The sequence below is a fragment of the Nilaparvata lugens genome, chromosome 2 (genome assembly GCF_014356525.2).
Source record: "Nilaparvata lugens isolate BPH chromosome 2, ASM1435652v1, whole genome shotgun sequence".
In the NCBI taxonomy this organism is placed as follows: domain Eukaryota; kingdom Metazoa; phylum Arthropoda; class Insecta; order Hemiptera; family Delphacidae; genus Nilaparvata; species Nilaparvata lugens.
The window spans coordinates 46535088-46607176 of NC_052505.1; the positions used below are offsets into that span (position 1 = coordinate 46535088).

A 72089-nucleotide genomic window follows, 5' to 3' on the forward strand; every position below is an offset into this window, starting at 1 on the left:
TAAAAATTATGAAAGTTATTAGTTGATGCTATTAAGCAGAATAAGAGCTTTAATTGAGCCATCTGGGATATTTTTCTTGTGTATTTTATCATATTGTATTTACTTTTATTGTTTCGTATAATTATTATTTTTTGCTCGTTGATTTCATTGTAATTATATATTTATTGATTGAATGGTGTATCATTCATTTTTAATCCTGTCTTCATGCATGACCAATCTTGTACTAGTATTTTTATTTATTATTATTATTATTGGCAAATTAATAGAACTATCAACCAACTATATTCTTCATCGAATGAGTTGGATAAATCAGCGATATACAGTATCGATCACTAAATCTTCAGAAATAATACGTTCTCAAGATTTATTAAAATGGTTCAACCTAATCACTGAATTCAAATTGACTGAAATACAGGGTCATAGTATTAAGTCGAAGCAGTATTACAACCTCTTCAACATCTATAATATTGTGGAGCCAGTCAATACAGCGGTAAAGATTGCCGATTGATGAAGCAGCAGCAGTTTGCAGCAATTGATAGCAGAATTTGGTAAAGCTCCTCGAAGAGCTGGTAAGAACCATATGGTATTCTTATTTCAGGAGGCGCCAAAATATGAAAAATATTCAAATTTCACATGCTCTACCGACAGATTGCCAGCTGGGCACATGTAGGTCAAATACGGCTTCACAAATATTAAGAGAATTAATTCTAACAACAATATTTTGAATAAAATTACAAATGAAACTTTGGATTCAATTGAAAAACTTCAAATTGTAAATTTTATTTCTGTAACTTTAGTGCTTTTGGATGATGAAATTAACGACATAATTGATTCAATTTTGTATTGTGAAAATGAAAAGCTTCACCCTTCCATATTATCACAAAAAGATTTGTACTTAATTGTAAATAATAAGAATTATTCTTTAGCCAGTAATGATATGAAAGTGTTGTCGGAGATAAGCAAAGCTACATGCATATTGTCGAAAAGTCTATTAACTTTTATCATTCATATTCCTAAGCTCAATGTGATTTTTGATGGGTACGATTTACTCTCATATCCTACCTGTTAAAAATGGTTCGAAAGTATTCACAATGAAATAAACTGATGATGTTTTATCTGTTTCGAAAGATAACAAAATTTGGAAATTGTATAATTGTATGGACTTCTCAAATAATTCTTTTTGTAAAGATTCTAAAATTGTAACTGACGAATGAATTTTATCATTATTCCATAATGAACCTTTACAAAAATTGTTTGTGTAGTGATGTTGATAATCCAAAGATTATTCATGCTTTAACTTAATTAATTGAGATTTTTGGTAATTCATAGCTTTTAGTAATTTTTGGAAGTTCGTGGGCGAACTTGAATTTTAGGAGGGAGGAGTTATGTAGATCAATAGTGTAATTAGTCATTAGTAATCACTTTTCGATTTGCTTTGTCTTTATTGTCATGAGCCGCTTGGAGCGCCCGGACCGTCAGTCGGTGCTCAGCTCTCGTTGTGTTAACATCATATTATTCAATAAAAATAATTTTTTAAAAACTGAATTCAATGTTATTTAAATCTATCTTAAGAAGTATTTACCTGCGAGTAATGCAAGAAAGGCAAGCATATACTTGTAGCGCCACACATCAGGCTACTAGACATCATATCATGTTGTTACTTGTCTGTTTTCGCCACTAAACGCCGATTGCACGTGAGTGCAATCTATAGCACCAACGACAGTCGGAATGCGAAATTTTGAAGCCCAATCTGTCACAGCCTGATCCATATCTTCCTTCAATAGTGCGTGGAAATTTAATCCAATCTTCAGACTTTGACTCTATTTTATCCAAAACACTGGAAAATATTCTGCTGACGGTACTTCTTTTAACCCCCATGTCGTTGGCAAAACCACTTTGGAATCCTGGATCACTAAGGTATCTCAGAAAAATTTCCATCTTTTTCCGTGCAGTTAATCCTCCACCCATTTCATCAGTGTTTTCATCAAGAAAGGGCGAAGTGAGAAAATCTACGTTTTCGCTCTCAAACCGTAATAGGGACTTATATCACGCCGGTCTCTATAACGTTACACACCACGCAGGTTCATAAATGCAGCCACCTCTCGTGTACAAATACGACTGCAAGTCTGGGGTCGGGTCGACTTGCGAATGGACGAGTATTTACTTGCTACAGAAGTATTTACTTGCGTTTATTCACACCAAAATTGGCATTTTTTCGGGGGTTTACTAGCCTCTCAAGTATTTACTCGCGATTAAGAGTAAATACTTGTTTTATTCACTTCAATTTTGGCGTTTACTTGTCATTCAAGTATTTACTTGTCCTACTCGTTTTTATTCACACCGCCCAATATAAGTATCGTATTGCCAGTCTACACATGACACTACCCATTAACCGCTTGTGGCCTTTCTCAAGTTACTGTCCCTGATGCAACTAATTGTATAATGTGTCCTTGGTCACATTACAAGTCCTCCCATTCATATCACCTGCTTATCCTTTTTGTTATTCCAAATAATGAATCGCTTACTGGACTGATATCCCGCAAAATCGCTCATTGCACGTAACCATTGTGAGTTATTGTGGATGCTGTTTTGATACTAAAGATTATTGAACAATATAGAAGTTGGAAAGGAAAATGAGAAGTTTGTCATGAAAATTGAAGCCATCAAAACCTTGGTGTATTGGAAAAAACTTCTTGCTACAACCTTCTCTTGTCGTTATAGCTTGAGAAGAAACATGTTTGAAATGCATACTCTATACAAGTTACGGTTCATACTGTATACAAGTGATTTATCTATCTATCCACCCAACTAACTTATATCATTGGAACTCTCTCACAGATCTTAAGCTTTGAAGCTTGAAGAGTATTCAAGTAGGGATCAGGATTCTCACACTATAAAAACATTATAATACTATAAGAAACTTAATTCAGTTACTGAATTCCATTCTACATCGAGACTTATTGTAGTTAAAAAGGGATTTTATAGTATGTGGAAATAAAAAAAGGGGATTCATATTGATTTGATTCGAAGCAGTTTGTTTGAAGACTTGCCCAGTCGAGCGCATCTTACAGCACAATCAAGTTCATGTCGGTACCAACCCCCCCCCCCCCATTACACAAACAATAAAATAATTTATTCATGACTTGAAAGAGTTATATAATAATAAAATATAAAATTCAACATCAGCCTCTTCGAAGAGTATTTTGAAGGTTTTTAATAAAGTATTATTGTCTTGATCTCGAAAAGAACAGAAACGCTTTCCTTTATCCAGTTCTAAACGGGTTTATTATTTCAAATTCCAGTAGATTTCTATGACTATGACGTCAAATATGTTGCCTTGGTTCATTACCGACTCAGTGCTATGCATTTTCTGTGTTTGGTAGGCTATTCTCGTATTGTGCCAAAACTTGCCTCAGAATTTCTGGTGTAGGCTCATGCGACTGAGCAGCAATCCTGTTGAGAAGACCTCTTACATAATCCATAATGTACATCACTTCAACAGACCAGTTCTCCAATTGGAGGTCAGTGTCAAGTTGTCCAAATAGATAAATAACGGCTACTATACTGAATTCATTGTGACTAGCCTACTATGTTGAGCTTTAGTACAACAAAGATATTCAATCTTAAACAATAATTTTTATGAAACGCTAAATTAATGTGAATCGCTCTTTAATGAATTCGTATTATATTTCTTTTTTCACAGTTAATTATTATCAATATCAATATTGATGTAACATACTGTACTCAGCCTATTTGGACATGATTAAGTAGCATTGTAGTGAAACCATGGTATATGGTAGTATATATGGTTAATACCATGGTACATGGTAGTAGGCTACTCCCGCAAACATCTGAAGATATAATTTCGCTGCTGGTAAAATCTCAGCAACAATAGTTCTACTATGTTGAACTGTATAGAATATTTTTGTTGAATGTGGAGAACATATATAGGCCTATCATATCTCAATATTGTATATTCAATGTACATTCTATGAATATTATATGAATAGGCTGATAATGTTTCTTCTCTAAAGTAAATTACATGTCAAAATCCCAAAAGAATGGCAAATATAATCTAATAGGCTGAAACTCTGAAACACAAAATATCATGCGAATGAAACACACATGAAGTACCGTAATTTACAATAGAATTTTCAATCTGTATTCATTCATGAATATCATTGTGAATATATTACTGTTAAAATTATATCACGAAATAATTATCAAATAGTATAGAATGCAGTTCACTCTATACCACAGAAAAATAAAGATTGTCTATTCTATCTGGGTCTTATGCAAAATAATGGATTACTCAAAATGAAATATTTTGTGATGGTGATTTCAATATTCCATATTTGATAGATTTGTTGCCTTTGATTGATTTCTACCAATCAAAATATCAGGGAAGTAGAAACATTTATATTTTTCAGCTCTCTTGAAAATTGTCACTTTATAATGTAATGTGAAGGATAGTGAATTATAATACAATAGAGGGCTGTAGAAAGCGAAATAAAATGTGGCAGGATCTGTAATATGTTGTTTGATTCAGCTGTAAAGCTTGCATTTCAAGAGTTAAATATCGGGGCACCGAGCTTCGCCACTACCTCCGTAAACAAAGCCATAGTGCATGACAGGTGGTTGATGGTAACGTCAGCACGAGTAGGGTTCCTACACCAATAAAACCACTACCTAGCTGATTTATAGATCAGTTGAAATCAACAAATTTTGATTGGTCTAGGAGCTCTACCTGTGCTGACGTCACCAGAATGCACTATGGCTTTGTTTACGGAGGTAGTGGCTTCGCTCATTATTTTTATTTATTGATAAACAGAACACAATTAATTCTTCAAAATGATCGTGTTTATATTTTACAGCTGGCTATACGTCAGCTTATGAATTTCCGGGATGAGATATTTTGATTTTACACATACCGAGTGCGTCTCACTCACTTTTTTATTATCCACAGACGACGAAAGTCTCAGCTGTTTTTCCAAGGATGCATGTCGTTCAGCGTGTTTTCCCAGGAATGAGACCTAGTGCAATGGAATTTTTATATCATAAGCCTGCTATGTTCCAAATTTCGTGAAAATCGTTAGAGTAGTTTTTGAAAGCCGTTGGACATAAATAACCATAAATAAATATAAATAACCAAATTTAAAAAAATGAATATAAATAGCCAAATATAAAAAAATATATAAATAACCAAGTATAAAAATATATACAGAAATTGCTCGCTTAATATAATAGGATTATATTCACATCAATTATCATCTAATTAATCAGTAATAATTCTTCACCTAGACAATTTATTATTCTATGGCAATAGAAGGACAATTGGTGTTTGCAAGATGTAAGTCTAGTGAATAGGTTATTGTAGGTATTGAAAACATTTGGACGTATTAGATATGGTGTATTACGAGTAGTGAATTTGTCTTTGTTTTTATTAATGTACAGAATTGCGTTAGTTACGTATGTTTGTCTCAATGTTGGTAAATCAATTTCTTTAAATAGTAGTCTACTAGGGTACATTCTCGGTCTTCCCAGGGCTGCTCTGATAATATGTTTCTGTAGAACAAAAAGTTTATTGAAGTGAGTATCCTGAGCTGCCCCCCATGCCTCAATGCTATATTGAAATAAAGAGTGTGCATAAGCAAAATAAATGTTTCTAATAATACTTGGATGTTTAATTTTATTGATTTTGTAGAAAATATAAGTCAGATATTTTAATTTTGAGCAAAGGTGAAGTATATGTGCATTCCATTTCAAGTTTTGATCTATAATTATACCTAAGTATTTAATTGTTTCAACTTTTTCTATAACTTTGCAAGAGCAGTCCACAGAGACTTCATTATGGTTATGCATTTTTAGCTGTAATCTATTGGGAGGTTGTCCGCTATTATTTGGTGAGAATGCAATAAATTTTGTTTTGTCTACATTCAAAGTGAGAATGTGAGTTTGTAACCAGTAGTTCGTGATTGACAGCCCTCTATTTGCATTATCATAAGCTTCGTTCCATGATTCCCCTGTGAAAATTAATGCTGTATCATCTGCAAATGATACTATATTGCAATTTGGTATATTTAGCTTATATAAATCATTTACATAAATCAAGAATAATAGAGGTGAAAGTACCGTTCCTTGTGGAAGTCCAAATTCTGAGGTGTGTCTACTGTCAGTTTTTTTGTTAAGGGTGAGGATCTGCTTCCTGTTCGCGAGGTATGAAGCAAAAAGGTTTTTTGCTGCACCTCTAACACCACAATTTTCTAATTTATTTAACAATATTATGTGTGGAATGGTATCGAATGCTTTTGCAAGATCCAAAAACACTGATATTGTCTTTTTATTATCATTGAAATTACTGCTTATAATTCCGGTTAAGTGAAGAATTGCATTTTTTGTTGATTTTCCCGCCTGGAATCCATACTGAAATTTTTCTATAAAATTATTTTTATTTAGAAAGTTCAAAAGCCTCATTTTTAGTATTTTTTCAATTATTTTTGAAATATTAGTAAGAAGACTAATAGGTCGGTAGTTCTCAGGTTTTGACAGATCACCAGATTTGGGAATTGGTTTGATCACAGCAATTTCGAAAATTTCGAGGAATACACCATTAATAAAGCATTTGTTAAATATGAATTCTAGAGGATGTACAATGAAGTTGGAGATTTTTTTAAGACAAGTTCCTGTTATTTCGTCATATCCGGGTGAAGAGTTATTACCAAGAGTAGATATTATTTGTTCTATTTCAATTGTATTTGTTGAATGAATGAAAAAACTGTTTTTTGGGGGTTCTGATAGCGGAGGAGGGATGATTATAGCAGCATTTGGGCCATTTTCATTCAATATTTTATCTGCATATTTATGACCCACATTAGCGAAATGTGAATTCAGTACTTCTGGCTCTAAGTTTGGTTCCCTACGTTCGTTTTTAACACCAATTATTTCTCTAATGTAATGCCATGTTTTTTTATTATTTCCCTTGGCCTCATCAAACTTGCCATCAAAGTAATTTATTTTTGTCTGTTTGATTAATTTATTTAACTTGTTCCTATAATTCTTGTATTCTTCTTTCAGTCTGTTATTGAAAGGTTCTTTTATTAGTTTACAGTGCATCTTATCTCGTTTTCTTATACAACTCAAGATTCCATCAGTCATCCATGATTTCAAATGCGTTTTCCTATGACTTATATTAATTTTTTTTGTGTTATTTGTAATGTGACCATTCAATGTTTTTATAAAATTTTCAGCTAAGATATTCACATCATTACAGTTAGATAGAAGAATGTTGCTCCAAGTCTCATTTTCAAGAGAAGAAGAAAGATTTGTATAATTTATTATTGATTTTGTTTTATTAAATGCACTATTATTGTTACTTCTCAATTTATTATGCCCTATGTGTATGGATGTACAGTAGTGATCGGTAATAGAAGTTTTCAAGACTGTACCAATTATATCACCAGTATTTGTGTTACAATTTTTGAAAAATATGTGGTCAATACAAGTACTACTCTCACCCAACTCTCTCGTAGGCTTATTTACAAAAGATTTAAATCCATTTAGATGCATAACGCTAAGATATTCACTTGACACATTTCCAACCTCCAATATGTTTAAATTCATATCTCCAACAATAATTACATTTCTATCCGTATCAAAATTGGTCAATGCTGCATCTAAACTATTTATAAAATCAAAAACGTTTAAAGAAGGAGAACGATAGATGGATATTAGGGTATAATTCTTACTGTCTACCTTGAAATCAATAAACATTGAAGTTGAGTAACCTATAATATCTTCTGATATATGAAATTCAATATTTCTATCCACAAACACACATATTCCATCACTTCTAGTATATCTACCACACTTTGAAACCATCTGATAACCTTCTATATTATAATTGCAAAATTGGTCATCAGTAATCCATGTTTCAGTTAAAACAATAAATTGAAATCGGACTCTGCTTTCCTTCAGGTAGCAAAGCAGTTGATCAAAATTTTTGTTTATACTTCGTATATTCATATGCAATACATTTAAGAATAATGATGAAGTTAGTGCATATTGTCTTGGTTCATAGTCAAAAAAGTTATCTATTTCAATTGTATCATAGCATTCAAAATCAATTTCATCTAATTCATCTGCAAATGGCATTTAATAAAAGTGAGAAAAAAAAATAAAAATCAATAAGTGAAAATTAAATTAAATTATTAGAAAAATAAAACAATAAACAAATCGAGTCTTACCTGTAGACTCCTATCAACTAATTAATATTATAAAGGTATTCTCTATGTATGTTTATACTGAAAGAACTAAGATAAAATAAACAATACTTTTTGTATGAGATTCCTATCATGTATATTATGTACAATAACAAATGCAACTACTGATTACATATTGTTAAATATCTCGAGATCCTCATCTTTTACAACTCTTATCGCTGGAGATTCTGGTGTTTTTCGAATAAAAACTTTGCCTTCCCTAACCCATGCGAAAGCAATTTTTTTGTCTCTTTTCAATGATTTGGCTTTTCCCAACAGAATTTTATTCACTCTGGTCAAATGTTCATTGATATATATTATGTTGTCTGGTGAGAGACGAGCGTCTAGTGAAGTTGTAGTTAGCAGGTTACCTCTTCCTTTTGCTGCAGCCAACCATCTAAGTTTTGAAGATCTCGATACAAATTTGCATATTATTGGTTTGATAGATTTATTCCTGGTCGGTACCCTGTGAGCAATAGACACATCCTCGTCTTTGAATGGAATGTCCAAAATGGTTGCAATGTTATTTAGTATACTGTAGACGTTTTCATTCTTGGTCACAGGAACACCCGAAATTTCAATATTGTCTATGCGCGATCTTTGATTCAACTCATTTATTTCAAGCCGGTACTTATTATTTTCTGTTTTCAATTGTTCACAGTTCTCTTTAATTGTTTTATTTTCTACTCTAAGCTCATCCATGGTTAGTTTCATATTACTTATTGTGTTAGTCAGAGTAGCGATTTCTTTTTTAAATTCCTTGAACTTACCGTCGATAAATTCTTTTAATGCTTTAACAGTGTCCTCGGTATTTTCACTGGAATCACTAGAGTCATTCAAGCTTTCTTTTTTGGTCATGATACAATCCTCGCACTTCCAGGTCGCCTTACGTTGACCTAACTTACGAAGATTTTTGTTGTTTTTCAGTCTCGTACACTCCGGATGAAAGCAATTTTTGCATACACTACACTCAATATATTTGTTAGCACTTTCAAATTCTGAACTGCACTTAAAACAATTTTTCTCCATTTTAGATTAAGTTAAGTTACTGTACTTTTGTAGGTTAATTACTGAAATTATAGAGAATAGTATACTTTGTTATTTGACAGGAGCCAGCAGACCGAGCTATCGCGATAAGATTAGAAACATCCGTCCGCTATCACGGTCTGAACTGAACTGAAGAAGGAGAAGAGTGGAGAAGGAGAACCAATGCTGAGCTTGAACTATTAATAAAAGGCCGTAGTATAGTACGCTTCATAAAGGCACAGAGACTAAGGTGGTTCGGACATATTTATAGGATGGAGGAAACCAGAATGCCAAAAATAGTGCTTAAAGAGAAGCTTCACTCAAGAAGAAAACAAGGCAGACCAAGAATTCGATGGGAAGATGAGATAAGGGATGATTTGATAAGGATGGGTTATAGAGGATGGAGAGGATTTATAATGGATAGAAACGTTTGGAGGAATGTTGTGGAGGAGGCCAAAGCCCACAATGGGCTGTAGAGCTATAACAGAAAGAAAGAAAGTAGGTTTATAATATGAAGATTCGATTGCACTAGGTCTCATCCCTGGGAAAATTCGCTGAAGGACAATAAAAGGATAATTATTATCCATCCTTGGAAAAACAGCTGATAATAATTATTTCGTCGTCTGTTGGTGATGGAAGTGAGTGAGCGAGTTCATGTGTGTGGGACTGTCAAAATTATGACGCAGCTGTTGAGCTTTTGTAATCATTCAATCAGGTACTTAGTGCCGGTTGCAAAAAATCCGGGTTATTTTCAATCCTGATTAATTCCAGTAGATCCATCTTTTTGAAATAGTCTTCTCTGATTTGGTTCACGTGAAGTTAATGAGGATTAAAATTTAACCGGCTTTTGTGCAACTGGGCCTTTGTGAGGGAAATTTTTGCATTCCTCTGGGAATTAATCTCAATTTACTGTGATTAGATAGAACATTTCTTTATGAATGTTATTATAATTTCTTCTTTCGTAATACACTTTTTATGCTTTTGTACTCCAGAGCGAAGCTCGGTCCCCGATATTTAAGTTGAATCGGAAAAAATTGCGGCAGATCAATATGTAGGATTTTGATACAGCTGAAAAATGCTCTTCTCCCAAATATGAGCACAGCCGTTAAAAGAGTACCTCTCTACTCTGCGTTGAAGCATCGTACTTAGTTTGGCAATGGAAAGAGAACGTGTTTTCATTATTCAGCCTATTAACTTTTAGTGTAATGCGTTATCTGCTGGCGAGAGAGAGTGCTAGTACCGTAATACATTTTAAATGAGGGCAGGCAGTTGATCTTCAAAAAGAACCTCCGACCGCGGTACGTGAGTAACGAATGATTCATGAATATTTTTCATATGAATAAATAAAACGACCTCACTGATGAACTTATCCAATTTTCACTTTGAAAGAACATCGTGGTACCAACCAATTTAAAAAAACCAACTCAAAGTTGCTTTCTGAGCTTGCACTAGGAATATATCCTTTTGAACTCATTTTCGGGCTTCACACATTTTGCTACAGAGTGGTATGAGGATATTGAGTAAATCGTTTACAAGAGTATAATCTATTATGTTACAATCGTTGAAACCAGACTTTTTCTAGTTAACTTTGATGATTTCATCATTCAAATATTCATACTGACTTGATCTTAATTATACAGAAACTGAACAAAAAACAGAAATGGAATAGAGTTAAATTGATCAAGAATGAACCAAAATATGCTACTGAGAAGTTTATAAAGCCTCTCTCATTAATTTATTGAATACAGTACCAGCGCTATGTCAACAAATTAAATTCATATTTGGATCTAGGCATTCAATTAGGAAATGAAGTGGAGTGCAATATTTCGCTTAGAACTCGACAAAAGCTGGCAGCATTTCGATCACCATTTCGTGGTGTTGAACAATCCCCCTGATTGAGTTGGTACATTTACTATTATTATCAATCAGTATGCAGCGCACAAAAATGATGAAAGCTGTTTCCTGGTTGTATTAGTTATCATAATGATTGATACTGCAAGCAGTAACTAAATTAAAATGTTGCGCCACTGAAACTCTGACCAGCTTGAAGCGAAACGACAAACGTATATCATTATTGATTCAACTACTATAGCATACTATTCCTATGGAAACAAAACGTTACAACACATTTTAGAGCAATATTGATTGAATTTATTACATTGCAAAATGAAAAAATTCTTATTCCATTAGAACTGAATGAAACTTTTTCATCTGAAAATTCTATCGAGATAATTGAATTAAAAAAAATGGATTAGAAAGAATTCAATGTTGTGTGACTGAGAATTATAATTAATGGAAGTGCGAATTCTATCAACAGTGGAATAATCTCCTTCTATACTTATAAAATTCTTATCTCACTGACTCACTGACTCACTGACTCACTGACTCACTGACTCACTGATTACGATTTCTGGAAAACTACTGGATGGATTGCAACAAAACTTGGAATATAGATTCCTTATACGTCCTAGGTGCTCACTAAGAAATATTTTGGCGATATCTCAACTCTAAGGGTGGTTTTCAAGGGTTTAAAGTTCGTCTTTTAGCATGTATATTCTTCTTCTCCTAATTTCTTAATTATAATTGAAATTTCTATATCATATGTTACCATAGAACTATAATCTAGAGAGAGTACCTCTTCGAAACAGTTGTTAACTGGCAATTAAATTAATAATTTTGTCAGGTTGGCATTAAGTTCAGATGACTTCATTAAGTTGACACCAAGTTGAAGAACTAATTAAAATGCATTTATCGAGAACAAATTGATTGGGCACTGCTGCTTCAATCAGAGCTATCATTTTTCATAAAACAAATTTTTATGACGGGAGTTGCTTCTATCAATATTGATCCTATTCTATCAAGACTAATTTTGTTTGTATATCCGACAGATCGCGAAAACTACTTAAACAATTTCGATGAAATTTTAATAATTCAGTATGACATATGGAGGGTATTTTTAAAATTTCAGAAGTGTCCGTTGTGGAATCTGTTTGCATAGAATGAAGAAATTCGGCCTAAGTTCAACCTTGGGCGAAAGAAAGGGGCTATTCATTAAAACGGTCAAATAGCTGTTGTTGCTTTTCCCAATGTAAAAATATCTCCCATAGAAGTAAGGCGCTTTTCCCATGAATCAATTATTCTCAAACATTGATTGCTCTACCGAAGAAAATAGATGAAGGTACCTTTCGATAAAAATATTAGAGAATATGCATAACAGTTCGTTGACTGTCAGTATTCCTCATTATAGCATCAATGCTCCTCATTCAAACAATTCTGACAAATTGATGTGAATCTTACTATAATCTGGTTACTTTAGATCAGATGAAGATGATAATGTTAATGATCGCTACTGTTTCAATTTCAAACATGTTTGACATTTTTGCTTTTGATGCCAACTGTTATTATTATGTGAAATAAGCTCTCCTTGAATGAAATCATAATCATAGAAGTCAATTATACCATAGAGAAACAATACCGTAAGTAGATATCCCATGGTATAGGGAATTTATGTCGCAACTTCAACTGTTATCTCAAGCCGATTACTGTCGATTATTGTCAATTTTTACTGTTTTGTTGGGGTGATAGTGTATAAACGGCACAATTTGAGAGACTACCAGCGTCACACAGCTGCTTAGGAAAGAACTACGTGAACAATCGGCTTGGGATAACAGTAAAAGTTACGACATAAATTCCCTATACCATGGGATATCTACTTATGCTATTGTTTCTCTATGATTATACTAAGAAAGCAATTTCTGTTTGAATATGTGTGTTTGTGGATATGTATGTATGTCGGATGGATCTCGAAAACGGCTCTAATGATTTTGATTGAATCAAGAATATAGTGGATTTGCGACAAAAAACATTATTTTTGAACAGGTCTCAACTCTGGGTAAACTCGCTGGAGTTCCTTGAGAAGAATTATTGGTCCCTGAAGTAGCAGCTGATCAGAAAAAAGTTTTCCATAGTCTGTTGAAAACGTAACAGAGTGTGAGCAAATAAAAAAGATTATAATAGCTGTAGTTGAGTTACCAATTTTGGCGACCTTATCTTAAAACAATGCAGTATTCATGGAACATCTCGAAGAATAGATTCAGAAATTGACCGGATGATAGTAAAAGAAATTTGAAATCGGTCTCTCCAAACATATTGTAGTTGAATGTGGTGTTCATTGTAAGGTGATAAAAATGCGACTAATTTTTTCAGCTTCTATTGTATTGGTTCCTATGTTGCTCTATGTTTGTATGCAGCCATGGCCTTGAGAGAGCCAGTTGCACTGTCTGTTAATTCATAATCCGGACTAAATACCATGAGAACCAATCAGAGAAGCCTTCTATAAAAAAAACCCTGCCCTGATTAATTCTCATGAAATTTAATCCTGATTGAACAGGCTTTTGTGCTACCACTGGGCCTGATATTTTCATGTTTCAAAATCAACTGAAAACTAAATCGAAAAAACATAATATTCCATCAGATGCTCCTATTTCCTTTCGTGATGTCATTGCACGGCACAAGACAAACCTATTGATTTTGATAGATCACAAGTAAATACTAAAGTTGTCAATTTAGATAGAAATTAAATTGAGTTACATGTTAGTTTACATCCAAATTTTCATCCCCAAGCTTTCGGTTTTAAGCTAAGATCAAAGATAGAAATAATAAAGTAGTAGTCAATAATCAAAGTGATTGAATACACTCTATTCTGATTTATGCAAATTCACATTAAAATGATCCCACTTTAATATTTATTATAGTAAAGTTTAGGACATAAGAAATCAGCCACAATATGATGTTATACTAACTATTATGAATGAACTCTCATGTATGAATGAACTTCCATGGGAGAAAGAATCAGTGGATTGGCTGCTTTTACACTTTTGGATAATTGAAACGAAAAGTAAGCGACAAGCTATGCCGAAAATTCGAGAATAAGCAAGAGATCCATGTTTCACCACCAGATGCTACCAGATTCATCAAATTCCGAATCAACTTAATTTGGAATTTAATGCTCAATTGCATCAAGCAAAAATAAAAATAACATGATCACTGCTAATTTGATAACTGTCAACAGGAAATATTAATTATCAATGAATGAAGTCGAGGTCGGTTCTTAAGCCCCGCCCAATATTCTACAAAATTCGCTGCAATTAGACTACTCTTCCACAGAGCACTTCCAACACATTAATAGATTATTCGAATGATTTGACTCAATTATTTTCATGCCAAGTTGTGGCGTAATCTCAAAAACGATTAAAACAATTTTGGTAGGATTTAGATTATAAATGTTTTCCAAAAATAATTTTATCTTTTAATTCCCGTAGCGAAGCACGGGTGCCCTGATTGTGTTAATATATATTTATAATATTGACACAATGTGGAGTATAATAATCAATGTTTCGTCTCTTCCCTCATATTGTATTCCTTGCTTATTTGGAATAGAAATTTGTCCAGATTAAAAAATAAACGAGAAAAGTCGATTCATTTCTTCATAATGAAGAATCTTACAAGTAAGACCTTGTTGGTCTTACAAGTAAGACCTTGTTCAAATTATTGATAAACATAGTAGTGTCGAAGTAGATCGAAAATTTAAAAGTCAGAATTAAAAATATTTTTAATAACGATGATCCACTTGAAGTAATGAATGTTCAAATTTGTTGGTTACTTCTCACAGTTTTCCAATGCACATTATCGTTTATCGTGTACCAGTATTTTTCAATAAACGATGAAATGATTCAGGAAAAATTCCTCACGTAGTAACTATTTGCCGAATAGAAGTAGTGAACTACCAGCCTGTTTTTTCTGGTTTAGCGATCTGATTTTGTTAGCTGCTAGCGTGGGTGCGTGTGTGTCTGCCAGCCACTAAATTAAGATTAAAATTCCTTCATCCATTTTAAAAAGCGTTTTCCTTATTCTCAACAACAAACATGCTTATCAAACTACCCCACTTTTCTAAATACTCACGTGCAGCCACTTAAGAGTTACTGTAGTAAAAGTAAATCATTATACAACTTTCGATTTTGTTATTCAAATAAGCTTTTTCCAATCTGGACTTAACTTGCAACTTTCTAATGAGTTCTGTTTATGGAGAAAGTATAACGATAATTCTGAGGAGTTTTCGCTTTCATTTCATGCACAGACATTGATTCAATATTTTTTGAATTGTATGCATTCTGATTAAGGCAAAATTGGATGTTTATAGAATCTTCTCAAGATATTTCAGTTTCTAGTTTAATTATCTCACTCCTAGTTCATAGTTTATCTTTATTAGTATAGCCCACCAGTTTATGATAACTCATTACAAAAACTATTTTTGAGACAGCTCTCCTGTTTCTTTTAGTAAGATCTCCTCTTTATCAATTCCTCATCCTCTCTAAAATTCTAATGGAACTCACATTTTGGAATGGCCAAAGGAAAATGCATTCGGTCAGTCGATGTATCTGGCAATGCCGATACTTAGTCGACTGGAGAGTCAAGTCTCAACTTGATTCTATTCTGACTATAAGTCAAACAAGTATATGCTATCATTGACTTCATTTACAAGTCTTTGTTTACTTTCTGTGTACAGTAAATTGTTCCAGTTCCAATCGTGAATTATTTTTCCTTCACGTGACTAGTGCAAAATTTTCCCATGGAACGCCATTACAAAATCTTTGGTTCAAGCTTTTGGCGCGCACATATAAAGTTGATTTACACTAAAATGTGTCGTTTACTAGCTGCGTGAATGAAGAAAGGCTGTTTTACAAACCTACCGTCTAGAAAAGTGTGAACTTCTTCTATTCCATTACTCTCAAATTTTCTATCGAGAAAAATTCATTTAATGAATGATTATCAAACATCATATTGTTGGTTATGTATTCTATGCTATGGTAAACAAATTATCAGCGCATGCGCGTTCCTCCCATGGAAAGCGGAACTTTTTGCTTGTTAAATTTATTGTGAATCGGACAATTTACCACATTCCATGTACACAGAACGGGTCCTTTGATGTATTAAAATCTGGAAACCATGGTCTAACACACATAATACTAAAGTATGAGAAATCAAAAGTATCAACAAAGAGCAATCCTCTAAATCGTTTTCTCTATTATGGTAGCACACTATGGTCGATATTTCTCTTATTGCCAGTATTTATTTTCAATAAAGTTTGGAGCACTCAACAGTCTAGAACTACGTTATGAAGAATAACAGCAGTCAATGTCGTGCTATAATGTGCTAAAACTGTGTAACTGATGAACTGCTATTGCAGTTAGTCACAGACCAGTCTAATAACCTGCTAAAAGCTTAATAATAGTTGAAATATTATAGTTATAATAAATAATCTCATTTCACAATAGAAATGTCTATTTCTCACAATCAACAATAACAAGAGCTTTTGTATGATTGGTCAGTCCTTGAATTAATCACAATAGCTTGTAGGCCTATTTGGCCTACCTTCAGCTAGTTGGTGTCGTTGGCGGGTCGGATCACCACTAGCAGCATTCAATTAGACATAAATATGACCATTTTTTGTAGGTTGATGATAGTTTGCCATCACATAGATTTTTCCAAACAACTAATAGAAATCATATTTTAAAATTTTCATTTTTTTCAAAACCCATATTTTGAGGAAAGTGGTATGGTATTGATTATTTCTTATAATACAGTAGTCAGTAGTGCATTCTTCATTTTAATGATTCCATAAATATTTCAATTGAATCTAATACAAATGAAAATAAATTCAATTTGTAATATTGACTATATAATTTCTTCAAATATCATTATACATTTTATACTGAATGTGAAGAGGTATTGTACAAGTATCACAGTGAACAGTATTATTACAGTCTTAAAATAGTTCTGTACCAGTGGTAGTAGTACACCCACTATATGTACGCCATCAGCCCATGGCTGCTGATTTTGTGTGGAAACTATGCTTAGAGGCATCCAGCAACCTAAGATTATAATGTTAAGTTGTTGAGGATTGTAATGTTGGATTTTGAAAGAATCCCTCTTTAGATCTTGTTGAACTCTTGTATACGTAACTTGAGTATTTTTTGTGTTATTGTGTTAACACTCTCTTCAGTGTTATTGGAAAAAAGTTATCAGAGAGCTCCATGATCCATAAAAATCACAACTAACTGAAGGAGAAATTCAACTGAACCTTCAATATTGATGTTGCCATTAGAATCAAAACTACTGTTTGTACCATCGAAACATAATTATGAGGTGAAAAAGTGATCACACAAATATTGTCAAATCCACAAAAAAAGGTTTATTTGAAACCAGACTCGAGTTTTTAATGCCATACCTTGTTGGCATCATCTTCATTATATTCAGTATGGTTTCATCTTCATAATGCCAAGTGTGGCGTTGAAACTGGAGTCTGGTTTTAAATAAACTTATTTTTGTGGATTTAACTATATTTATGTGAGCAATTTTTCACCTCATCATGGAGAAGCTCCTCAACATTTCTGAAGACAGTGTAAATTAAATCAGAATTATTTTAGTTTAACCAACAGAGTAACATGTTGCACTTGAAAGTCTATCAATTTCATCTACATCGTCCAATTAATAGCCAGTATTATCCATAATAGTAATCAAAACAGCACGAATATACCAAATAACTGTTAAGATTTTTTGTGGTAGCGGAGCGTCACGATTACATATCCAAATTTCATCAATATCGGGTGTATCAGCGTTTTATTGATATAATTTTTTGTGGATGGAGCGAACTAGTCAAGGCCTAGGTTGAGGCAGTGGCAGTGACCAGCATGACCAGTTTTTGTCGATTTCCGCGAGCGATTACGTTGCGTTAGGTCTCAGGTCTCAAGGGCGTCTCGGCTGGCCGAGAGTCAAGTGCAAGCACGCTGTGCTGACTGCTGAGCTGTGGTTCAGTCAGTGCCGTTCGAATTGGCCGAGGGAACTGACTTCCAAGTCACCGTCTCTCATCAGAGCCAAGTCAAGTCTTTGCTCGCGTTGTTGCGTTGCGCTGCGCGCTAGTGTCAATTGGATTGTGACCTTTGACAGAGTGCTGCCCCGTATCAGCTGTTCTCGTTCCGGCTCATCTCAGTTTGTGCTACTGTTCACTCAAAGTGCTCAGGAGGTGAGTGTGTTTCTGAAAACAAAAACAATCACTTCATCCTCAATGATCATCATCCTTCGCATCACCCACAATCAAGTCTGAAGCCCATGAGAACCGATAAAGAAAACCAAAAAGGGAAAAGAATCTGTCATCTGTATACTAGAAAAAAACATTGTGAATTTCTCGATCTATCACATACTGAGAGATGTCTAGAGCTAGAGTCAAGATCAAAATAAAACAATATTATCACAGTACTCCATTTCGTTATGCTCTTAAATCAATTTTATTCCTCTATACTCTTTGCCACAGTCTCCTCTGAGCAAGAGTTCCATGTCTTGTAAACTAGAGTCAACCGTATAGGAATTCCAAGCAAACATACATTCTCTTCCAAATGATAGGACTTTCAGCATGTTTAAATGTTGCCTAGATAAAACACCATGTCTTTATTGTGCACAACATGTACACTCTGTCAAATAAGACTGAGTGACGATGAAAGACGATGCTAGTACTTGGTTCAAGCAGCCTTTTATACAGATTTATGCAAACTGTGAATCAAATCCTACCACATTCCACAAACTTTGTGATGGAGATTTTACGCCTAGTAGAACATGACGATCGTTACGCATCTACACTCGACATTAAAAGGTCATAGGACAATAAACCCCACTTTCATACTTTTGTTAGAAAAATATCCTATACTGTACTCCATTTTCATGAGTTGCTGTGATACTAATTACCAAGTGTTGCTGGGTACCATGATTAACTCTATGAGTTCCTCTGTTCCTCAACTTTTAGAATTATGCTTTGATTATAACAAATCATGGATACAATTTTATAGGGGAGTTGATAATGTACACTGAGATCAAAGCTAAAACTATGTATGCAAGAAATAGCTTCATGCTAATTAGCTTGATTGATTAGTTCATAAATCAAGAATTATGATTGTGCTCGATGATAGTGTATAATTATTGTCCCCCTCCTGAATTTATCCTTCTTGTGCCGTCCCCTCTACCACCAATATGCGTTGAAGGAGAACATAACTTTGTGGGTTTCTCATTTGAACAGCTCTAGAGATACTTCATCCTATAATTTTGACAATATCACATTTTGATATAATATGTTTTTATTATAATGACTAGCCGGCAGGCTCACTTCGCTCGCCTGCATGTAGATCTCAGCGGAACCTCTGTACCGAATTTGAACGTATTATGTCAATTTGATCTCTAAAAACACCTGTTACTATATCGGCGTATCTTTGGCGAACAATTCTTCCACTTCAGCTAAACCTGTATACTGAATTTTTTTAAATATATTTCCATCAATTATTGAAAAAGGTGAGGAAACGCAGAAAAGCTGAGAAAACGCTAATTTTGGGCGTATCTTTGGCGTTATTTCAAATTACTTCTAACACAACATTATTGCACCCCAGCTGAGCTTCTACAGTAAATTTGAACATTTTCTGTTTATTTGTTCTCGATAAAGCTGAGAAAACGCTAAAAGACGCAGATTTTGGGCGTATCTTTGGAAATTTTCCCAAATCCGTTCTTATTGCGCCTCTAAAGAGCCAACTGAACACACCTACCAAATTTGAAATGTTATGTCATATTTTTATCATATGTTAGGACGATCCAGTCGGGGGTCCAGACTAAACGTCTGGCTAAACGGATATGGCGAGCGAAGCGAGCCTGACGGCTAGTAATATAATATTCCCAGGAATAGCTCTGATTGAAGTAGCTCTGATTAAAACCCAATCAATTTTTCCGCGATAAATCATAACCTCCTAAATAGGTATCTAGGAGGTACTGGATAAATTGGTATTTAGGAGGTCCTGGATAAATGCATTTTAATTTACAACTTAGTGCCAACCTAACAAAGTCAACTCAACTTAATGCCAACCTGACAAAATTTTTAATTAGTTACCAGAACAACTGTTTCGAAGAGGTACTCTCTAGATTATAGTTCTATATTAACATAAATGGTATGGACATTTCAATTATTATTTTAAGATATTGGAATGAGAAGAATATACATGCTAAAAGACGAACTTTAAACCCTTAAAAACCACCCTTAGAGATGAAATATCGCCAAAAGATTTCTTAGTGCGCCTATAAAGGGCCAACTGAACATACCTACCAAATTTGAACGTTTTTGGTCCGGTAGATTTTTAGTTCTGTGAGTGAGTGAGTGAGTAAGTGAGTGAGTCAGTCAGTGAGTGAGTGCCATTTCGCTTTTATATATATATATATATATATATATATATATATATATATATATATATATTCCATGTAAAGCACCATTGAACATGTGGATTATAGACCACTATTGCTATGATAGAAACTATTCACAAAAATCTTTTCGAATGTGATGAAAATTTGGATTTGAAGAAGTTGGTGTCTCTCTAAGACTAGAATATCTATGCTACTTCTATAGCAAAATATGTTGACACACAATGAAAAAAGATCAAAATGTTGATAAGCCAGCGTAGCCTGATTGTATGGATTGCAACCTTTGTTAACCATTGCTGCAACTGAACATGGATTGGATTCCCATTTCATTTGACAATGATAATAAATAAATATATCAATAAAATGAGAGAATGAAATTAATGGCATTAATTAATGACAAAGCCTACACTGTTCGAGTTGGAAATGGAATCCATATTTACTTTTCCAGTTAGGCCTGATGAGAAACTTTCCTGCAAAAGAAATTCACCTGAGATATTCTCAGATTGATGAATGGAACTGAAGGCACTAATACGTAAGAGTCATTTCGTAATGCTGATTATGTGGAGGTCTTTTTTTGTTGAAAGATAATATATAACTATTTCGTAATCGCTCATGATAATTATTTCACCGTGTGGCAGTTGCATAATTTTGATACCACTGTTTATCAAGTTCACAGAGAATAATCACTTGAACCAAGAGTTGGAATAAAGTGAATCAATTTACGAAACGTGAAAATAGAAGCCTAATAATTGTTAGTTGTTTGTAGCTGGAGGCTTGAATTCTATAATTATCTCTTTAACATCGCCGGGCTTTCTTACGTAAATTCTTATTCGGTTCTTGTGTGATCGTCTACTATCTAACTGTCATGAGATTGAAGTCTGTTGGATATCGTTTAAGAAACGTATTTGAAATGAAACAAAAGAATTTGACGATCTTCAACTTGAAACAGTTTAGTACTCTCTTATAAATAATGCTATTGCTAGGTAATGAAAAAGCTTTGAACCCATATGGGCGCAATCAGGAATTATTTAGCACATTGCACATCATTCTTATGCAATTACTTGGATGCTATAATATATAGCAACTCTCCTTACAGTTCGGATACTCTGCTTTTAAATAATGTTATCCATACAACATTTAGTTACAAAAAATAAAAAAAAACAATGTAAGTTTGGAAACAACAAGCATAGGATGATAGCCCAAAACTGTTTCCTGCACAAAAATATTACGTATTTTTGCTTAAATATCACTTAAAATTAAGCTCATTATGACTTTGTTACGAAGAATTTTACAATAACTCCAATTATATTTCGGGATCATAACTAAAGTGAATGAATACGCAGTAACAAGAAATGTAACTCCAGCAATTACACTTGGAACACCTGAATTATAGGTTTCAAAAGGCATACCTACGGTAGTCTACAACTCTCAACTTGAAATAAGGAAATTTACGCTCTAGAAGTAGAATGGAAAGTTAGAATCTCCTCTCAAGAAGTGAACTTTAAAATTATATTGATTTATTTAATTCCTCCATAATTGGCTTTTCAAAAACTCTCGGTTTGTTCGAGGAAGTGAATAAAATGTAGAAAAATCAAATCTTAGATTGTCTCCATCAATAGTCTGATGAGACTTCAGTAATAGGTTTTCAAACTCATCAACTATGACATAAATACATTGATGAATCGTTTTGTTTGGGATTAGTTTGTAGAAAGCCACACCAATCATTGATCTCATTGTCATAGGATGAAGTTACAGGCTAAAGACTAACTGATTCAACTGCTTCAAATCGCATTAATCACAATACACCATTTTATTGGAATATAGTTATAATAAACTCATTTCATTCTAAGCTAAATTATTACCTCACCTTCATCACTTCCTTGAGTTTTCTTGAGATGATAAGTCTCTGTAAATGTAATTTTATATACTATCCAATTATATAAGTTTATAATAGCTTAGTCTCTCCACCATTTTTAAAAACATCAATCACGCACTCTCGATAAATATATTCATCTTCGAAACCTTGAAATTGAGCAGTTAAGGTTCTATTAATAATTGATTCTATGCTTCTCGTTATGTGGAAATAGGCCTATGCTTCAATTAAGTCCATTATAATAGTTTAAATAATTGGTTGTGCTGAATCACGATCAAGTTCATAGACGAACGTGGTGACTTGATTAGTTACTTTACTAATAATTCGATTTTCTATTCAAAAAATAGTTCGACGTGAGAGAATGGCTATCTGTTATTACATTCCATAGACTTTTTTCAGGAGAATGGAAAACAGAATGAAACCAGTTCTGATCTCAATAATTGACGTCAGTCCATCTGGCAAAAAACTTGTCAGTGTCGTTGTATAGTCTTTTACTTACATCATTGGATCATCAACCACTCTATAAAAAATATGAACTGTGCAGATTCTCTTGGTAAGTTTAAAAAATTCAGAAGTTATAATTCTTATCGAGGAGACGAAAGGATCAGACTGTTCTAAAAAGGTATTCGAGAGATCTTAGAAGAAACATTCACTCTATCATTGACAATCTTCTATTAAAACTAAAAATGTTACCGGGAAAGGAACTTTTAGAATAATTTATTCCTCTCACAGTCCTATGATAAGGAGATGACAGACATCAATAATTGAGTTTAAATTATATAACTATGATAGTTTTTAAAGGATAAATGATCAAGGAAAAAGGTAAAATTCACGAGAGTTCTGAGAAGCTTGAGAGCTCTAAATTTCATCAACTGTTGAATCTCTTTTTTCCACTCAATATAATTTTTAGAATGTAATTATAAAATTTCTTATCGATTTTTAGGAAACATGCAATGTTCCATAAATGATTAATTTGCAATACCTACATAACTAATGTAAGCTTATACAACCTTTGTTCAAAATGTATGATGCAACAGCTTCATTAATGATAGAATACTCTACGATAGAATTTAGCGCAATATGACTAGAATAGCAGTTCCAGGGACTTTCAAGAGAAAGTACTTTAAAGACTTTCAATTCAAGAGAAGGGACTTTCGAAAGATGAAGACGCAAGTTTCGAAATTGAAAATTCAAAGAAAACTTGGTGTATCTATGAGTAGCTAAGATTAAAGTATCAAATGATATGATTTCGATACAGATTTTAATAAGACATAAGTGATCAATACTTTGAGAGATCATTTATTGGGCTTAGAGTAAAATATTGAAATTGAAATTGTTGAACACTTGAAAATATCCACACTTGATTAAACCATAAGTTATATTTTTATGCCAAAAAATTGAACTTATACGGTATAGTAAGCGATCATGGCATGGGAAAAATATCACAACTCACATACGAAACTAAATCAATACCAGTTCCATTGAAAATTAATTAAACCTGAAATTAATGATATGGAAAGCAAGTTGACAAGGAAATCAAATGAATAGAGGACTAGTTTTTAAGCTGTATACCTGGCCAGGAAAATGTTCAATAAAATCAACCAATTTTCATAAACTCACTAGCTGATAAAAAAATTGCTAACCTAAACAAGCGAGGATATCCCGTCTGCTTTTTTACAGAAGAATCGAATTTTTAATGATCGCCTATAACTGAAATGAGGGACCTTGGGGAATGCGATTGAAAGGCTATTCATTTCAATCTTGAGTAGAAAAGAAATCAATTGATAATAATAATCAATAATAATAATAATAATAATAATAATAATAATAATAATAATAATAATAATAATAATAATAATAATAATAATAATAATAATCCTTTCCTTTCCTTTTTCCTTCGTCCTGGTACCCCCAGAAGAAGGGAGTTTATTATAGAAAATATAACAAACAAAAATGAAAAATACACTTATAAAAAGAAATCTTACAAACAAAACAAATGAAGAATAATAAAAAAAAGCAAGAATGACAAAAGATAAGAAGATTCCCTTTCAGTAGAACATTTCAAATATTATAAACCAGACGAATTATAAATTCTCCAAAACCTTCTAAAGAAGGTTTGACTGGAGGAGTCAAGTTTTACATTATATTAAAAAAAAACCATAGAAATAGTACATTGATATAATCATTGCAACCAGTGATCTCAAAATAATGATTTTCAAATCATATCAAAAGAGAAATAGTTCTCAATCTTGGGTAGAAAAAAAAAATTAATTGATACATTGATAATAATTCATTTGACTGTATTGTGTAGCAATAAAATAATAAAACAATGTGATTTCATTTTTCGCTTATCACAAACAATAATACACAAGAAAAAATATATAAAAAAAGAAAGAATTAATGAAGATCATTCAAATTCACTCAAATCATTTAACAGAAAGTGTTTCATCTTATTCTTAACGATTGAAATTCTATCCAGACCAATTAAATCATCTGGCAACTCATTGAAAATTAATAATAATAATAATAATAATAATAATAATATAATAATAATAATAATAATAATAATAATAATAATAATAACAATAATAATAATAATATTAATAATAATAGTAATAATCCTTTCCTTTCTCTTTCGTCCTGGTACCCCCAGAAGAAGGGAGTTTATTATAGAAAATAAAAAAACAAAAATGAAAAATACACTTATAAAAAGAAATCTTACAAACAAAACAAATGAAGAATAATAAAAAAGCAAGAATGACAGAGGATAAGAAAAATTTCTTTTCAGTGGAAAATTTCAAAAATTATAAACCAGACGAAATATGAATTCTCCAAAACCTTCTAAAGAAGGTTTGACTGGAGGAGTCAAGTTTTACATTATATTAAAAAAAAACCATAGAAATAGTACATTGATATAATCATTGCAACCAGTGATCTCAAAATAATGATTTTCAAATCATATCAAAAGAAGAAATAATTGTCAATCTTGAGTAGAAAAAAAAAATTAATTGATACATTGATAATAATTCATTTAACTGTATTGTGTAGCAATAAAATAATAAAACAATGGGATTTCATTTTTCGCTTATCACAAACAATAATACACAAGAAAAAATATATAAAAAAAGAAAGAATTAATGAAGATCATTCAAATTCACTCAAATCATTTAACAGAAAGTGTTTCATCTTATTCTTAACGATTGAAATTCTATCCAGACCAATTAAATCATCTGGCAACTCATTGAAAATTAATAATAATAATAATAATAATAATAATATAATAATAATAATTTTCAATTTCAATTTATTTCATTTAAAGTTACATAGTATCATATACATACAGTGTTTTGTTGCTCCTCTAGCTTAGAGCTAATTGAGGAGTATTCAAATTTCATACTACATCATAATAGTTATACATTCTATAAATACTACAAATGAAAATTTTTGTAAAGTGTTCAATAAACTAAATTGAAAGTCTATTATAGTTTCTATCTGGGATTTGATATTAAAGTTCTAATTTCTACCACTTGAATCACAACATTAGTCACTCTATATTCTACTAAATCGGTGATCAACCTTGCAGACATTATTGTCTCTTGCATTTAGGTGGCTGTGAACAGCTGACTAGCTGAACCAACATGCACATCAACAATGGTTGAGTTCAAAGCCATTGATCGGTGAGTGAACGATGAGATCGGTGAGTGAACGTGGCTCTGAACGAAGTACTGTTTTGTCGTTGAACGATGCATAGACTCACATGCAGCGCTAGATTATTTGGAATTGAAATCGGCCATTAAGGGGACAGCCTGGAAGATTATTACATACTAAAGATCTTGAAGATTTTTGTGATCTATAATATTACAAAAAATATATATTATATAATATCTCGCGCTTAAATACCTCAATGGAACCTTTTAATTTCAAGTAAGAGCTAGCATTGGGAAGGCATAGGCATTGTGGGTTTATACCTCTTCAAGGTCTTTGGCCTTACTGATTAGAAGAAGAATACGTCATATCCGGTTCGTTCACTGATCTGCTCATCATACTTTTCTAAAGTACGGAAAAGAACATAAAATTTACTCTATTCAATAGAGTAGCTGAACGCAAACAGACATGGCTGAATACGAGGTTGTTTACAAATAATGGACTCCATTATAATGTATTTGGGAGCAGAGAAATGCATGAATACATAAATTCAATAACATTCAAAATATTTTACAAAGCATTTAAAACTACTCCAATCACCTGATGGTTTTTCATTTTAATTGATTACAATGAAATAGGTTAAGTTCTAGTTTTGTTTACAAAATATGATTAACAGGGGAAACATCTGTCAGTCATGATTCATGAGCAACCGTTCAGCCACAGAATACACACAAAATGGAAGGTATTAATCTTACCAAGATTTGAGTGCAACAAGACCACGACACATGACTGCATCATCTTGTTAGAAATTAAAACTACTGCTGTATTACAATGCTACACTTTCTTTCAAGATGGCGTATTATGGCGTCAAGATACTAGCCGACTTTCCATTCTGTGGTTCATCTGTGATCACTAATCTGTGATCAGGTTTTTTACTGAACATAAAAAAAAACCTGATGGAATCCATCAGTGGCTTTGAACTCAACCATAATTACAACACACACACAGTCATAGAATACAAAAACATAACCTATCCTCCAAAAAAAACATTTATTATACTACAAACTGTAATATACACTCTCTTAATCATTTTCAACTGCTTCTAAAGCACTTTTTTGTTTACAATATTAAAATTATTCTTATTTATTTATTCATCCATAGTTTTTTCTTTTCCATTTCCCATTGTACAGTGCAGTTTATTATGTCTACTATGTGCAAACTAACCTATCTACTAACTAACCTATTAGAATATTAACAATAATCTTCAACATATCTTTCCATTCAAACAATTCCTATAAAATAATTCTTAAGTTTAGTTTTTATTTCATTTCTTTGTAAATTTTTCAATTCTGGTGGCAAATCGTTCAACAGGTAAGGAATTCTGTATTTTAATAGGTTCTTACCATAATTATTATTATAACGCTGTGCTCTAAATAGCCTATTTCTCAAACCATAACTTATTTCGTTTATTTTCCTTAATTCATCTTCAAAATAATGTCTGGACAAATCAGTGTATTTTGCGAGAGATTCTGGTGTCATAATACCCAATATTCCAAGCTCGACTCCATTAAATAATGTATTTGCTACTCTTCTAACTACATCATACAACGGCTGTCTCAAATACACTGGTGCTAAACTATGAATTGTAATACCATAGAATATTATACTTTGAATCATAGAGAAATAGATAATTCTTTAAATAATAATAATAATAATAATAATTTTGTTTATTTCTTTTTTTTCATTCAGTTTTTCCTCACATTACATAATATGATAGTTTACAATGGATTGATCATAGAATAATAACATCTTATATTTTATCACATATGTTGTGAGAATCTATTTAGATCTCCATAATATAATAATAACAATAATAATGATAACTGTACGAACTGAAAGAATTAATTTAGATCTCCTATTATTATTAAGATTTTGTGGCTACCCCATGAAGCTAATTTTAGCTTATTGGGGTGTTGTTTTAATACATTATTTATCAGACTTGCAAGAGGTTCATAAACATGATATGACTCCTTCTTCTTCTTGTATTTATTAATAAATATATATTTTTTTATTTTTCCCTCAAACAGGGAAAATATAATAATAATAATAATTCCATTGATATGGAATTATCCATATGAGACCTGCGAGAGACCTGCGAGAGACCTGTGAGAGACCTGCTGCTGTGCTTGCAGGTCAGATGCAGAAGGCTGTCATTCTTGGTTCATTACGTCTACTCAGAGCAAACGATTTAAAATGGTAACGGACCCAGTATGATTGTTTACCACATGGACATGTGGAGCAGTCACTCTGGAAAAATCGCTTGTCACTCTTCCTCGGGGGTCGGAGCCCAGGGAAAGGGTGGTCAAGCAAAACCTCAAACAGGGAAAATATAATAATAATAGTAATAATAATAATAATAATAATAATAATGGCATAACGGTTTTATCTTCCAATTTCTGTAACAGACTCACACAATAAACCAGAGTTCATTCTGGTTTCTCTTGGATAAATACACGATCTCCTTGTACTCACTTTCAACCTACACCTTTGCACAGTGCTATAAGTTTTCAATAAATATGATTGGGTGAGTCTTATAAGATTAAATTAGTATATTTGTGAAGCACCTTTGCATTTGTGAAGTGGAAGGTTATTTTTTTGTAAGACGATAATTGCGTGCTGAACAAATTGAATTTCATTGTAAGAGTTGTACATTGTGAAAAGAATGCAATGATATAAATCCAGAAATCAATAGAGCTTTCTATTTTATTATACTAAGTAGACGTAATCTGTAAAAATCGCTCTAAAATAGTGTGTTTTTGTTTCATCGATAATTTCACAAATCATGTTTGCAATGTCGCTGGGACTATCGGAGAATCTCTCTTTGTAATCTCATTGAGCTAATAATTTGAGCAAATCGGCATTTTTAATAACGATTATGAAACATGGTTCCTGTATAAATAGTATGTCGTACACATTCACCAGTAATATTATGTTTGTGAAAGTTAGTGTAAATAAATTATATATGAGTAAAATTAGAAAGATAGAGTTGAAAAACGAGTAACGAGATATTTGATTAATAACGTAATTTTTGATTTGTTTTGTGTTATTCCCATAGTACAGCACAGCAAACATCTGCTGTCTCCCTTTGTACAGAGTTTCCCCATAAACCCCATTGTTTCCAAGAAATAAGTAGGTTGAGAAACCCAACAACAATGTTTTTACCGATGAATATCTGTGCCCATGGAAGCTATTTTTGAGTACTTCATCAATCTCATGAATTGTTGGAAATTTCAAATTTTGGATTTTACAAATCTCCGTTACTGGAATATCCAGTGGGAAGAGGAGATTTCTCTAGTTGGAAGAGTTGCTCCACCTTGACGTTCATTCTCGTAATCTCTTGCACTAAGAATATCATGCATTGCAGAGTTTATGAATATGATGAAAAGATATGTTCCATTTTAGTTCAGAATTTGGTGTACAGAACTTGGAATACTGTGGTAAGGTTTGTGTGATAGAGGTAGGTCTCATTCCAGTTTCATAAATTATTCACATGGATTACGGGTTTTTCAAAGATATATTTTTGGCTGTATTTTGTACGAGTGTATAGGTCGACACAGTCGCAGAAAATAATGAATATTGTCACTTCCCTCGCTTTTGATGACAGTACTCTATCATCATCATTTATGCTATTCCGAGAGCGGCTTGGTTCAGCTCTTGAATTATTATTTCCTCGTTGAGGCGCCTTATGACTTTTAAATCCCCATTCTATCGCTGGAAGCGCTGGGACCGTTGTATCGTGCTAAATTGCTTCCTGAAGATAACGAATTTCATATTATTAAAAGACAAAAGTGAGCGGTGCACCGCACAAAGGTGCTCAGTTTGCCCTAGATCTGTTATTTGCTTTATCCTCTTCCATTTTGATCTCTCACGGCCACATCACTATTGAGAATACGCTTCTTCATCATCAAACCAGCAGCCAGTTTTATTTTTCATTTGTCAAATAAAACAAAAGCAAACTAAGTGCTCGAATCCAAGAGCACAACTCTCTGCTCTCGACGATCGATGCTGTTACAACGCTTGAGCAGTCTCGGCACAACCAAATCGAATCAGCTTACGTTGCAACATGCTCTAACTCAGTTTGTCTAGAAGTTGACAACAAAGATTGAGAAAATCTCTGTGTAATGGAATTGGGCCAATTGTCCAGATATTAAAATGAGTTCCGATGAAAAAGATAAAATGCATACGAATACCGAATACCTTGAGACGAACGGAGATTTATTGGTTGATCTCTTCCAACAGAGCAAATCAATAAACCTTATTCAATACAATAAGGAACAATAATCATTTTCATTTTAACTTGCCAGTACTTTTACACAATTGTTCGGCTACTTACTTAGTCATCCTTCTTCGATTTTGGATTTCAACTGCGATTAATAATTTACTTGTAATATTGTATGAATAACGAGTAGCAGTATGTTGTATGAGAATTCAACTCAATAGAGACTTTTGACGTACGGTATTTGACGTATTTCCTCAAGCAGATTTGAACGCTTGTCGTAGAGATGTTGAACGTTAGATTCTCATGCACAACTGAATGTAACTCTCTACTTATGCCTCGAATTTGATGAACATAATCATTGATTGGAAAATAACTAAAGGTCGGATATAAATGATGCAGACACCAATATGAAGGATACTCGTACATCCACCTCGTTATTTCGGTATGACATTTTCAATCATCATAACACCCCACTATTCTGAAAGAAGTGATATTCAAGAGAAAAACAAATTTTCACAATGTTTATAATTTTACAAAAAAAATCGAATTTCCTCTTAATCCTTCAACCCTGAAACTTTTCTAGTACTACTTGAATCTCGGGGATGATAATCCACAAGTAATTCTGTGTTTGAATTATAAATTTGAGAGAGTTGCGATCCCAAACATTTTGGCAACGCTGTAAATTCTTCGGATGGAGGGTCAAGCTTATCTCAGCTGTTATATCGTTATATGTGAATACTCTGATTTTTTCATAATGTAGATGGAATTAATTAATTATATCATGGCAGTTGATTGCCAATAAATTGATTGAATCAATTGAATTTAGGTTAATAAAAATTCACATTAGAATGATCCTACACGATTATTGAGTTGATTCCTCTACCAATGGACCAGAGAATTTTAACATTATATATTTCATACCAATTATACTGTGATCTCTCACGGTCACATCAAAGAATATTCTCGACTCATGGAAGAATCAGTGGCAGTATACGTTTGGAATAATACTGTAAGACGAAAAGTAAGCGATAGGCTCCACATGGGTTCAAAATAGGCAAGATCGATAGATTCATAATGTATACCAGTCAATAAGTTTTGAATCAACTTTATTTGGACTCTCAAATTTCAGCAAGGGAGATCAAAATAACATGATCATTGCTGATCCGATATAGGGCCGATCATTAGATGCTGACAGCGAATAGGTTCATGATACAAAAATTTGAACCGGATCTCATCCATAATCCGGATCGAAGCCATAATATTTTTATCTATATCCCTGTACTAATAAAAATCCGAATGCACTCTTTCACCCACTGATCACTTTTCCTGGATAATTTCTGTCTTCTATATTTCACACAAGATTTCAAATAACGAGAATGAATCCATTCCAATAATTTTTGTATTTCCGAAACACCATTGACAATCCATGACAACACCTTATTAATATAGAGATGGAAGTTGTAAAGACGTATTGTAATCTTGCAATATATCTTGGGGTCACAAGTATCCCACCCTGTCAAAGCTTTGACTATGCAGAGATGTATTTCGATTAGTACTCTGAGCAGATAATCGCTGAATATGGAAGTTGGGGATTATGTGGTTGAGTGGGTGAGGTGGTGGGGAGTCGGAAATAGAGTGGATGTTGCTGGTGGCTGGTAATCCGATCTCATAAAAGATGAGAGTCTCGAGTCTCGGAGAAATGAATCGACCTGGATCGCGATTCGATAAATTGGCCACATTCATCGTTGGATTCGATTCGAGAATTTCGAGAAATTCGATTCGAGATGTCACATGATGGGGGAGGGGTCCAAATCTCATGAATCGTAATCACTGAGAAATGTCCTCTGCTCTGCTCTTGCCACTTAGCGCAAGGTCGACTCTGTTACCCACATATGTAAGCTCGCCTCTCGCCTCCAGTTATATAGAATTATAAATTTACATGTAAATAGTAAAAACGTGACCATCCTTCCTCCTACCGGCTGAAGATAAGTCACGTTGGAAGCCGATTCCATTATAATATTTCTGTCTTGAATTTGTTGATGTGAATATACTGTTGATTTAATCGCAGGAACTAGCGTAAAGCCTCAACAATCGAACAATGTTAGCATCTCAAATGATAACATGAGCATAATTTACTCATCAAAGATGGATAGCATCAATCATACACAATATTTATGATGAATTTTTCAAATATATTCAAAGATAGATGCAGTAAAATTTCATATCATCAATTATTACAAAGTGTTAATAGATTACAAAGTATACATTCCCTCATTTCATAAACACTATTATGCTGGGATGGATAAATGAATTTATTTCCTAGATTATATAACATTTGCAATAAATGCATAACTTGGAAATTAACTGATCACTTCTAAAAATCTATGCATTGGGGTATTATTGAGGCTCTATAGTTGATAGAGTTATATGTTTTTGTTTTTTTGTCTGATTAATTTTCGATAAAAATAAGGAATCACAATTACGAAAAAGTTCTTTTCAATGTTTTTGTGGTGACTTTGTGCTCTTAGGTAACCTGACTAGATATTTTTTTCTCAAATATAAAAACTTTGATCTTTATAGATAGTTTATGGATCTAGAGTTGGAGAAATTAATAATAGTACCTGTGCGTCCTAGATATCACGTCTTGTCGATGATGAAAACCTCTCCATTGAATGTCTACTTTGACAATATCATTTTTATGTATGATGATCGATCAATCCCTGCTAACCACTACCCCACTTTTCCATCTCTTGTCGCAGTTTTCATCTTGCAAAGTAATGAACCGACCACTGTTTGCACCAAGTCTCTGACAGGTTTGAGCACGATTTTAAACGAATCTATCCTCTCTGCAAATTGCTTTCCGAGTCCGCCGGTGATTTTTCATCTATTTCGAGTCTCGAAAAGCGTGCATCCTGTTTTGAAAAGAAGAGTTCATCTCCTGTGTGTGAGTGTGTGTGCGTGGGTCGTCTACGTGTCCTCGTCTGTGAGCCTTGCCCTGTGACTGCGCTAAAAAACGTGAACCGTCAAATCCCCAGGGTTCGACCAATTCTGTCAATCGACCCCTCCTTGCACCCTGCTCCACCCTGCTTTGAAGTAGGACATTGGTCGAGTGCCTCTGCTATGTGACTACGAAATCACACATCGCCATCGCCATGTCCAGCTACTAGCAACTAATATCAAACCAACTGCGACCAAGTGCTGCTTCCAAATAGTTAATCAGTGTCAAGTCAGATGATGGAATGAGGTGAATATTGTCTTGTCTGTGCAGATTGACAATCTCTGCTATGAGAATCTCAAAAGAGATAATGTAATTGGAGAGCCTTGTCTAACGAATTCGAGATTTCATATTCTAAAGGAGTCATGATGGACAACAAGGTTCATGTAATTATTGATTCATTTATTTAACTCTGACAATTACAATAGATGTGGTGTATTATCGTAGCTAATACGAAAAGCGATATACATCACATTTCACCGCATGATATACAGAATGGGTGAAAAGTTCGAGAACGGCTTAATATCTCATACACAAAGGTAATTTGATGGTGCGTGTGATTGGGGATGCTACTCAAATTGAAAATACTACTTTACTATGACTTCAAAAATCTGGTCCATCATCTTGGTTCCGCCATAAAGAATGCAACTTCATTTTTTTAAATAGGAGGGTGGTCATGCGATAATGATTTCTATACGAGATTTTAATAAAAAATGAATGGTGAAAACTGCACATCAATATCTCAAACCGTTCAGAAGATATTCATATTATTAACCAATACCACTTATGTATTTCACTTCTGATATGCATATTCAATTTTTTCCAATTCAATTCTTTATTGCCAGAATTAAACGCAATTAAATGCAACAAATCAAGGCCGATAAATCAACACTTATTACAATAAAATAAAATAAAATTAACAATCGAGAACTAATTATCAATGATATTGTTTAATAATGTGAATATCTTCTGAACGGTTTTAGATATCGATATGCGGTTTTCGCCATTCATTTTTTCTTGGAATTTAGTATCGGAATCATGTATCGCATGTACCACCTTCCTATTTAAAAAAATAGAGTAGCATTCAATATGTCGGATCCAACATGGTGGACTATATTTTTAAAGTCATAGTAAAGTAGTATTTTCAATTTGAGTGGGATCCCCGATCCCATTACCTTTCACACCATCATTTTTATGTATGATGATCGATCAACCCTGCTAACCACTACCCCACTTTTCCATCTCTTGTCGCAGTTTTCATCTTGCAAAGTAATGAACCGACCACTGTTTGCACCAAGTCTCTGACAGGTTTGAGCACGATTTTAAACGAATCTATCCTCTCTGCAAATTGCTTTCCGAGTCCGCCGGTGATTTTTCATCTATTTCGAGTCTCGAAAAGCGTGCATCCTGTTTTGAAAAGAAGAGTTCATCTCCTGTGTGTGAGTGTGTGTGCGTGGGTCGTCTACGTGTCCTCGTCTGTGAGCCTTGCCCTGTGACTGCGCTAAAAAACGTGAACCGTCAAATCCCCAGGGTTCGACCAATTCTGTCAATCGACCCCTCCTTGCACCCTGCTCCACCCTGCTTTGAAGTAGGACATTGGTCGAGTGCCTCTGCTATGTGACTACGAAATCACACATCGCCATCGCCATGTCCAGCTACTAGCAACTAATATCAAACCAACTGCGACCAAGTGCTGCTTCCAAATAGTTAATCAGTGTCAAGTCAGATGATGGAATGAGGTGAATATTGTCTTGTCTGTGCAGATTGACAATCTCTGCTATGAGAATCTCAAAAGAGATAATGTAATTGGAGAGCCTTGTCTAACGAATTCGAGATTTCATATTCTAAAGGAGTCATGATGGACAACAAGGTTCATGTAATTATTGATTCATTTATTTAACTCTGACAATTACAATAGATGTGGTGTATTATCGTAGCTAATACGAAAAGCGATATACATCACATTTCACCGCATGATATACAGAATGGGTGAAAAGTTCGAGAACGGCTTAATATCTCATACACAAAGGTAATTTGATGGTGCGTGTGATTGGGGATGCTACTCAAATTGGAAATACTACTTTACTATGACTTCAAAAATCTGGTCCATCATTTTGGTTCCGCCATAAAGAATGCAACTTCATTTTTTTAAATAGGAGGGTGGTCATGCGATAATGTTTTCTATACGAGATTTTAATAAAAAATGAATGGTGAAAACTGCACATCAATATCTCAAACCGTTCAGAAGATATTCATGTTATTAACCAATACCACTTATGTATTTCACTTCTGATATGCATATTCAATTTTTTCCAATTCAATTCTTTATTGCCAGAATTAAACGCAATTAAATGCAACAAATCAAGGCCGATAAATCAACACTTATTACAATAAAATAAAATTAACAATCGAGAACTAATTATTAATGATATTGATTAATAATGTGAATATCTTCTGAACGGTTTTAGATATCGATATGCGGTTTTCGCCATTCATTTTTTCTTGGAATTTAGTATCGGAATCATGTATCGCATGTACCACCTTCCTATTTAAAAAAATAGAGTTGCATTCAATATGTCGGATCCAAGATGGTGGACTATATTTTTAAAGTCATAGTAAAGTAGTATTTTCAATTTGAGTGGGATCCCCGATCCCATTACCTTTCACACCATCAAATTACCTTTGTGTATGAGATATGAAGCCGTTCTCAGACTTTTTTCTCTCCTTTCTGCTTTGAATAGTATTGATTAATAATGTGAATATCTTCTAAACGGTTTGAGCTATTGATATGCGGTTTTCGCCATTCTTTTTTTCTTAAAATTTCGTATCGAAATCATGTATCACATGACCACCTTCCTATTTAAAAAAATAAAGTTGCATTCAATATGGCGGAACCAAGATGGCGTACCAGATTTTTGAAGTCATGGTAAAGTAGTATTTTCAATTTGAGTAGGATCCCCAATCACACCAATCATCAAATTACCTTTGTGCTTGAGATATTAAGCCGTTCTCGAACTTTTCACCCATTCTGTATATCATGCGGTGAAATGTGATGTATATCGCTTTTCGTATTAGCTACGATAATACACCACATCTAAAATATATGTTTGAATATAACAAGACTGTGGCACTAGGGCCAAGTATCAAATCAAGTAACAAGATAAGAGCTGTATGTTACAACATAAGTCATAGGCGCTAGGGCCGAGAGTCAAATCAAGTAGTAAGCTTAGAGCTGAATGTTTCACCATAAGAGGTTAAGAGCGCTAGGGCCGAGAGTCAAATCAAGTAGTAAGCTTAGAGCTCAATGTTTCACCATAATAGGTTAAGGGCGCTAGGGCCGAGAGTCAAATCAAGTAGTAAGCTTAGAGCTGAATGTTTCACCATAAGAGGTTAAGGGCGCTAGGGCCGAGAGTCAAATCAAGTAGTAAGCTTAGAGCTGAATGTTTCACCATAAGAGGTTAAGAGCGCTAGGGCCGAGAGTCAAATCAAGTAGTAAGCTTAGAGCTCAATGTTTCACCATAAGAAGTTAAGGCGCTAGGGCCGAGTAGAATGATTGAAACTGAAGGTTTCAACATAACAAAGTAGAAATATGGATAATACTCAACTGAAAGAATTTCGTGGTTTTCAAGCAAGAAAAACCAGACAGCATTATGTAATACTCCAAGATTGTCAGGAGACAGGGCTGGACGCAGGTGGCAAGAAACAACATTGATACGAGAAGTACAGGTTACAATTTGACATCAGTCGAAGACATGAAAAAGTTCGTATGCATTATGAATTTAATTATGCCTTGAATTTAAGTGTTCAATAAAATTGAATTGAGACATTGAAGCTGACTAAGAAACATGAATGAAGTTTGTCGCATGGTTGAAATCAGATCTGAGTTTAAAGTTGATGAATAAGGCACAAAACTGTGAATAATATAACATAATACATCACTGAAACTGAAATTTTAGATTCTGAAGATTGATATTTGCTTGAAGATTTTAGATAATTTGGTTTCACTCAAAGGATGATTGAGAATCATTTCGATGAAAATTGAGTACGAAATTCAGAGCTTGCAACGACATTCCAATGAATGAGAATAAAGCTAGAACAGGAAGAAGAAGGTATACCAACCTCGAATTGAAGTGCAAGGAGTCAGACACAAAATGCGAAATAATTATTCAGAACAATAATTAGTGACTAAGAATGATAAATTTCATCACAAAAATGTCAAGTGTAATCCTAACTGTAAACCTAATTTTCAGCTTCAACCATCATCACCAACTACATAGTTTTCATATTGATATTTCCCACAATGACATAAGTTCCTAAGATTATGTTCTGTAAAAAATTACAGGATGAAATTTCCAGAACATGAGAAAGTGATTAAAGGTCTACAAGCTAATTCAATATCTACAAATTTAGAAAAAGGTTTTAAACTTACCCAACTGGATTTCAAAAAAAAGACTCAATAAAAACAAAAAGTAAAGAAGGCCGAAGCCTAATTTGGCAATATTAACTCATATTGGCAAATAAAATATAAATAAATGAGAAGCAGATATCATTTTCAAGTCAGATCAAAGCCAAAAATTAAAGAGAAGTGAGTGGCAAAAGCACACACCGTAGAATAGGCTACTGCCTAGCTACTCAGCTGTTCAACAGTAGTTTTGCCAACTCGCAAAACAAAATACAAAAATACTAGTAGTCCTGTGAACAGTAGACCTCGCGCTCAGTGAGTTACATTGACCTGTTGTTATGTTTTCTCAAAAATTAATAAAAAATTTATCAATTAAAAATGTCTAGAAAAAATCCTAAATAAACATAGAGCTTTCTGTCCTATATCGTACCGTGACGTGTCGTCCCGGAATGTGAGTGTGAGCGCTGTTATCAGGTTTGGCTGCAACTGTCTACAACGTTGATGGAAAGATACAATTTTCAAGATGTTCGATGTTATTGAATGGGTAGTATTACAGTCAACTGTCTACTAACGTAAATGGAAAGATACATTTTGAAGATAGATGTTCGATGTTTTTGAACGGGTAGTATTATAGTCCACTAGACAGCTGATTTATGATGAATAATTCTATAGTCTGATTTTTACGGTAGTATTGGCATATGAAGGAGGCTCCTCTTTCCTTTCATATCATCCTTGAAATGCAAAATTTCCAAAAACCTTGTATATACGTCGACGCGCGATTTAAAAAGGAACATACCTGTCAAATTTCATGAAAATCTATCCTTGAATGCGCAACATAAAAACATATGAACATTTAAACATTTGAACATTCAAACATTTGAACATTAAAAGAAATGCCAAACCGTCGACTTGAATCTTAGACCTCACTTCGCTCGGTCAGTAAATCTTTTATGAATTACAAACCGACAATATTCGATTATAATTATTCAAATTACGGAATTGAGATTATAGTTAACTATTAAGAATTACTTTTGGTACATGATGCAGTAGTATACTTTATTCAAACTTGGCGCGCTTGCATAAAAACTATAATCTTTTCATTTCTTCACATTTTCTTATATTCATTTTAAATAATTTCAATTTAATAATATACACATTACATATCAATTTCGGTCCAGTCATCGGCGAATCTAGAGATGACTGGACGCCTCCCCTCTGTATGATGAGATCCAAGTTCAATCATAATGAAAATAACTTCCTCCAAAAATGATTTATAATAATACGTTTCGAGGGAAAAAAATCAAGAACAAGAAAAATTGGAATATTCCAATTTCTCGGGACTCGATCCGAGAAACATTCGCTCTGAAATCGAGTGCTCTTACTACTAGACCACAAGTCCGTTCGAATTGAATGTCTTGTAACAACGTTGTAACGTCCTCATAAACAAACACATTTTACAACAATGGAGCAATGTATGCCATATGAAACTTCATGTCGGATGAATGAAATTTGATAATTTATTCTGAAAAATCTAGAAGGAAAATTGAAATTTGGGCTTCGAGGTGCACGAGATTGATATTTTTCGAAAATGTGTGCAAAATTTGGAGATCTAAATCATTCCCGTTTTTCAGGTATGCAATCCACAAGTTGACATGTATTGATGAGAACAAACACAAACCTACTCTCTCTTATCATAGATTGCTCTCTCGAACATTTAGTCCGGGCTTAAATATCATTCCGTGTTCATTTTTGGGTAACAGCCGCAGGAGATGACTCAATTTCTTGTTAGATCTAGCATAATAAGGATCGTGATGATGATAAGTCGAAATCTCAGGCAAACACCTCGAAAACAAGATGACCGCCAAAATTTTCAGGGCTCTACTACATCGCTTGTATTTCAATAATCGTTCAACATATTAAACCGTTCTTTGATATGAAATATTTCTAAACTTTTCTTCGACAAATTTTGTTTTATGAAATTTCCCTCTAGAAAGTATATTTTCTATCATGGAAGAAAAAAAATTTCTAGAGGAAGATTTCAGATATATTTTCTATCAAACAACGCTTTATCTTAAACGGTTTTTTTAAACAAGCGATATAGCAAAACCCTAAAAAAATTGGCGGCCATCTTGTTTTCGAGGTGTTTGCCTGTGATTTCGACTTTTCATCATAACGATCCTTATTATGCTAGACCTAACAAAGAAATTGAGCCATCTCCCGCGGCTGTTACCCAAGAATGACCACGTAATGCCTTTTTCATGACATTTGCGCCCGGACTAATTTCAGAAAAGAAAAGACTGTTGACACTGAGATCGGCCTGAAATTGCTGAGTTTGTTCCTATTTCCTTTCTTGTGAATTGGAGTGACTTATTATTATATGGAGTCACTTTGTGTTATTCAATCTCAGAACAGTCTCTCAAGAGCTTATTCCTTAAATTCCCAAAGAAGTAAAAATCGACAGATGGAAGGAAAGGCAAAAGAGAGTGACTAGAGTACAGCAGTACAAATATCAATGTTGAAAATCAATAATTATCATTCTAGCGATTTTTCAGTAACAATGTTCGTCGCAATGTTGAGGAGCATAATAAATGACAGGAGAAATAATTAAAAGTAGTGAGAGTGAGAAAAGGGTGAGGGACTGAAAGGGAAATGACGTTTTGTAATTGGATGAGTTTTTAATTGGATATGAGAAAATGAGCAGCTTACATTTCTTCGGTCCTTCTTGAAGGACACTGAATAATTCGTGAGGAAATTGGAAGTTTATGAATGGGAGATATATATAAGTACATTAAAGGCGTAAGAAAATATGAAAAATAGATTTAGTAATTTCTTTCTAGTCGTTTTTCATGCTCTCGCTTTCACCATAAGTCTTAAAGCGTAATATTATTATTACTGTTGAGAATAATTTGATAATTCCTTTTCAGAAATCAACTGTTACTAAATTTCATGTGACTTTTGAGTTCATGATCCTTTTATTCAACATATTTTTTGTCTGCAATTGAATAGGCGAAGATCAGATTTGAAGAAAAAAGTCTATCAGCTTTTTGAATTTATGATCTGGTTCATTAAAGAAGTTCACATATTCCTAGACTATTTATTGTGTGTAATGAATTATAAATTACCGGTGGTAATAGAGATTTCTCCAGTTTGTGTAGATAACAAAACGTGGAGTATTGCCATCATCTTCTTGAAGTAAGATAAAAATTGGACCTAACTACACATTTTTGGTGGGATCTAGTACTGATTTTGCTCGTATCCTTTTTCCTGAATTTTCACCTCTTTCCTGAGATGGTGTAGAGCGTATATGCAATATTAAGGGCAGTATCCAAGCCAGGGGATGTATTTTGGCCCTCAAAAGGCTCACTTTCGAATTTGGAAAGTTTAGCTGAACTGAATGAAACTGCTACACCGAAAATAACCGGCTGCATGCACTATGTGGGGGAAGCGCAACAGCCTAGAAGTGCTTTCAAATTGAGAAAAGTATCGGGTCGGAAAGTTTGGCTTTGAACAAGACTGGATGGGGCCAGGTCTGGCATATAATCGAGTTTGGACTGACTTAGCAGCAACTGATGAAAGCTGCAGCTTTTCCTCCATCACACCACCGGACATGCACAGACACCTTCTAAGGGCCGCACAGGCAAAGGGCCCTGACAGGGCAAAGGGCCATTCTAAGGGAAACCGGCCAAGCAGGGCTTACTTCTACCTTTTGTATCGGCCAATCAAACCTTCCGTGCCGATCTGAGAGAGATATCAAGTTCGCTCTCACTGGCCGCCCTCTCAAGTAAAGATTCGACTAGAGTAGTTAGCAAATTGAAACCTGAATTGATTTTCAAGCTGCTTGTTTAATCCTATAAAAGCGGTCATCGACAACGGCAGCTTTTCTTCTTCTTCTTCCTCTTCTTCTTCATTTTCTTCTTCCAGTTGAAATCTGTTTTTGGATATTTCCTTAATATTATTTCCCAATTTTCAATAATGGTGGATCACACATTCGAGCGTTATTAATCCAAGTGTATCAGGAAAGAATCAGAATTATCCATTGATATACACTCTGTAGAAATGTATACACTGCTTAGAAATTTGGAAATCTTATTTTTCGAAATCACTAAAGAATCAACAAAAAATGACCTAAGCTAATCTTCAAATTGGTTTGGATAACTATTTGACATTACTTTAGAACTGATGACGTACTGAACTCCGGAATGATTAACCTTATTGAACTATTGAGTTTTATCTGCAACTCTTCATTATGATTTCAAAAGGTTATTAACTTCCTCATGAATGATAGTTTCACAATGTTATTATTCCTGAAACATTCTAATTTTAGAAACTAGATAACAAACGATAACGCACCAAATAACAAATGTAGCCAACATCGATCATACAAGACTAACATTATTGTATTCGTGAGACTCAGAACAATAGTACTCTATTATTCAACTGTGGGGAAACATTTGTAGATTCAAAGTAAATGTATTGGTGAGTTAGAGGTGCATTGGAATTGGAGGCTGCTACTATTGTAGTTATCCACACACGATAAGATCTATCATCATTGCTATTATCTTTTCTGCAAACAACAATTTTGGGTAAAGAAGGAGTGAAGGTGATATGTTAATTGTATAGGTATTATTATTCGCTGCCTCAAGACCATCCCAGGTAAAATATACATACCGCTCTGTCATTATCCAGCTTCCTACCAATTATCTAATCAAGGGGTATTCAATTTTAGCTTCCGAAATGTTTTTACGTGTCAGTGAATAGTGATGTTTGATAAAACCAGTAAAGCTGAGTTCAGTTTAAACCTTCGAAGCGTTTAAAGTGTGAGAATATTATTCTGATTGAACCTTGATTTGTAACATATACTCAATAAAATCTCTAAGAATAGTGATTCAATGAATAATAGTCAGTGTTCCATGAAATATTCAAAAGTTTTATCGATATGAAAGCTGCATCATCTCCTCTCATGCAATCGCATGTTTGAAAAGGTAATAAAGTGATAAGTTCCAAAATTGAAGCTTTTTATTTTTATAATTTTTTTTTTGTATACAGATCGGGATACTAATAATATTTATACATTTTCCATTGATTTGTGCTTGTCTGATGTCAACCAGTATATTTCAGACATTAGCAAGCAATAGACAACACGTTTAGGCATATACGTTCTAGGTACGAGAGTCGATAAAAATCAATTAAATTCAATAAACCATTCTTTGTTTTCCATGTATATCAAGCTGCCTTGAATTTGATTTTGTGTTTCCCTGTTGATTCGGAATCCACCCAGAAAGCAGAACCGTATTGAGCATTTATCTTATAAATGGTTTATTTATTTCATAATTCTCTTTATCACTGAAAATAAGCTTCTTACAATTATTATTCCAAGTTTTAAGCTTTGTTGTTTATTATGAAAATCTATCATAGAATCACCTTCACTTAATACGAGCAGATGGATTCTTCAAGTCAACTTATTTTATGTTGCATTTAAATGTTTAGATAGACTAAATATTCGAAGAATCTTCACATAAACATAATATCATAGATAAAGGATAAGCATATTTCTTGTCTATGATAATAAAGTGAACTCGATTGATGATGTAATACAATCTTTCTATCCGACTGCCAATCCTGATTCAAAATCTCTTAGAATAAGCGTATATGAGTAAAAAATAATTAATTAAAATCTATAATTTACTGACGGCTCATCTAATGCGTATTCGCTAACGTTTTTCACGAAGTCTTTGAAACCAGTTTGAGTTAGAATGCTATGCATGTTAATGTAATGTAATGCGTAACCACATTCCTCTACTATTGTTCCTTCTATGGCCATTCGATTTCTCAATCCATCAGCATTTTGCAATATGAAAAGATTCCACGTAAATGCTACTATATACATGATGAATCAATAGATAGTTTCTTAATTCTTTTGCAAAAACGGATTATTATTTTATTAAAAGGATTATTTTTTATTATTTATAAAAATGATATTATTTGTAATTATTGATTCATACCTTTTATTGCTTGATAGGTGACATTCACCTTGAACTTGAAAAAAAAACTGTTACAAAATTCCATTACAATGTATTGTGGAGTTCTATTGCAAAATACAAGCATATAGGTTAACAAAGAAATAGCTATTGCAAAAATTGAACAATCAAGTAATGAAGAAAATCTTTTAAAACTTGTTACTTTGTGTTATTCTCTGTGAGATGCTTTCCCACTTTCACCATTTAAACAAATAGAATTTTAAAAAATCAACTTCAAGTTTTTTTAGATACAATTGTTATTTCAGTGATTTTTTCAAGGTTAATCAGATTGATAATATAATTCATGACTCTCCGATTCACTTTCAAACTCTCATTTACAAAAATATTCTATATAATTCCTCTCGTTTATTTGAACACAAAGAGATCATTGTATTTGTTATATTATTGATGAATTGGAAGCTTTCTTGCAGCTTGAATTAGAGCATAGAATCAAAATATATTTCCGAACTGTTCCATGAAATCGAAACAGAGTTCCATGAAAGACAAGTGAAGGTGGATTCCCACAGTGGCCGTGTCCGCTTTGTAACCAACCCTATTTGAGTAATCTCAAATAAGACTGCCTAACAAGTAGGAAGCAATGCTGGTCATGAGGGCCAGTGAATATTTTGGCAATCCTGGTTGAAATAAAATTTAAGCCAAGTCCGATTGAATCTTATATTTTCAACATTAAAATCAATTTCATTTCTTAAGTTACAAAATAACAAGTTTACAAGTTTTGATTATTAAATCTATGTTAGTAACCCGGGTAGGCCTACAACTGAAGCTTCAGTGTAATGTGGAATCGTAGATAAGCGACGATTATCGAAGTTTGAAACTCATAAAATTCGATGGACTTGGTTGAATTAGAAGCCGAATTGTAAAACAAGTGTTCTGCTTACCCCACTTCGAATTGTAAATGGAAATTTAACTTTCATACTGTACTTGAATTCCAAAATTTGGTTGAATTTGCTTGAGTTTATGGAAAATGTTTAGCCTCCTTCATCCAGTATTTATCCTGGTATTATATTTGTCCGGTCATTCAAAATTAATGGTAAAATAAAAAAAAACCTGTTTGGAACAAAAGAAATAGAATAAAATCTAATAGATACAAGCATCATGTTGATGTTAACCAGAGTGGTTAACATGCAATGTTGGACAGGTTAATTATCAGGATACATTCTGTAGAAACATGATACCGTAAGAACAGCGGTAATAAAATATTATTATGACAAATCTCAAATAATTTAATAATAATAAATCTCAGAGGAATACGGCAAAATTAGTAAGCAAAATAGTTCAGATGAATAAAATAACAAAAGGAAATTATAAAATATCAGAAGGCTTAAATCAGTTACACATGGAGGGATAAAGTTGATTCAAATTCTAACAGCTTCTTTACGTTATTTGATAAATTTCAAAATAGGATGTAATCAAATTTATATTGAATTTATAGATGATAAAGAATTAATTAATGAAAAAACTAGGCAAATATGAGATTTTCGATAGAAGTGGTGGTTCTCGCTCTAGCACTTCGCCAATTGAAAATAATACAATTTCGAATAGCGTTTTAATAATTCTTAACATCACTATAATAATACGACAGTGAAGCTATTATTATGCAACTAGTTTCTCCCTTGAATGGATTACAATTTGATGATTTACATGAGAAAATGCTATTGAATTATGAGAGATAATAAAACTATAGAAATGGCCAATCGGAACTTTATGCCAAGAATATCCTGATATGCTAATTATTCCCAGAATATACATTAATTCAAACTTGTTCTTTGATATGTTGAGAGCCAGTGACGTTAAAAACCGGATTAGTAGAGTTTTTGAATCCAATGCATTTTGGACCCAAGCTTCAAGCACATATATATCATTCAAATGAATGTTTTTAGTGTAGTAATTGAACGAGCGTCAGTGTGTTCTCACTTTTGACGTACTGGAAACCAAAGACGTTGTCCGTCTGTTTGTATGTTCTACAATAACTATAGAAAGAATTGATCAATCAGCTTTAAATTTTGAACACGTATTCTTCGAACCTTTTCACAGGTAAAGTTCGTTGGACAACAAAATTGACTCACTCCTTCGTCCTTTTTCAGGATATAACAAATAACATTGAAAGTGCAAAAGAAAAAAAATGTTGTGATTCATCATTTAGTCAGCTGAAGAATTCATTGCATGTGATTACAACTTTTGTTCCATTCATTCATTAATAACATCAGCTGATGCCTTTTGGAAGCTTTCTTACAGACTGACCTCCATGCGCTGACACATGATTTCAGCTGGTTGATATGCAACAATATACATACTTTACAACTTCAATATAGAAAATCTGGTGTGGCGCACCCACACAACTTTCCAAGCTGTTATGAAAATTGATCACCTGACGCTAGTGTTCACGCGCATCTCAAGTCTACTTTTCAAAGATCTGAGCCAGCTGGTGACAGGACAATAACGCTGGATACACACGAGATCGGCTATCTCTTCATAGTGAATGATTTAATAGAATCAACAGTGTTAGCAACAGACTGCTCATTAATTGTAGAGATTTTCAAGCTTGATCTTTTCCACTCAAACTTTTTCGTTTAAATTACACACACACACACACACACACACACACACACACACACACACACACACACACACACATACAGACCAATACCCAAAAACCACTTTTTTGGACTCAGGGGACCTTGAAACGTATAGAAATTTAGAAATTGGAGTACCTTGATTTTTTTAGGAAAGCAATACTTTCCTTACCTATGGTAATAGGGCAAGGAAAGTTAAAATCTGATATGGGTTGAGATATCAATTTTGCGGCTTTCGCCATTCATTTTCTCTTGGAACTCTGTATCGAAATCATGTATCACACCGTCTCATTTGAAAAATGAATTTGAATTCATATGAGAGACAAAGATATTGAAACGACAAAGTAATTTTTTATTTGAAATAGGATCCCCAATGAAACCTACTGTCAAATTATTCTTGTAAAAGAAATATTTTGCTGTTTCCATAATTTTCACCAACTTTGTATAATTAAAAGTTTCGGGTTTCAAAGATTACAATACAACAGTTGATAAGCAAGTTCTTTTTCCTAGGGGGACACTAGCTATAGAACATACTTTTGAGAAAAAATATTCACAAACTATTTGGTGGGGTAACATTATAAGAAATTTACTCTCTCAACTAAGAAATTCACTGATAATACTTTGCATAATTCATCACAAATCATATGTTTATCCAACTACAACACTCACTAGATGATTATAAAATCCACATAAAGTTGCTATGAGAATTTGTTCATGATGAGATAAAGAACTCAAAGAACTTTAGTAGCTGAAACAAAATGCGTTCATTGAAGTGCTTTCTCCTGTTAACAAATTCGAATGGCCATTCTTGTATTCTCGTGCGACTATTTATATAAAAATATAATTTTGCCAAGTATATTGACAATATTATCTTTATTTATGTACGTATAGTATCACTATCAGCATCACAATTCGATGATGCTTAATCAGCCTGAAATCTCTACAGTGGGCTATGGTAATGAGATCTTCGTTTAAAAATAGTTTAAAATTCGAAGCTCTGTGATTCGCCTTATTTATTGTTCCGCAACTCTGCTATTCCATAATGTCTTGTACTATACTGCTATTGTAAGTGATATATTCATTTATTTCGGATTCCATCATGAGCTCCGATTCACTAGAAATGTATTAATTAATAATGACTAGCAGTGAATTGTTTTAAGATAGGCTAGTGGAGTTGAGAGTTACTAACTTTGACGAGTTTTTTTTTTTTTGGCTAGAAAGCCTTCTTTTTGTATAATATTATTCCACTGATTGTGAAGTACCTTATTGTCTGTATTTCTTATAAAAATTACCAAATCACTGCATCCATCTACATGATTCATCTGATTTACAAAAATGTAGTTACAATGTGCGTAAAGTCACGTTGATTATAATACAACGTACATAAAAGTCACTACGTAATTGAGTATAATTTGCTATGACCTTATCTTATATCCTCCGATACATTGAATTTCGTTCTCAGATACATTTTTAATAAATTCAATCCACCTACGAGTGAGTGCTACTCGAAATGATACGCGATTCGTGCAAGGCTCAATCGATCATTCGATAAACTTTCAACGTGTAGTTGGACTGATCAGCGATCATTTGTTGCGCGAGTGAGAGATAGTGACGATTTTTTCGTAGAGTTTAGTAGCGAATGATGAGAGCAGAGCAGAGCAGCCATTGTAGTAGAAGAGCAGAGCAGAGCAGCCGTTGGCTGAATGGGACGGCGATTAAAGCGAGCAAGCGACCGTTGAAAGAGTGATTGATGCTAGTCGCCGTCATGAAGACTTCATAAACGCTTTTTATTTATCACAATGGAACGCCGATATAGTACACCTGTCGACGGCCATCGTATATCAAAATCGACTGCAGCGAAATATCACCCCCTGTTACACAAGAGGTCACTTTTCTAGTGATTGAGCTCTTTTTTGCCAACTGCGATTGCAATTCATATTTCGGAAAGTGGGTTGAATCGATATCCAACTGGACTTTTAGAATTGTGACTCACAAAAAATGGCATATTCACGTGAAGTGGATAACTGGCCGAAAAGTCAGTATAACATATAAAACAGTAACAGGTGATAAATACGTAGGCCTATATTAATTATTAGAGAGTTACAGCCTATTATGACTAAACGTGAATTTAGTTTTATATTTGAATAGTTTTGTAGAATAGATCATTTACTCTCATAGATCAACCATGATGAATGGCTGTTACAATTTTCTTCACAATAGTTGTTTCGCCAAGATGCTCCAGTTGATTGTGATTTAATTTTGAAGGATTTTGGTCAATCTGAATGTAAAATCAATAGGTGACAACTGACAAGTAATTATATCATTGCCATTAAAGGGGCACTGCTCATTCGGGCCAATGTTGGCTTATTCTCGACTGAAGGAATATGAATTTAAACTGGATCAGTGATTGCTTATCAGAGTTGCAAGGATTAGAATGCAACCCAAAGGTGGGTTCTAAACCATTGGTGGACGAGCTTTGAAGCACATTAATGGAAATTGGCAATGCTGAACAAGAAGGTAGTAACTTATCTGAGCTGTTAGTAACTTATCTGAGATAAATGGCAATGCTCAATGGTTCTTTTTTAAGGCTGATTGAAGTGATTGAGCTCAATCCATTCGAACGGAATGAATGGAAGTACATTGGAATTGCCTGAACCATTGCTAGATTAACACAACCAATTCATTTGTCATAAATTTCCCAAAAATTATTTTCTTATTGACGATAAATTGAATAGGGCATGATAAATTGATACATTATCTCATTATTACTTTAATCCTTGTTCGACGACAACAAAACATAATATAATATAATATTCTAAATTTATTCGAAGAATACTCAGTAAGGCCAAGTTTTGATATAGATTGCGGTATAAGACCCGTTGAAATATCAAGCATATTTTAATATTATCAGTCAATTTGAGAAAATATTCAAGAATATGGCTTGTTAGAATAATGGTGATTAATATGCAAATAACAAAGATTCAAAAACTAAATAAATGCACATTGCTTTAGATGGTTTTTGGTTTTGTGAAGGCTCTTGGTCAAGATGGATGTGAAATTGTTACTATTATCATCCTACAAGTCTCAAGATGGAATTCACGGAAGTGCTACATTTTATTCGTAACGAGGCGTGATTATTCAGTCAGAAATTATGTTATACAATTTTTTGTGCAGTTGACCAGCAGTTGATAACACTAATAAAAACGCTTAAACTCGTTCTCCTTCGTTCGCTGTCTATCAACTACTGTTCCTTCAATACATGAAATTGAGAAGCAGCCTTACATTCATTAACATTGTAATGGATAATATGATGAATATTATAGAAATATTGAAATTATCAAAATGTGGGGTTGTATCATGCACAGTTTGCCGTTCACTAAGTGGTAAATGAATAAGATAATCCTGAGTTTGAATCATAATTGTAAGTCGTATAGGTAGTATTTTGCAAATGTAAATCAATTACTGAAACCAGACATACAATACATCCCCTGTCTATTTCCGCATCTATTGTGAGGTCCACGTTATAATGACAGTATTTGATCAACTTTGGTTTTCTATCCTTGTCTATTATTCGACAAAGACGGTGGTACTATCCTTTTCTAGGTCCACAACGATGACAATTATGTTTTTGACAGTGTTTAAATATAATTAGTTGATGCAGAGAATCGGCATCGCTATTCTTCTATCTTTATTCACTGCCATTATAACGTGGACCACACTATGGGCAAAATTGTATTCAATTACCTTTTGTGATCATATGAAAAGGTAACAAATGGAGCAAAAGTGAATATCACCTTAGTCTATCAACGTTTTATTATTTACATTACAATTAATATCAGCTAATGTACAGTTGATCTGCAAGCTCAATGAACTTTGTCATCTGCAAAGCAAGAAATGTGTTAAAATACAACCAATTTTGAGTAGCCGTTGGCCCGTAAAGGGTCTATGAACACAAACCGACGTTGCTTACAGCAATAGTTTTATCTTGGGGGACGTTGCATTGGAATAGTGCAATGTTGCAGTGGGATATGTAGATGAGTTCTAGTCTCAAACATGACATTCTTTTACAACTTCTGTCTCTATGAATATAAAATTATATTATGTATATATAGTATTGATATATTGAGTAATTGGAGTGAACTAGCTTGAATACAAGAAATTGGGCTTGAATTAATGCGGGGGAGAATTTCTCCTTTAATAAAACCCGATTTTCTATTGGAATACATTTTTTTTTTGTTTCTGAATAAAATCGTCTAGTGCATTTCGTGAAGATCTAAATGTAGATTATATTTTCACTTCTTGGCTTAATTAGTTCTGTATAATTGCCTAATACTATTGTTGACATGCTCAATCGTGCATGACATAGATCGATCGTGAGGCATTTTTCTCAGAAATATGGAAAATAATAGTTGGGAATAAAGAAAATAATAATATATAAATTTTGGTCTATAATATGAATTCAACTAATCACATTTTCAATGATTCTTATATCAAAGATATCCATAACTTCTATGGCAATCATCTCAAGTCAGAATTGAAGATTGAATAGCTGATCAATTACCTAAATATTCTAGTCATACTAATTCAACAATTTCCATCTTTGAAATTACTGGTTGACATTTCTTATTCAAGCAAAGAAAGAATTATTACAAGTATTCCACCGGATGATCTATTGTAGCAGAATGCCACAGTATTCTACGTCACAGAGGTTAAATTACAATGTCAACATCGTTTGAGTTCACACGATACCCGAAACGCATGGAATGTTGCGTGATTGAAATGAGCCATTCAACGAGAGTAATAATGGAACTCATTTTCTTTGTATGTTCTGTACTTTTCTTCACATTGAAAATAATAATTGTACTTGTTTCAGCTGTAGTGCTTCTCAAAACGATGAGTTATTCGATATGTTCACGATGCTGGAGTGTATGGAACTTCATCTAAAGAAATATTCATTTAGTGGCTCTGTAATTAATGAGAATGTTGTTTATTTCTTTTTACCATCATTATCCAGTAGAGATAAATGAATTTCCTTTGATAATATTTCTCTTTCATTCTGATCACTGAAGTAGGAATAGTCTATCAAGATTCAATTCTTCTGAACATCACTTATTGATTTCAAAAGATATCTGCATTTTTCTTATTTACTTTTGTTATTTAGATATGGTGAAACCACAATAGTGGATGAAGTAATAATATGAAGTATTTAATGAAGTAACTGAAGTAGCAACTCCCTGTCTATCCAAGGTTCATTTGGTGATTTATCAATGCATCAGAAAAAGGAATGAAAATAGGAAAGCCTTCAAATAGAATAGAAAATCAATACCTTGACTGTTGCTGGAATGTTACTTATCCGGTCTCCTTGATGAACTAACTTGAATGAGAAACAGATTGTCTATTATGTCCAATAACCAGACTGTGAAGTGCTCTTATGATAGTTCTAAAATGATGAAAGGAACCTCAGTATTTTCGTTTTCTTAAATCCATATTCACAGAATTATTTCGAATCCGCTTCAGGGTACCTTAGTTAAGTTTACTTTCATGTTTTCCACCATATTCATATTTAATAATTATTACGGTTGTAATGTAGCCGATTATTTGACATGAATTTTCACAATCCGAGAGCATCCATTGTTTAAAAATTGAAAGTGTCGACGACGGTGAAAATTCATGACAAGTAAAATTGGACTGGAAAATGTATGCCTCTTGGCAGTCGGTTACGAGGACGGGACCTGGAACTATCTACAGCAGATAATCGGGCCCGGCTCTACCTCTCTGTTCCGAGACACCATTTTCCTGGTTCAGTGAGTTGCAAATATTACCAATTTTATTATTATATATTATTCATCTTTTTTTATTGAAGGCAAATCCTGCAATTATTCTATTGTTTGTTTAAAAAGTTTTCTTAATATTATTTTATCTAAGTTTCCAGTTCAATTTTTAGTTACAATTTAATTAAATTGATTACTTGGTTCTCCAAAATATAATGAGAAAGGAACTATATTTTAAAAGAATAAACAAAAACAGATTATATCTTGGAGAACCAAGTATTCGATTTAATTAAATTGTAACTCAAAATGAAACTGGAAAATAATATTAATAAAACTAACAAACAATAGAATAAATACAGGATTTGCCTTCAATAAGAAAAATTTGAATAATTTAATTATAATAATGAAATTGATAATATTTGCAACTCACTGTACCAGGAAAATGGTGTCTCGAAACAGAGGGGTAGAGCCGGGCCCGATTATCTGCTGTAGATAGTTCCAGGTCCCGTCTTCGTAACCGACTGACAAGAGGCATATCCTGTTTTCCAGTCTACTAGTTTTACTTGTCATGAATTTTCACCATCGTCGACACTTTTAATTTCTAAACAATGGATGCTCTCGGATTGTGAAAATTCATGTCAAATAAACGGATACATTACACGGTATATAAATTTATCATTAATTATATGATAACAATCTGTTTTTGATATGCAAACTTGTTTGATTTGTTGCAGATGACGAGCGGAATCGAGCAGCTTCCAGTGGAGGTTGTGGCAGAGGTGCTAGGGTGGCTGAGCACAGAAGACCTGGAGTCAGCGAGCGGAGTGAGCCTGCTGTGGTGCGACATAGTGAACGACCTGCTGCTGCGGAACAAGGGAGCTGCCGTCCTGCGTCCTGGCACCATTCGAACTCTGGCTCGCCTGCCCTCATCACTCAACAGACTCTCAATATTCGGCTTCAGCAGTTTCGAACAAGTTCTTCCAGTCTGCTCAGAAGTGAAGGAGTTGTTGCTGGGAAACGATGAGCCTCCTGATCGTCCCTTCGACCCGGGCCAGCTCTCTGCCATACTAAAATCCTCCAGGGATCTGACAAGGCTCGTATTCAAGCACGTGCGAGTCGATGAGCGAATTATGCGCACTGTTCTACACGAAGCCGCCGACACATTGAAATCAGTCACAATCTACAGTTCGGAAGCAGTCAGCGAGCAGACACGTCTAGTGTTCGCGCCCTGCTTTGTCGAGTTCAAGCACGTGAGGAAGTATCCCAACTCGTCGGCGGTCGAGATGCTCGCCACTTATACCACTTCCGGGCGCATCGAGTATCAGCTCAACGTTCCCAGCTACGTCACAAAGTTGAAGGTCAAGAGCCGCGCTCTGGCTGCGTCGGCGTTCGGATTTCTCAAAAGATGTCCCAAGCTGCAGGAGTTGGAGCTGACGGAGGCGTTCGAACTGGACGATCAAGCGATTGAGAACGTCGTCAAACTTCGCAATCTGAGAACGCTACAAGTGGAGGGTGCGGGCAAAGTAACAGCGGCCGGATGGTCGCGCGTTTTCAGCTGCCGAAATCTGTCACGACTGTCGCTGTCGCATTGTTTGGGTCTGACCGACTACGCGTTCCAACAAGCGGTCGCTGCTCGCTCTCGCCTGCAACTCGACCTCGAGGGGTGCAAAGGGGTGACCGCCACTGGACTCTCTTCCCTTTTCTCTATAACAAAAGACCTCGATCTCAGCTTCGAATACAACGATGATCTAGCTGAAGGCATTTCCAACGGTATCAAAACTGACTTCAATACACCTCCGAAAAAATTGTCCATCACTCTACAGCGAGTCAATGATGTAGCTGATCTACATCCACAAAAATTAGATCTCTTCAATAAAAACATTTCCCAACTCTGTCGGGAGAGGCTTGTTGATTTTAGATTTCAAGAGTCATTCATAACTTTCCGTTTGGCGTTATATTGCTCTTGAAGTAATCCTTGTAAATCTTTTATTTATTGTTGTATGTGCTTCTATGAAGAAGTTGATCTAATGCTGAATGAATTAAATCACCCTAATATGAGTTCCAGCACAGCCACCACTAATGAATGGAATGTATCTGGGAGAATGGCAACGTTGTTAAGTGGTACTGTAGACTGATCAGCCCGCGTTGGAATCAGTGGAAAGTTAAAAGAAATAGTTGTGTGTGTGTGTGTGTGTGTGTGTGTGTGTGTGTGTGTGTGTGTGTGTGTGTGTGTGTCGGCAAGGAAAGTTGTTTGAGTGCGCCACACCAGATTTTTAGTCGGAGCGTTTAGAATAAAATACATGTGCGGTTATGGAGCAGCACACACTCTTGTCTACTATCTAACGAGGGCGGTTGTATGACGCAATGATTATAACAGCTGATTTTTATTTCCTTGTCTGACCTGCTCACAAATCTTCTCCCATAAGGATTACATATAAACTCTGAAGGACCGTAGGAAAGAATCCTGAAGTCGGATTATAAATTTGATAGGCCATAAACCTGGTCCTGAACATAACGAACACAACTAAAAAAATCATCAAATTCGATGCACACATAAAAAAGTTATTGAATGTCAAAATTTGAGGCTCGATTTACATTCATATCGTTTATAAGAAATGCTGACACAGAATCTCACTATATTCAACTGCACGAAAGTAGTCCGATGGAAATTTGTACATCTGAGGACCTCTAACCAACAACCGCATCAATAGAAGTTGTCAATTCGTCAGTTGCATTATAAAAATGCCAGTTAATTCACATACAGAGTGGGTGGAATTATCAAAATATTCATATCATCAAATTATTTCCCAAATAATTTTACTGACATTTCTACAATCACAAAATGATAACATTAATAAAGTTAGCATTAATAACATTGTGAGAAGTTGTCCATACATAATCAATGTTTAACTTATTTCCTCTTCAAATTTTATAATGGCAACATCCAAGGTACACACTAGAAGATGAATGTTGGGCTTTGTTCGAAAATGAGTGAGTAACTCTTATTTCAAATCATCCATACCTCCCTGCCCAACTCTGTATTAAGCAAAGTAATAATCAAATTTCGACTCTACTGGTAAAAGTAAAGGTGCGTACAGATTTACGCGCCGCGAACATGGGCAATTCACTTTTAATCAGCTGATGCCAAGCTTTTTATATCTGTATCTTACCGTTTCTGTAAAAATACAGATATAATCAGCTGATTAAAAGTGAATAGCTCATGTTCGCGGCGCGTATATCTGTACGCACCTTAACACTTGAGCGCCTGTAGTGAATTCAATTAAGAAGTAATTATATAATACTAGCTGGCCCGACGAACTTCGTACCGCCAAATAGTTGATGCATCTCATGACAAACTTTAGCTGGATGCACACCTCAAAATCTATAACCCTTACTAACAATCTTCAAATCCAGACCATCCTATTATTTTTTAATCAGTTCAGTATACTCTTCCATGTGAGTGTACGATAAAATCATAACTGACAAATTAATTGATCACGCATATAATTAATCGACGTGTAGTTTAAGCTATGCTATCTTTTGCATAAATCACATGTGCTCCCCCGTTCACTCCTTTCACTTACCCAAAATAGCCTTGAGACTTACACTTACTCCTTTACCTTGGAAAATAGCTGGAAAATTAATTGCTCCATAAACTTTTTAAATAATTGGTGAGTAACGATGAACCCTTATGTCGGAATTATAATTGGAGAATCGAGAGTTTCGATAAAAATCAATGGTATTTATTGTTTAAAATACTATAATCATAATAAAATTAAGACATTGCAGGAAAAACCAGGCTAAGCCTGTACTATTTCTCTCCAAAAATTTGATAGAATGTTAATGTTGTCCAAAAGATAAGGTTATATGATAACACACTGCTTCGTCACTTGATTTTCGAAATAACTTTTAAGTTTTTAGTAATAACTTTAAATACGAACTTTTATTAAAAACTTGCAGGTAACTCGTGCTCCGCAAGGGTCCAAATAAAAACTTGACCTACTGAAAATTGAAGAATTGAAAATAGGCCTATTAATAATCATCCTCGGTAAATCATATAAGTTAGTAACTGAATATATGTGACTAATAACTAAAATAATATGTTTTAACTGTAACTGGATGAGTAACTGATATTTGAATAAGTAACTGGCTTCGGGGGATTTTAATGGATTTCATTTATATAAATAATTATCCAACTCGAAAATGAATAATTTACTGAGAATCAATTAATTCTAAACACAGAAGACAGCACAATTATCCGAAACAAAGCAATGTCTTTAACCTGAGGCCGTACTGCTGGATGGTTACACAAAGAACAGTCATTTTGTTTCTAGTCGGGGCGTTTAGAATAAAATACATGAGTGGTTATTGAGCAGCACACACTATTGTCTACTATCTATCGACGGCTGTTGGATGACGCAATGATTATAACATTATAACATCTGATTTTTATTTCTGTGTGTGGCCAGCTCACAAATCTTCTTCCATAAGGATTACATATAAACTTTGAAGGACCGTAGGAAAGGGTCCTGAAGTCGGATTATAAATTTGATAGGCCATAAACCTGGTCCTGAACATAACGAACACAACTAAAAAAAATCATCAAATTCGGTGCACACATAAAAAAGTTATTGAACGTCAAAATTTGAGGCTCGATTTTTATTTATAAAGATGTACATGTACAAGAACAAAAGAGTACAAGTTGAAAGAGTTGAGTTGTTATTGAACAAAATTAAACAACCAACACAATCCAAAAGTCTGTACAAAACAATATTTGAAAAGGGACTAAAATCTATTTAAAAACATAGCACAACTAAACCGAATGGCAACTACTGTCATTCGCCTTGGTTAGAAAATGCTGAGAGCCATCCATCTGCAGTTAAATATAATCGTGGTTAGTACGCTTATAACCGCGGTTACTTTTAACCAATGTTGGTAAAACGTAAAAATTTGTATAATCACGGTTATATTCCTTAACTGTGATCAAATGAGATAACCGACGTTGGTGAAACCGGCTGCTAGTGAACATTCCAGAGTTCTAAATGCTTTGGAAATTACATTATAGCCACATGGCTATAGTTGAAGTCTCTTATATTTGAGTATAAGTAAAATTTGATTATAACTTTGTATTATTATCAGCTTCTATTTCATAGAATATATATTGTATTTTTTATGTTTAAGGAGTTGGCATTCCAGAATTTGGGGGACTAACGAGCTATAATGGTGGTGCTCTAATCCTGAGCAATATAAATTTTCATTTGTTTGCATGTCAGGCACTTATTAAGATAACAATGATTACCCTATAGGTGTCCTGGTTAACCTTCAAAGCTCAATCACTTATGCAAATCAACATCAACAGCATTCTTGTAACTGGCTGTATTTAACTTTCTTGTATGGATCTATTATCTATTATCGAGCATATATTGCTACTTCAAAGAAACTCAAGTTGAAGGTCGACTAATCTTAATGGTAATTGTTGACTAAAAAATTGCCAAAAGACCTAGGTCAACTACTCATTTTAAGCTTATTACATGTATTTTGATGCTTTTCCATCGTTCTTTTCAGATAGTAGTTATTAATTAAATTTTCCAATCCTCACAGAAATACATACTTGATGGCCGATCCAAGCATTTTGTGGATCTAGAAATCTTCTAGTACGGTACCTAGGAACTGTTATAGTTTTATGCTGAAAGGAACCTTGTCTATGTTTGTGGAATCATCATCTAAAGTTGCGTTTACACCAAAGTTGTACACAAGATGTTGTTGAAACTTGTTCTTTACTAGAAAGTTGTCAATTTATTTGTAGGGAATGAGTTACTGCTCTGAAATGTAGAGCAACAAAAGTTTTAATTTTTTCCCCAGAGAACGTAGTCAACAAGGACATAGAGGGAGGCCAATTTGAAGGCAATTTTTTCAGTGTTTCCCACACTGAGTGAGAAAAAAAGAATGAAAAAAGGATTTTCACAAATTGACACACAATGTTGCTATGCTTGTTATGAAATTAACAAGATATTCCCTCAATTTGATGAATACTCAGTTGACAACTTAGTTGTAATCGCGGCTTGATTACCAGTTTGAAAAAATGGCCTCATATTGAAAAAATTATTTTTGTCATAGTCATTCAATTTCAGCTGTTTTACGTCCATGATTCAACCGGTAAACAGCTAATTGTGGAACAAATAAACATATGATTCTCATTACAGCAAGCTATCACAGCATCACGGTATGGAAACTTGGGTAGTAGGCCTACCCTGGCGCAAAAATCCGTCATCTTGTTAGGAAGCGCCGCATTGTAATAGTATTCATGGGAGGTTCGGATCCCTTTAATGATCCGGATCAATTGATCTTGTTCACTGCTTCGAGCCAATCAGAAGACCATGATTGGAACCTCATAAGTTCACGTGACGTGTCTAGTATTTGCGCCATGTAAAAAGCATTGGTTGGATAGGCGTTTGATTGACAGTTTCCATTCTGTACCTATTCTGTGATGCTATACTGTAATAAAATCATATGTTCTCTTTTCAGTCGAGAATGTTTCCTATTTCCGAGTTAGGAACAGAAAAAATGGTACAAAAACCGTCTTTTAGCGCTCCAGGTGGAAGTTTTGTCAACTACAATCAAGAAATTACTGATTCGAAACTTGTAAACTAGGTTATGTTTATAGAATGCATGTAGTAATGTCAGCATAAGCAGATAATGTTTTCTGATTCTCAATTATTCTTTTCTAGATTATTATGACAAAAATAGTGTGAGTTACTTGGACGTGAATGTCTTTTGCAGTGCTCGAATGAAATTCTAGTCTCGGCTAGAAACATCATTCTCGCCTGCAAAAGGCCCCTTCCCGTCCTTGTGACTTAAGATACTATTATTGCTCATGTGACAAGTCAAAATGTGGATGTAAATGTATTATCAAAATGAAACTTTTACAAAATTCTGGAGAAATTGAATCGAAAAGAAAAAAAATGGAAGAAGAGGTAATAAACTGATGCAGTGATAACTTGAACATTAAATTATGGAATTCTCAATAAATACGCTAATACGCTTACGCATACGCTTCTTGGTACGCTAATACCTACAGAAAATTCATGCTTATTATAGTGATGCCTACACTTTACATAAATATCATATAATTACTATGATAATATGTTCAGTAGTGTTCTTCACTTAGCTGAGTGGCTGAGTGGCGAAAGACTTCAATGTAGAACGGATAATGGATCCCATATTATAAATCCGATTGAATTATAAAACTGCTTCCACTCTACTGATGCATACAGAATGTTACTAATATTCAGTATTATTCAAGCTAATTCAATTAAATATCTTATGAGATGATAGTTTTTTGTTCCGCACATTTATTTATTCATTGCATGTACTTGTTTCTGTAGAGATATCACTTGTTTCTTTTCTATTCAATACAGTCCACTTTACATCAAAATTATTGATTACCAATTTAAAATCAATATAAATTTCTTAAAGTTGAACCTTAGAGTTTACATTGGTCCACCAGGCCAGATTTTATTGGCTATTTTTTATTCAAATATTTGGCAAGCACTTATCCAATTTTATTGTAAATCGTTTGTGCATGCTAGGGTTCAAACCTGTTTGTACATTATGAATTGAGCCGATCAAGTTGGTTCACTCTTATCTCTATTGTCCGATCGGAACCGTTACTTTGCAATGCTGATAACGTTATCGCTTAGCTTGCTTCGTCTATTGAGCTTTCTCTGTTCAATTTGTACTAACATTATCATTTTGCTTGCTTGAATCATCAATGAAAATCGTTCATTGTTGCATTCGTAATTTTATTCGAAAATTAGTAAATGAAAATCATTAAGACCTTTCCAATATCCAATCATGAGTGAAAAGAAGTTAAAGCTCAAACGAGCTAAACTTGAGCAATATTTCTATCGTATTCAACGTACTTTCGATTTGTCGAAAAAGGCTTTAAAAGAAGAAGCTAGTGCTAAACAATTTCTAATTCTCTATAGTTCCACTCTTAAAACTGTTCAGGATTATGAAGCTGTTGAAATGGAAATACAGGAGCTTGAAATGGAAAAAGACCCGGAATTTGTACCCAAATTTAGTAGTTCACATATGGAAATGTTCGAACATATGGAAGCAATTGCTAGTGAATTGAAAAAACGCAGTCAGGTTGTACCTAGTGTTTCTACCCCGGCTCAACCTGTATCTTCCAATAAGGATTCGTCTAATATTTTACCGAAAATTGAAATTCCTGTGTTCGACGGAGATCAATCAAAATGGGCGGTATTCTACGAAATGTTTAAATGCATGATTCATGACAACAAATCGATTCCAAATCAACAAAAGGTCCAATATCTGGTGTCCAAACTATCTGGAGAAGCGGCTAATATTTCACGTCATCTACCACCTATTGCTAATAATTATGAAATTATTTGGGATGCATTAATTAAGCGGTTCAATGACCCCCGCTCACTCTCAAATGTGTACTTGAAACAAATTTTCGAATTCAATTGTCTAAAATCTGAGTCTCGTGCAGGTTTAGTTTCTATAGTCGATCAGTTCTGTGGTTCAATTACTGCTTTAAAACGCCTACGAGGTGAAGATGTATCTGATGCAATATTTCTGTTCCAAGCGTTGAAAATTTTAGATCCTGTTTCTCGAAAGGCATTTGAAGCTTCAGTTCATACTAAGGATGATCCCACATATACTGATTTTGTTTCATTCATCGAAAGGCAGATTAAATCGTTACCGCATGACGAATCGTCTAAACAATGCAAGCCAGTAGTGAAACCAATACCAAAATCCAAAGTGTTGGTTGTTCAATCGAATTCGCAAGTGACCAAATCACCGGTAAAAATATCAGAATGTCTGAAATGTTCGATGACAAATCATAAATTGATCAATTGTCGTCTTTTTCGTCAGTTATCACCTTGGGACCGTTTTCGTTTTGTTAAGGAGAAGGGTTGCTGTTTGAAATGTTTCTCGCCAGCCCATCGTAGTAAAGATTGTACTTCTTCCAACTGCGAGGAATGTAGTCAGAAGCATAATTCGCTTTTACATTTCGGAAATGCTTCAAATTCGTCATCAAATTCGGATGCGAAAAAGGTAGAAAATAATACTATTACCTGTTGTTCTATCGATTCGAAGTCGGCACCGTATAGTGTTCTACTATCAACTGCTCAAGTCGAGGTACCTGATAAGAGAGGTAGATTGCACAAAATAAGAGTTTTAGTTGATTCAGCTAGTCAAAGTCATTTCATTACTCGTAAACTTTGTCGTAAATTGCAACTATCGATTTCTCCTTTCCAATTAATTGTGAATGGTTTTGGCGGAAATTCGCAATCAGTTTTTGGTCGTACTTTTGTCACGCTTCAATCTCGACTCGATTCTAGTGTTAAATTTTCCATTGAACCATTAGTTGTCGAAAAAATCATGGAACAGCTTCCCACTAGTAAAATTGATAATTCTAAATTATCAAATTTGTTTGGTCTTCGACTTGCTGATGAAAGTTATCACATTCCCAGCGAAATTGACGCTATTATAGGAGCTGAATTAGTGCCCCATATTTTCCGAAATGGTCGTGTGGAAATTGATTCGAATTATTTGATGGCCTTGGAAAGTGTTTTCGGTTATATTTTGATGGGTAGAGCCCCTATTTTAACTCAATCTTCAGAAAATTCAACGTGTTTGATGACTTGTCTAACATCACCGTTGGATAAGTTAGTTCGAAAATTTTGGGAAGTGGAAAGCGTTCCAGATGTAGGAAAACAACTCACTGCTGATGAGTTGGAATGCGAGAAGAATTTTGCATCGTCCGTTCGTCGTGAAAATTCGGGTAGATTCGTTGTCTCATTATCGTTTTCAAAATCCCCTGATTGTCTTGGTGATTCTTATGCTATGTCAGAACGTCGACTCATCAGTTTGGAGAAACGACTGGCACGTGATCCAAACATGCGTTTAGTGTATCACGATGTCCTCTTGGATTATCTCAAACAAGGACACATGGAATTGATAAAAAATCAGAGTGATAAAAGTGGTTATTTTATACCTCATCATGCTGTAATCAAAACTCAGAGTCAATCAACGCCTTTGCGTATTGTCTTTGACGCAGGCGCGAAAACTACTACTGGAGTATCATTGAATGATATACTTCATATCGGCCCCAAGTTGCAAACGGATATTTTCGTTCTGTTAGTCAATTTTCGGTTATTTTCTATCGCTGTAACTGCTGATATAAAGCAGATGTATAGACAGATTCTTGTCGATGAATCGTGTCGCAAATTTCAGCGTTTGTTATGGAGATTTTCGTCCAATGATCCCATACAAATTTTTGAATTAAAAACTGTCGTATTTGGTCTGAGTGAGTCACCGTTTCTAGCTCTCAGAACTGTCCATCAACTTGTTCAAGAAGAAGGTGAAAATTTCCCTGATGCTAAAGCTCGTATTCCGAGTGACATGTTTATGGATGATTTGGTGACAAGTGTGTCTTCTTTAGGTGAAGCAAATCGTCTTTGTAGTCAGGCTAAAGAATTGTTCGAGAGAGGCGGATTCGAACTTACTAAATGGAGTTCCAATTCACCTGAATTGATGAATGATTTCTCGGAAGATGAAAAATCGGCCTTGTCTAAAGATTTCGAGATGGGAAATTTGTTGGCTGTCCTAGGTTTGAAATGGCAACCTGGTAGTGATTCGTTTTGTTTTTCAGTGAATCCTAATCAGTCTGTTCCTACCAAACGTCACATTTTATCGGTAGTAGCACGCATTTTCGATCCTTTGGGACTCTTGTCACCCCTAACTTTGTTTCTTAAATGTTTAATTAAACAATTATGGAATGCTGGTCTTGATTGGGACGATTCAGTACCTCCCTCTATTGCGCTTCAATGGGAGACATGTCAGAAGGAGTTCCCTTTATTGTCCAATCTCTTCATACCACGTCATTTAGGAGTGATGAATGATTCGAAAATTACTGTCATTGGTTTCTGTGATGCATCGACTTTAGGTTATGGTGGTGTGATCTACATAAAATCTCAAATGGATATGCAACCTGCAACTATCACATTGTTGTGCGCTAAATCAAAAGTCGCGCCATCTAAGACTTTATCCATACCTAGGCTTGAATTATGCGCGGCGCTCTTGCTCGCTGAATTAATACAGGTTGTTGTCTCTGTTTTGAGCCTTCGTTGTCACGTGACTCGCGTTGTTGCATTATCGGATTCAACTGTTGTCTTACATTGGATCAGGGGCTGTCCATCTAGATGGCAATCTTTCGTCGCTAATCGAGTTACGAAAATTCAAGACTGTCCTATCAACGACTGGTTACACGTGGCAGGAAATTCAAACCCAGCTGATCCCATTTCGAGAGGTTTATCCCCTTCTGAAATAATTAATCATGATTTGTGGTGGTCTGGCCCCTCTTGGCTAATGTTAGAAGAGAGTGATTGGCCCGTCAAGGTCGATCTGGAACCTATAGAGTGTCTACCTGAGGTCAAGGTTCACTCAATTGTCACTGTAGTACAGTCGGAAAATTCATCTATTAATTCGATTCATCTTTTAATTGCTCGTTGTTCCAACTACCAACGTCTATTGCGTATCATGGTGTTAATATTGAAAGTACTTCGTCTATTGCCTAAACCTCATGAATTAGATTTCGATTTGGCGGAAAAACATTTGTGTAAAGTCGTACAAAAAATTCATTTTTCGAAAGAATTACTGGAATTGAAAGCTGGGAAAGAATGTACTTCTCATCTTCAACAACTGTCACCCTTTCTTGATCATGATATTATTCGTGTGGGTGGACGTTTACAAAATTCTGAGTTGAATTATGACAGCTGTCATCCGATTATATTACCGAAAAATGATCCATTGGTCACGCTTTTGATTGATTATTTTCATGAAAAGCACTGTCACGCTGGACCTCATTTATTGGCGTCTATTTTGAGACAAAAATATTGGATTTTATCAGCCCGTGTCCTTATAAGGAGTCATGTACGAAAATGTAACAAGTGTTTTCACTATCGTCCCACTCTTACACCGCCGAAAATGGGCAATCTGCCAGCCTGTAGAACTCTGTCGTCTAAACCATTCGTCCAATGTGGAGTTGATTATGGTGGACCCATTCGAATCACCATGGCCAGGCGTCGGAATCCTTTCATATTTAAATCGTACATTTGTCTTTTTGTCTGTATGGCAACTAAAGCCGTTCACATTGAATTAGTTTCGGACTTATCGACCCAAATGTTCTTATCAGCTTTTCGCCGTTTCCTTGCTCGACGAGGTCCTTGTAAGGTCATGTATTCCGATAATGGTACCAACTTCGTCGGCGCCTATGATGAGCTAATAAAATTGTCACGGATGCTGAACTCCAAGGAATATCAAAACCTGCTCCAGAATGAACTTGCTGATCATAGCATTGAGTGGAATTTCATCCCGCCAGGTTCACCTCACTTCGGCGGTCTTTGGGAGGCGAATATAAAATCAGTAAAGTCACACCTGTTTCGAGTTATTGGTAACCAGTTGTTGACTTACGAAGAATTGAACACTGTCTTAGTTCAAATTGAGGCTGTACTTAACTCACGCCCGTTATGTCAAATGAGCGCGGATCCGAGTGAACCCCTCGCCCTCACACCGGCTCATTTTCTCACTTTGACACCTCTTAAGTACCTTCCTATGTTAAATGTGGAAGATCGTCCAATGAATCGATTGGATCGGTTTGAATTAGTCAATCAAATGGTTCAGTCTTTCTGGAGTCGTTGGCGCAAAGAATACTTACATGAATTACAAACCCGTGTGAAATGGTGTAAGGATTCCACCCCTCTCACGGTTGGTACAATCGTCCTAGTGGATCAACCAAATGTCGCACCGTTGAAATGGCCTCTGGGGGTGATTGAGGAAGTATTTCCCGGTGCTGACGGTGTCGTTCGAGTGGCTATGGTGCGGTGCGCCAATGGTCGCTTCAAAAGGCCGGCTACAAAGTTGTATCCGTTGCCTACTCAATAATTTTCCTTTTGCATTTTTTGTTTTATTCTCGTTTTGTTTTATTTTTATTTCTTTCGTCGTTTATTCATTGTTTTTTCGTTTCTTTGTTCTCTAGCCTTGTCTGAAAATAGCTTTTCAGCCGGGGGGGGATGTTGGAGCCAGCTCTAGTTTTCATTTTTCGTTTTTGAATTGGACGCGCGCTCCTCGTTCAGTTCGTATTTCTTTCACTTGAGTGCGTCGCGCTCACTAGCCGGTAGGCTGTTTTTTCAGTTCAGTCTCGCTTTGTAATAGCTTGCCTCGAGTCGGGAATTGATAATTATTATTCGTCGATCATTCCCAGAAGAAAATCGTTCTTCAAATTATTATTTTTTCGTTAATGTTAAATCGTACACCATAAACCTACGTTTGGAAGAGTGTTTGCCAAACTCCCTTTAGTTGAAAGTTTTAAACTATTATTTTTCGATTGGAAAGTTCACCGATCTATAGTCTTTAAAGACATTGTAAATATCTCGTCAGAAATATATGTGCAACGTTATATGATGGAAGCCGAATTTACCAACAGTAGATGACAATTAAGCTTGCCTTTTCACCATCCTTGATTCATCTCCTACCTCGGGGACACCTGAATACCTTACCTGGGAGTTGTAAGCTCAATAATATAAATATTACATTAGGTACTCTGCAGATTTTCGGTGAGTTGTTCTTTTATATATTCATTGCATGTACTTGTTTCTGTAGAGATATCACTTGTTTCTTTTCTATTCAATACAGTCCACTTTACATCAAAATTATTGATTACCAATTTAAAATCAATATAAATTTATTATTCGTCGATCATTCCCAGAAGAAAATCGTTCTTCAAATTATTATTTTTTCGTTAATGTTAAATCGTACACCATAAACCTACGTTTGGAAGAGTGTTTGCCAAACTCCCTTTAGTTGAAAGTTTTAAACTATTATGGAATGCTGGTCTTGATTGGGACGATTCAGTACCTCCCTCTATTGCGCTTCAATGGGAGACATGTCAGAAGGAGTTCCCTTTATTGTCCAATCTCTTCATACCACGTCATTTAGGAGTGATGAATGATTCGAAAATTACTGTCATTGGTTTCTGTGATGCATCGACTTTAGGTTATGGTGGTGTGATCTACATAAAATCTCAAATGGATATGCAACCTGCAACTATCACATTGTTGTGCGCTAAATCAAAAGTCGCGCCATCTAAGACTTTATCCATACCTAGGCTTGAATTATGCGCGGCGCTCTTGCTCGCTGAATTAATACAGGTTGTTGTCTCTGTTTTGAGCCTTCGTTGTCACGTGACTCGCGTTGTTGCATTATCGGATTCAACTGTTGTCTTACATTGGATCAGGGGCTGTCCATCTAGATGGCAATCTTTCGTCGCTAATCGAGTTACGAAAATTCAAGACTGTCCTATCAACGACTGGTTACACGTGGCAGGAAATTCAAACCCAGCTGATCCCATTTCGAGAGGTTTATCCCCTTCTGAAATAATTAATCATGATTTGTGGTGGTCTGGCCCCTCTTGGCTAATGTTAGAAGAGAGTGATTGGCCCGTCAAGGTCGATCTGGAACCTATAGAGTGTCTACCTGAGGTCAAGGTTCACTCAATTGTCACTGTAGTACAGTCGGAAAATTCATCTATTAATTCGATTCATCTTTTAATTGCTCGTTGTTCCAACTACCAACGTCTATTGCGTATCATGGTGTTAATATTGAAAGTACTTCGTCTATTGCCTAAACCTCATGAATTAGATTTCGATTTGGCGGAAAAACATTTGTGTAAAGTCGTACAAAAAATTCATTTTTCGAAAGAATTACTGGAATTGAAAGCTGGGAAAGAATGTACTTCTCATCTTCAACAACTGTCACCCTTTCTTGATCATGATATTATTCGTGTGGGTGGACGTTTACAAAATTCTGAGTTGAATTATGACAGCTGTCATCCGATTATATTACCGAAAAATGATCCATTGGTCACGCTTTTGATTGATTATTTTCATGAAAAGCACTGTCACGCTGGACCTCATTTATTGGCGTCTATTTTGAGACAAAAATATTGGATTTTATCAGCCCGTGTCCTTATAAGGAGTCATGTACGAAAATGTAACAAGTGTTTTCACTATCGTCCCACTCTTACACCGCCGAAAATGGGCAATCTGCCAGCCTGTAGAACTCTGTCGTCTAAACCATTCGTCCAATGTGGAGTTGATTATGGTGGACCCATTCGAATCACCATGGCCAGGCGTCGGAATCCTTTCATATTTAAATCGTACATTTGTCTTTTTGTCTGTATGGCAACTAAAGCCGTTCACATTGAATTAGTTTCGGACTTATCGACCCAAATGTTCTTATCAGCTTTTCGCCGTTTCCTTGCTCGACGAGGTCCTTGTAAGGTCATGTATTCCGATAATGGTACCAACTTCGTCGGCGCCTATGATGAGCTAATAAAATTGTCACGGATGCTGAACTCCAAGGAATATCAAAACCTGCTCCAGAATGAACTTGCTGATCATAGCATTGAGTGGAATTTCATCCCGCCAGGTTCACCTCACTTCGGCGGTCTTTGGGAGGCGAATATAAAATCAGTAAAGTCACACCTGTTTCGAGTTATTGGTAACCAGTTGTTGACTTACGAAGAATTGAACACTGTCTTAGTTCAAATTGAGGCTGTACTTAACTCACGCCCGTTATGTCAAATGAGCGCGGATCCGAGTGAACCCCTCGCCCTCACACCGGCTCATTTTCTCACTTTGACACCTCTTAAGTACCTTCCTATGTTAAATGTGGAAGATCGTCCAATGAATCGATTGGATCGGTTTGAATTAGTCAATCAAATGGTTCAGTCTTTCTGGAGTCGTTGGCGCAAAGAATACTTACATGAATTACAAACCCGTGTGAAATGGTGTAAGGATTCCACCCCTCTCACGGTTGGTACAATCGTCCTAGTGGATCAACCAAATGTCGCACCGTTGAAATGGCCTCTGGGGGTGATTGAGGAAGTATTTCCCGGTGCTGACGGTGTCGTTCGAGTGGCTATGGTGCGGTGCGCCAATGGTCGCTTCAAAAGGCCGGCTACAAAGTTGTATCCGTTGCCTACTCAATAATTTTCCTTTTGCATTTTTTGTTTTATTCTCGTTTTGTTTTATTTTTATTTCTTTCGTCGTTTATTCATTGTTTTTTTCGTTTCTTTGTTCTCTAGCCTTGTCTGAAAATAGCTTTTCAGCCGGGGGGGGATGTTGGAGCCAGCTCTAGTTTTCATTTTTCGTTTTTGAATTGGACGCGCGCTCCTCGTTCAGTTCGTATTTCTTTCACTTGAGTGCGTCGCGCTCACTAGCCGGTAGGCTGTTTTTTTCAGTTCAGTCTCGCTTTGTAATAGCTTGCCTCGAGTCGGGAATTGATAATTATTATTCGTCGATCATTCCCAGAAGAAAATCGTTCTTCAAATTATTATTTTTTCGTTAATGTTAAATCGTACACCATAAACCTACGTTTGGAAGAGTGTTTGCCAAACTCCCTTTAGTTGAAAGTTTTAAACTATTATTTTTCGATTGGAAAGTTCACCGATCTATAGTCTTTAAAGACATTGTAAATATCTCGTCAGAAATATATGTGCAACGTTATATGATGGAAGCCGAATTTACCAACAGTAGATGACAATTAAGCTTGCCTTTTCACCATCCTTGATTCATCTCCTACCTCGGGGACACCTGAATACCTTACCTGGGAGTTGTAAGCTCAATAATATAAATATTACATTAGGTACTCTGCAGATTTTCGGTGAGTTGTTCTTTTATATATTCATTGCATGTACTTGTTTCTGTAGAGATATCACTTGTTTCTTTTCTATTCAATACAGTCACACATGATTCAATTGTGTTCTAAGAAGGCTGGTGACTTTGAATTGGAAAAATCGTAGGAAAGGCACCATCACATAGTTTTACTTTTCTTTTTGGAACATTGGAGCAGTCACATAAGAACCATCATCACACAACAAAAACTTGTCTTCTTTAATAATGTCTGATGCTCTAAAATGATTGATACACACATCCGAATTGTTAGTGACTTTATAATCTTTCCTACGGATACACCTTGTCCACTTCTTCCTCAGCTTTTTATCTTTGGGGAAAAGTAAATAACTTATTGTCACTGAGAGGGTTCTTCTATAATAGTTCGATTTACACCCAGGGACAACACAATTTCCAGGCACGTTCAATAACTGTTCATACTTATTGTAGCATGTTATTGTATAAAGCTAAATGTTGAGTTGAGGATAATAAACAAAAAATAATCTACGGTTGAATTTTATGAAATCATTGTTGATTAAAACACTTTAAACACTGAATACACTTCGAATACTCAACACTCACTATACATTTTGAATTCTTGAAACTTCACTATTCACAATTTGAATTCATTCAACACTCACTAAACACTTTAACACTTTGAATACTAAAAAAACTAATTTGAATCTCTACTAGTAGTTCTGCGAACAGTAGACCTCACGCAGTATTCTCATCCACAAGCACCTGATTGAAACTATGGACCTTATGGAAATACAGCAATAGACTGGCTTCTCCACACATCTGTGTAATCACTTGTCAGCTGATTTATGATGAATAACATTTTAAATTGACAAATCATTTATTAATTTTTGAGAAAACTTAACAACAGGTCAATGTAACTTACTGAGCACGAGGTCTACTGTTCACAGAACTACTAGTCCTATTATATAAAACGAAAAATTTCTGTAATTGGTTATTTATATGGTTGGATAAATATTTATGTCCAACGGATCTCGAAAAACAGCTTCAACGATTTTCATGAAATTTTGATAGTAGTTTTATGATATAAAAATTTGATTGCACTAGGTCTCATCCCTGGGAGAACTCCCTGAAGGACATGGGAAGGAAAATTATTCATCCTTGGAAAAACAGATGATAATTTCGTCGCCTTTCAATAACGGAAGATGCGAGTGCCTGTGTGGGAGAGAGACAGAATTATGTTCAGCTGTTGATCTATTGCAATAAATCAGCTTATCTCACGAGAAATTTTATTCGACTTCATCAAACTATCTGATTTTTTGACATGAGCAACGATATGATTTTGTTCAGGATCCATTATTTTTTTATTGACCGAGCGAAGTGAGGTCTAAGATTCAGGTCGACGGTTTGGCATTTCTCTTAATGTTTAAATGTTTGAATGTTTAAATGTTTAAATGTCGTCGTCGTCGTCTTCCTACAAGGATTAGGCAAATTGCCTGTTCCGACTTCAAACTCACCATCACATCCATCTTTTACGGGGTCTGCCCACACTTCTCCTTCCAACCGGGTTATACAACATGACTGCCCTGGGAATACTGTCGCTCTCCATCCGTTCAACATGCTCTTTCCAGTTTTGCCGATTTTCTTCGATCTTCTGCCATATGGAGATTATGTTGAGCTCGCTTCTTATATCAACATTATGAAGCCTATCTTCCCTTGTGCACCCTTTTACTGCTCTTAAAAACCTCATTTCGGCAGCCTGTAACCTACTCCATTCTTTCTTCCTAGGTATCCAAGATTCAGAGCCATATAAGAGCGTTGGAATAGCCATAACCTTATAGAATTTGAGTTTTGTCTCTCTCCTGGCTCTGTTTCTCAAAGTCCTATTCATTGTTCCACAAAGGGATTGGAATCTATTCAATTTTACACTCAAGTCTTGGTCCATTTCATAGGTTATATCACAACCCAAATACTTGAAATGTGATACTTGTTCCAGGACTTTATTAACGAGGACTATTTTAGATCTCAATGGATATTTTCCCTGGAAAGCCATCACCTTCGTTTTGCTGAATGAGATCTTCATGCCATACTCAGCACTGAGGAGATTCAGATGGTATAATGCTCTCTGCAGATCATCCTCAGTTTCTTGCAATAGTACCTGGTCATCAGCGAACCACAGTGAACTGAGAATCATTGTAGGAGATATTTGGATGCCTCCTTGTATCTTTTGCTTCCAACTTCTACACAGATCATCAGCATACACATTGAACAATGTTGGAGAGAGCGGACAACCTTGTCTTAAGCCAACATTGGTGCAAATTTCCTGTGTTAATGAACCTGAACAATCCAAGATTATAGTCGTTCCATGATACAAGCTCTTGATGTTTAAATGTTTAAATGTTTAAATGTTTAAATGTTTAAATGTTTAAATGTTTAAATGTTTAAATGTTTAAATGTTTAAATGTTAAATGTTTAAATGTTTGAATGTTTGAATGTTTGAATGTTTGAATGTTTAAATGTTTAAATGTTTGAATGTTTAAATGTTTAAATGTTTAAATGTTTAAATGTTTGAATGTTTGAATGTTTAATGTTTAAATGTTTAATGTTTAAATGTTTGAATGTTTGAATGTTTAAATGTTTAAATGTTTAAATGTTTAATGTTTAAATGTTTAAATGTTTAAATGTTTAAATGTTTAAATGTTCAAATGTTTAAATGTTTAAATGTTTAAATGTTTAAATGTTTAAATGTTTAAATGTTTGAATGTTTAAATGTTTAAATGTTAAATGAGCGCGGATCCGAGTGAACCCCTCGCCCTCACACCGGCTCATTTTCTCACTTTGACACCTCTTAAGTACCTTCCTATGTTAAATGTGGAAGATCGTCCAATGAATCGATTGGATCGGTTTGAATTAGTCAATCAAATGGTTCAGTCTTTCTGGAGTCGTTGGCGCAAAGAATACTTACATGAATTACAAACCCGTGTGAAATGGTGTAAGGATTCCACCCCTCTCACGGTTGGTACAATCGTCCTAGTGGATCAACCAAATGTCGCACCGTTGAAATGGCCTCTGGGGGTGATTGAGGAAGTATTTCCCGGTGCTGACGGTGTCGTTCGAGTGGCTATGGTGCGGTGCGCCAATGGTCGCTTCAAAAGGCCGGCTACAAAGTTGTATCCGTTGCCTACTCAATAATTTTCCTTT

General features: G+C 34.6%; 1 protein-coding gene across 3 annotated transcripts; it reads left to right on the plus strand.

Annotated features, from left to right (window-relative positions):
- Window positions 1-17769: 17769 nt before the first annotated feature.
- On the plus strand, window positions 17770-54236 carry LOC111056222. 3 transcript variants are annotated; one of them, XM_022343558.2, is made up of 2 exons: window positions 17770-18366; window positions 52881-54236. In XM_022343558.2, exon 2 carries the CDS (start codon window positions 52881-52883, stop codon window positions 54111-54113), a length of 1233 nt encoding a protein of 410 aa, XP_022199250.2. In that variant the 5' UTR covers window positions 17770-18366; the 3' UTR covers window positions 54114-54236. The 3 variants fall into 3 exon arrangements, with proteins under 3 accessions (XP_022199250.2, XP_039277268.1, XP_039277269.1); XM_039421334.1 differs by lacking the exon at window positions 17770-18366 and adding an exon at window positions 42151-42746 and having other exon boundaries at window positions 52881-54178; XM_039421335.1 differs by lacking the exon at window positions 17770-18366 and adding an exon at window positions 42151-42417 and having other exon boundaries at window positions 52881-54144.
- The last annotated feature ends 17853 nt before the right edge of the window (window positions 54237-72089 follow it).